Source organism: Salvelinus sp. IW2-2015, linkage group LG10 (assembly GCF_002910315.2).
Source record: "Salvelinus sp. IW2-2015 linkage group LG10, ASM291031v2, whole genome shotgun sequence".
NCBI classification, from domain to species: Eukaryota; Metazoa; Chordata; class Actinopteri; order Salmoniformes; family Salmonidae; genus Salvelinus; species Salvelinus sp. IW2-2015.
The window spans coordinates 4,732,952-4,791,567 of NC_036850.1; the positions used below are offsets into that span (position 1 = coordinate 4,732,952).

At 43.8% G+C, this 58,616-nt stretch overlaps 1 protein-coding gene and 1 long non-coding RNA gene across 2 annotated transcripts; one reads left to right on the top strand and one right to left on the bottom strand.

The window, feature by feature from the left end:
- The first annotated feature begins 6,668 nt into the window (after positions 1-6,668).
- Positions 6,669-32,489, top strand: rlbp1a (retinaldehyde binding protein 1a). The gene is made up of 8 exons (XM_023995134.2): positions 6,669-6,750; positions 8,582-8,622; positions 13,946-14,074; positions 16,211-16,415; positions 20,534-20,712; positions 24,984-25,142; positions 26,425-26,535; positions 31,683-32,489. Exons 2-8 carry the CDS (start codon positions 8,614-8,616, stop codon positions 31,827-31,829), a joined length of 939 nt encoding a protein of 312 aa, XP_023850902.1. The 5' UTR covers positions 6,669-6,750; positions 8,582-8,613; the 3' UTR covers positions 31,830-32,489.
- Positions 32,490-38,209: 5,720 nt separating this feature from the next.
- LOC139028276 (uncharacterized) lies at positions 38,210-38,761 on the bottom strand. Its single transcript, XR_011480457.1, has 3 exons — positions 38,606-38,761; positions 38,457-38,517; positions 38,210-38,376 (listed from the first exon to the last, which is right to left on the bottom strand). It is a non-coding gene; the product is annotated as an uncharacterized lncRNA (long non-coding RNA).
- Between the last annotated feature and the right edge of the window lie 19,855 nt (positions 38,762-58,616).

Here is a 58,616-nt window from a genome sequence, read left to right on the forward strand (position 1 = left end):
AGTTGATTCTAGGATTTGTATTTGATCATGTATATGTTTTTGCTCTTTATTCTTTGTTATAGAGCCAAAAAGATTGGAGAAGTGGTTTACCCATACATCTCCATTTTGGATAGATAATTCTTCGTGTTGTTGTTTGTTTAGTGTTTTCCAATTTTCCCAGAATTGGTTAGAGTCTATGGGTAAACCACTTCTCCAATCTTTTTGGCTCTATAACAAAGAATAAAGAGCAAAAACATATACATGATCAAATACAAATCCTAGAATCAACTATTAAAGACTACCAGAACCCACTGGATTCTCCAATTACCTTGAATGAGTTACAGGACAAAATAAAAACCCTCCAACCCAAAAAGGCCTGTGGTGTTGATGGTATCCTTAATGAAATGATCAAATATACAGACAACAAATTCCAATTGGCTATATTAAAACTCTTTAACATCGTCCTTAGCTCTGGCATCTTCCCCAATATTTCTCTCTCTCTTTCCTTCCTCTCGTCTCTCTCTCTCGTCTCTCTTTCCCTCTTTCTCAGGGGCTTTATTGGAATGGGAAACATATGTTTACATTGCCAAAGCAAGTGAAATAGATAATAAATTAACATTACACTCAAGTTCCAAAGTAAAGATGTTTCAAATGTCATAATGTCTATATATAGTGTTGTAATGATGTGCAAATAGTTAAAGTACAAAAGGGAAAATAAATAAACATACAGGTTATATTTACAATGGTGTTTGATCTTCACTGGTTGCCCTTTTTCTTGTGGCAACCGGTCACAAATCTTGCTGCTGTGTTGGCACACTGTGATATTTCACTCAATAGATATGYGAGTTTATCAAAATTGTATTTGTTTTCAAATTCTTTGTGGGTCTGTATAATCTGAGGGAAATTTGTGTCTCTATGGTTACACATTTGTTAGGAAGTGCAGCTCAGTTTCTACATTTTGTTGGCAGTGTGCACATAGCCTGTCTTCTCTCGAGAGCCAGGTCTGCCTTCGGCAGCCTTTCTCAAAAGCAAAGCTATGCTCACTGAGTCTGTACATAGTCAAAGATTTCCTTCATTTTGGGTCAGTCACAGAGGTCAGGTAATCTGCCACTGTGTACTCTCTGTTTAGGGCCTAAAAGCATTCTAGTTTGCTCAGTTTTTTTGTAAATTCCTTCCAATGTGTCAAGTAAATATATTTTTGTTTTCTCATGATATGACTGTCTGATTGTGTTGCTGTCCTGGGGCTCTATGGGGTCTGTTTGTGTTTGTGAACTGAGCCCCAGGACCAGCTTGCTTGGGGAGTTCTTCTCCAGATTCATTTCTCTGTAGGTGATGGCTTTGTTATTGAAGGTTTGGGAATCGCTTCCCTGTTAGGTGGTTGAATTTAACGGCTCTTTTCTGGATTTTGACAATTAGTGGGTATCGGCCTAATTCTGCTCTGCATGAATTATTTGGTGATTTACTTTGTACACTTAGGATATTTTTGCTTGTCCCATTTTGTGAATTCTTGGTTGGTGAGCGGACCCCAGACCTCACATCCATAAAGGGCAATGGGTTTTATAACTGATTCAAGTATTTTTTGCCAGATCCTAATTATGTCAAATTTGATGTTCCTTTTGATGGCATAGAAGGCCCTTCTTGCCTTGTGTCTCAGATCGTTTACAGCTTTGTGAAAGTTACCTGTGGCGCTGATGTTTAGGCCGAGGTGTGTCTAGTTTTTTTGTGTGCTCTAGGGCAATGGTGTCTAGATGGAATTTGTATTTGTGGTCTTGGTGACTAGACCTTTTTTGGAATACCATTAATTTAGTCTTACTGAGATTTACTGTCAGTGCCCAGGGCTGACAATCTGTGCAGAATATCTAGGTGCTGCTGTAGGCCCTCCTTGGTTGGGGACAGAACCACCAGATCATCAGTAGACATTTGACTTCAGATTCTAGTAGGGTGAAGCCAGGTGCTGCAGACTGTTCTAGTGCCCTCGCCAATTCGTTGATATATATGTTGAAGAGGGTGGGGCTTAAGCTGCATCCCTGTCTCACCCCTGGCCCTGTGGAAAGAAATTAGTTTTTTTCCCCCAACACCACTTTTTAAAAATTAACAAAGCATGAGAAGACTTTGCCTTTGTTTTGATTGTCAATTAGGGTGTGCAGGGTGAATATGTGGTCTGTCGTATGGTAATTTGGTAAAAAGCCAATTTGACATTTGCTCAGTACATTTTTTTCACTGAGGAAATGTACGAGTCTGCTGTTAATGATAATGCGGAGGATCTTCCCAAGGTTGCTGTTGACGCATATCCCCCGGTAGTTATTGGGGTCAAATTTGTCTCCACTTTTGTGGATTGGGGTGATCAGTCCTTGGTTCCAAATATTGGGGAAGATGCCAGAGCTGAGGATGATGTTAAAGYGTTTAAGTATAGCCAATTGTAATTTGTGGTCTGTATATTTTATTTKATTTAGGATACCATCAACCCCACAGGGATTTTTGGGTTGGAGGGTTTGTATTTTGTCCTGTAGTTCATTCAATGTAATTGGAGAATCCAGTGGGTTCTGGTAGTCTTTAATAGTTGATAATAAGATTTGTATTTGTCACGCCCTGACCATAGAGAGCCTTTTTTATTCTCTATTTTGGTTAGGTCAGGGTGTGACTAGGGAGAGTGTTCCTATCTAGGTGTTTTATTTRTATGTTGGCCTGGTATGGTTCCCAATCAGAGGCAGTTGTTTATCGTTGTCTCTGATTGGGGATCTTATTTAGGCAGCCATTTCCCCACTGTGTTTTGTGGGATCTGGTTTTTGTGTTGTTGCCTGTGAGCACTACAGAACGTTACYTTTCGTGTATTCGTTATTGTTTTTTGTGCGAGATGTCGAACTGATTTCACGCTGCACTTTGGTCTGAGTATGATTACAACGACGACCGTGACAGTATTTGATCATGTATGTGTTTTTGCTGTTTGTTSTTTGTTCTTTGTTATAGAGCCAAAAAGATTGGAGAAGTGGTTTATCCATCCATCTGTTTTGGATAGAACTCTTTGTGTTTAGTTTTCCAATTTTCCCAGTTTTCCCAGAAGTGGTTAGATTCTATGGATTCTTCAATTACTTTGAGATTTCTGATGTGCCGTTCCTTGTTACTTGGTGTATTTCTGTATTGTTTTTAGTGATTCACCATAGTGAAGGAAGGTTCAGGTTTTCTGGGTCTCTGTTTTTGGTTGGATAGGTTTCTCAATTTATTTCTTAGGTTTTTGCATTCTTCATCAAACAATTTGTCATTGTTCATTTTCTTAGGTTGTCTGCTTGCAATGTTTAGATTTGATAGGGAAGCTGAGATCGAATATACTGTTTAGGTTTTCTACTGCCAAGTTTACACCTTCACTATTAGTGAAACATTTTGTCTAGGAAATTGTCTAGAAGGGTTTGAATTTGTTGTCAAGATTTTGGGGGGTAGATTTCCACACTTTTGCTCACAACTATTGCATTTCTTAATATTATTCAGTTCCTTTGGCTTTGATGCCTCATGATTGAGCATAGCTCTATTTAAGTAATGTGATTTTGCTGAGATCTCATAGGGGTGTCAGTGGACTGACTGTGAATGCTCTAAGAGACCATGGGTTGAGGTCTGTGATATAGTAGTCTACAGTACGACTGCCAAGAGATGAGCTATGGGTGTACCTACCGTAGGAATCCCCTCGACGCCTACTATTGATTATGTACATACCCAGCGTCCGACAGAGTTGCAGGAGTTGTGACCTGTTTTTGTTGGTTATGTTGTGTCTAGGAGGGTTCTTGTCCAGTTCTGGCATTTAGATCGCCACAGATTAGTGAGCCTGGAAATTGTTGATCTCCCCCTCTAAGATGGCGAAGCTGTCATCGTTAAAGTATGGGGATTCTATTGGGGATATATACACATGAGGACATTTTTCAATGTTGAGAGAGTTTCCTTATTTTTTTGCCAGATGTAAAATGTTCCCGTTTTGACAAATTTTAATAATGGGTTTGGTCTGCTCTATACCAAATTAGCATACCCCCTGAGTCTCTTCCCTGTTTCACACCTGGTAGTTTGGTGGATGGGACTACTAGCTCTCTGTAACCTAGAGGGCAACCAGTGGGTCTGTCTCCTTTATACCATGTTTCTTGTAGGAATACAATGTCTGTATTTCCAATTTCTTTGAAGTCTAGGTTCCTGCTCTTTAGGCCAAAGGCAGATTACCTCAGACCTTGTATATTTCAGGATGAGATAGTAAAAGCTTTGTGTTCCATAGTGTCTAGTGTTGTTTTTGTGTGGTGTAGGCCCGGYCCATCACAGTGGATGTGAGCAGAGCATGTTGAGCATCTGACACATACCTCTTAGGTAGCAAGATGGGCCTTGGGTGGGTGTAATAGTGGGGGTCGGCCTGTTGCTCTGCTCACGGCACGGGCATATGTCATGTTGACGTCCTTGCCGCAGGGGCGGGGGGCATGGGCTGTGCAGAAGGGGCATAGGTCTGATATGGGGGGGCCTATATAGGGTGTGGCCAGGGTTTGCTTGGGGTGGTCTTAGCTGGTTGGGGTGTGGTTGGTGACGCTGTGGTCTGGGTGTAGGTCCTCTTGGCGCGGGTTCGCTTGGTGCAGGTCCTTCGGGGGGGGGTCTTGCAGGACTGGGAGGGTGTCTCACTAGTCTGGGGGGGGGGGTATCCATTGCTCTGTTGCTCCTGTGTGAGGTGCTGGGGCTACAGTTGAGGGTGACATCCTTCAGGGTCCTGGCAAAGTTGGGATTGCTGCCTTGTAGAGGTGGACCTGGTCATGAAGGCTGTTCAAGTCCAGGGTGGATTGGTGGGCCAGGTATACATTAGGTTTTGAGGCACAGTCTCGCGAAATGCTTGCATTCACCCGCTGTATGGTGGCAGGGTGGAGACAACCACTTCTGCTTTGGGGAAAGWAGAAGAAYCTTTTTCAATCACTCCCGTGAGTGCTGTTGCCAACCTTTCCTGCTGGGCCCTCAGGTTATTTGTGCCCGTGTGAATTATGATGTGACTGGGGGTCCCGAGTCTGTTCTCTGACAACAGCTCGAGGGCATGCCTACTGTTTGGGCTCCAGAGTTTAGCCACTTTGTGTTTGGGAAAAAGTTTATCCTCTTGAATGTATTTGCCATTTGAATCAGTCTCTGGCTTTTGTGTGTCCTCAGTGGGTGTGGGGGGGTTGTCAGGATGGCTATCGGGGAGCAGACAGGAGGGCTGTTAGGAGAGGGTGGGGTTGGTGGGTCCTGTMTTTTCTGTCCCGTTGTGGTCTGGGTCTGGAGTGGGCTGTTCTGCTGGCTTGTCTGGGGTAGTGTCCTGCTCTCTGTCACACCTCAGCTTTCTGACCTCGTCCTTCAGTGCCATGTGTGCCTCTTTGGGTTCTCTCACTTCAATTCAGTCCGTACAGCAGCCAGCTCTCTCAGATAGCTGTTCCTCTCTACCTTCTGCCCTCCGGATTTTGTTTAGGGGGTTGTGTTGGTTTGTTTCGTGGGCRTTTTCTGTCTGGATTTTGTGGACTAGCTCTCTGAGCTCCACCATGTCTCTCTCCAGCTCTGTGAATGTATCTCTCTCAATGATGGAGGAGCYGTGCAGTTGTGGGACCTGGGTGTGTTCAGTGCTGGGGGGTGTCTATCCTCGTCTGCAGGACAGTTTGAAGAGGTGTGATCAGACTCAGTCAGGATGGGGGAGTGATCACAGAGACCTTTTCCTGCTGTGCTCTCTCTTTGATCCCGTAAAAGTCCTGCTGGAACTGCATGAGGATGCCCTGCACCATTACTGTCCCAGACTTGTACACGTTGACAGAGGTTGTTTTAATTTCCTCAATGTCTAGTATTCTAAGTTTAAACCCTGGGCCAATACCCTCTCTCTTGACATAGGGGTAGTGTGCTCTTATAGCACTGTGGCATGCCAGGGGATGTTCTGTGTGGAAAATTAAGTTGCTTACGTTCTCCTTGCAGCAGTCAGCAAATAGTCTCTGGATTGTCCTTGAGGAACTTCTTTTATTTTCTTATTCCGTGCAGTGTTATTTTTAATATTCATGGGGTACTGTACTGTAATGACCTCTGGACAGGGATAAGCCATTGGGTCTTCAAAGGCCTCTGCATTTGGGAGGGGGGGCGGGGGGCTGTGAAACTCTCCTGCCATTGTTTTGGCTCACGAGTTTTCACGCATCTGACTTCACACTTCAGTGCTAATTGATGGTGCCTCCAGGTATGTTCTGTCCTAGCAGCTTGGTACTGTCGCATAGTATACATTTACTTAGCTTTATATAACAAAATTACCTAAGGATTATTCTTTTACTTTTTGGCTTCAGAAGTAGCTTCAGACTGAATATTACTCACTCAATTTTGTGTTGGATGGCATCTCCAGGTTCTGCATGTTTCTTCTGCAGGTTTTGGTTTGTTAAATAATTTTTCTTGATAGTCGTTGGTAGTAATAGTCCATTCAGGTAATTTTGTCCAAAACCAAGGTTTTAGGTATGGACATTTGATTTGGATTGAAGATTTTAATGTTGGGGTTAGTATCCTGTATAAGTCCTTGTGAAAAAATTCTAGTTGARCTACATTTATCCAACTCTAATTCTATTTTTTTTGCAGAAGAACTTAGGAGTCTCTCGCTCTCTCTCACTCTCTCGCTCTCATTATGTCACAGTAATGTAGTGTGACAGGTTAATCCAATCACTCCTCTCTCACTCCGGCATGCCTTATCCTCTACCACCCGGTCTCTCTCGCTCATTTTCTTACTCACTCCATCCCTGCCTGTGCAGCAACCGGACCCCCATCACCAAGGTAAGGCTTGTACTGTCTCTGTTCAGGAGAAAAGAGACAATACGCTTTATTAAGTGTGCTGRTGGTACCTGCATAGGTTATACAGTACAGTCAGAAAAAAGGGTTCTTCAGCTGCCCCCACAGGAGAATCCTTTTGGGTTCCATATAGAACCCTCCTAGAACTGAAAATATGTATCTTATGGGGTCAACCGAAGTACTCTTTAAAGTTCAGGATATAACCTTTTTTTTTCTAGGAGTGTACAAATCGCCTGCTAAAACACATTCATAGAGGTTGCTTTGGTTTACTTCCTGGCTGTGTCTGTACAGAACTTTAGATGGTCTCTTTTTATTTGTTCACTCTTAGAAAAACCAAACAGGGTTATTCGGCTGTCACCATTGGAGAACCCTTTGAATGACCCCTTTTGGTTCTAGGTAGAACAGGTTTGGGTTCCATGTGGAGCCCTTTCCACAGAGGGTTCTACATGGTACCTGAAAGAGTTCTACCTGCAACCAAAAAGGGTTCTACTTGGAACCAAAAAGAGTTATCCTCTGGGGACAGCCAACAGAGCCCTTTTGGAACCCTTTTTTCTAWGAGTGTTCTGATGAAACATGTGTTGTGTTGACTTCATGGTTATGATGATGATGATACAATCTAAAAAGTTGTGAAGAGCTCGTTTCACTGTTTCAAAAGACAGGCGTTTAGGTCTGATTCTGTTTGTAGTGATGCTGTAGTGATGCTAAAAGCTGTCATCAAGGCAAAGGGTGGCTACTTTGAAGAATCTCAAATCTCAAATATATTTGGATTTAACTTTTTTGGTTACTACATGATTCCATATGTGTTATTTCATAGTTTTGATGTCTTCACTATTATTCTACAATGTAGAAAATTGTAAATAAATAAATAATTAAGACAAACCCTTGAATCGGTAGGTGTGTCCAAACTTGACTGGATACTGTATGTTAAAATAAAAAAGTGTGCACAATATTTGAGTTTTAAGAAAAGACAAATGCAAATATAGCTGTAATGCAGACAGTGATGTGCTCTCTTCTTAAAATTCCACACAGTAGTTTTATATCTGGATTAAACAAAGATGTACTGAAGCAAAAACATTGGTTGATCAGAATAACTATCCGGGGTTTGCTATATGACAAAGTGCTGCGTTACGTCGTTGTTATGTGGATGATAGAGGAAGTCTGCTTTACTTGACTAAATCCTTTCTTATGGTCAGGTGCTTCAGTGATGCGTCATTTTCAGTTTTTTTTCAAAGAGCTTTGACCACCACGTTTGTAATGCAATGTGAAAAAAAAAATCTAAAATACATGGTAATGTCAATAATACAATTTGTGTTACCTGTATTTTGTATGTAAAAATATTGCAGATTACAAAACTGATTGTAAAACATTTTCTTTGCTTCATTGTGGGGTTCCCAGTGCCCCCTCATTGTAGCCTTGTAGTTATTAAGAGAAGCATTGTAGCCTTGTAGTTATTAAGAGAAGATGCATGAAATAGGATTATCTTACCCCATGATCTTTCTTTCATCACTTAACTTTACTGTTGTTTTCATGTGAAAGGGGCCGTATGTATCAAGAGTCTCAGAGTAGGAGTGCTGATCTACAATTAGTCCCCCCTCCCGTACATGCAATCTAATTAATTGTGATCTAAAAGGCTATCAACTGTTCCGAAATCAGCACACCTACTCTTAGACTCCTAAAGTACAGCTGCTCTTAAAGTACTGTTTTAAGGGTTGTATTGAACAAAAAAATGATTAGATGGGTTTTCTGGGAGCACAGTAATTGAKGTGTTCTGGAGAGTAAGCCAATGTATTCTCTGTTCCAACTCTTTTCTCTTCAGTGTCAGTGAAGCTGCTGCAAGACCCTGTGACAATGGCTGCTGTAAGTTAATTTAGTAACTATTCAAAAGGTTACAAGCCTGGATGCCAYTCTGTTTATACTTTAGCCAACTAGTGAACTATTCCAAAGGCTTTTATAGCTAGAGTGGCAGTCTACTTCTGGCTTTACCCGTCCAARGMTGTTGTATCGAGGTGCTTGGGTTGCCAACGAGAGTTGTTTCCCACTGGACAGCAGTTGCTTCCCACCGGGCACCTGTGCCATATGTCAACCGCGGTAGCTAAAGTGGCCAATTTTGAGAAATAACTCGTAATATTGGTAGTAAACATCTGGATGTTACATGATACAGTCTTGGGCTCCCGAGTGGCACAGCGGTCGAAGGCATTGCATCTCAGTGCTACAGACCCTAGTTTGATTCCAGGCTGTATCACAATCGCCCGCGATTGGGAGTCCCATAGGGCAGCGCACAATTGGCCCAGTGTCGTTAGAGTTTGGCCGGGGTAGGCGGTCATTGTAATTAAGAATTTGTTCTTAACTGACTTGCCTAGTTAAATAAAGGTAATTGGGGAGAGTTTGCGCTGCAAGCCGGCCACACAACACGGGACGCAGTGTCCTTCACCTGGAGCCAATATCAGGACAGGATAACAGCTAAAGCGCGTTTATAGTATTGATTTTCACCGAAAATGAACTACGGCATTAATGTCTACATTTTTGTTAAAAAAAACAACAACAAATGTATCTGATAAAAATTGAATGATTCTGAACACTTTCCCAAGTRCCAACTTCGGCAGACAAGTTTCAAATTCTCGCTGAAGTTTCAAGCCACAAGCATAAACTAGCTAGCTGGGAAYGGCTCATCAGGACGATTGACTGAACTGAATCCGTTCCTCTACGCTCGACTCAGCTGTGCGACACACGTCATCAATTTGGGCACCCGACGTGTTTGTATATCCTCCCCTTCACTGTATGTCGTTCGTCAACTCTGCTGTTGTTGTAAAATATGCAGGATCTGAGATGGGATCCTCCTAATCTAAGAGGTGGCTTTAACAGCCCTCTGTCACACCCTGATCTGTTTCACCTGTCTTTGTTCTTGTCTCCACCCCCACAAGGTGTCTCCCATCTCCCCTCATTATCCCCTGTGTATTTATACCTGTGTTCTCTGTTWGTCTGTTGCCAGTTCYTTTTGTTRGTCAAGCCTACCAGAGGTGTTCCTGTTTTCCGGGTTTAGACCATTCTGCCTGCCCTGACCCTAAGCCTGCCTGTCGTCCTGTACCTTGTCTCACCACACTGAATTGACCTCTGCCTGCCCTGACCCTGAGACTGCATGCTGTTCTGTACCTTTTGGACTCTGATCTAGATGACTGACCTGTCCTTTTGCCTGCCCCCTGTTCTAGTAATAAAGTTTTATTACTTCGACACTGTCTACATCTGGGTCTTCCCTAAAACGTGATAGTATGAACTGGCCATGACCAACCCAGCAGACTCAGGCCAGCTCCACAATGCTGTCACCATTAGCCGACATGAGGAGTTATAGCATTGTCTTATGGAGGGACTCCACACCCTGGCAGTGCCATGACCAAGCGTTCAAGACTTTGCTGGAGCAATTCCGCAGATTCCCCACTGGGCAGCGGGTCACACCCATAATCCCTTTCCTGGGTTACATCATCACTGCAGGTAGTGAACAGATGGATCACGGGAAGGTGAGAGCAGTGGTGGATTGGCCCCAGCCTACATTCAGGGTGCAGCTGCAACGTTTGCTGGGATTCGCCAACTTTTCTCGCCTCTTTATCCGGGGTTACAACACCCTGTCRGCACTCACCTCTCCCAATGTTCCGTTCACGTGCTCCCCAGCMGCTGACCGGGCGTTCAGGGATCTCAAACACCGTTTCACCACAGCTCCCATCTTGGTTCATTCTGACCCYTCCCTTCAGTTAGTGGTGGAGGCCGATGCTTCAGATGTRYGAGTGGGGGCTGTCCTGTCCCAGCGTTCTGCCCTGGGCCTCAAGTTACATCCCTGCGCCTTTCTTCTCCCATCGCCCCATTGCCARGGAGAGGAACTACYATGTGGGGAATCGTGAGCTTCTCGCTGTGAGGATGGCGTTGGAGGTGTGGAGGCACTGGTTGGAGGGGGCGGAACATCCGTTCGGTGTGTTGACCGACCACAAGAACCTYGAATATCTCCACACCTCCAAGCGTCTCAATCGCAGGCAAGCTAGGTGGGCCCTGCTCTTCACCCGGTTCAACTTCTCCCTCTCCTACCAACCAGGATCCAAGAACATCAAGCCGYATGCGTTGTCATGCCGCTATAYCCCCGCAGCTACACCCTCAGACCCTGAGACCATCCTTCCCATCTCGTGTCTGGCGACAGCACTCAGGTAATAGGGAAGCAGGTCCGTGAGGTGCAGCGTTCCCAGTCGTTCCCTGGGGGGGCCCAGATAACCGGATGTTTGTGCCTGATGTTGTCTGCTCCTCGGGTCCTGGAGTGMGCCCACTCCTCCAGGCTTGCCTGCCACCCGGGCTCCCGTCGAACCCTGGCCTTTGTGACAACACTTTTGGTGGCCTATCATGTTCCCGGACATCTCCGTGTTTGGCGCAGCCTGTCCGGTCTGTACGCAGAGCAAGACTCCTCGGCTAGCTCTGGCTGGTCTTCTTCAACCACTGCCTGTCCCTTACCGTCCCTAGTCTCACACATCCCTGGACTTTGTCACGGGTCTTCCTCCGCCATCCTGARAGCAGTGGACCGGTTTTCCAAAGCCGCCCACTCCATTCCTCTCCCCAAACTACCATCTGCCAAAGAGACGGCCCAGCTCATGGTGCAGAACATCTGCCGGATCCATGGGTTCCCGGTGGACATGGTCTCCGACCGGGGTCCTCAATTCTCGTCCCGGTTCTGGAAGGCYTTCTGCACACCCTTCCCTTCCTTGCTCTACCACGGGTCTCTCGCCCTTTGAGTATTCCCTCTTCCAGGAGGAAGAGGTTGGCTTAACTTCGGTCCAGATGTATGTCCMCTGCTGTCGTCGTACCTTGATGAGAGCCCGGTAGACTCTTCTCAAGACCACCTCCAGGTATCGACGACAAGCGGACCGCCYCCGGACCCCGGCTCCCCAGTATCGTTTCGGGCAGAAGGTATGGCTGTCCACCCGGGATCTGCCTCTTCGGGTGGAGTCCTGCAAACTTTCCCCCCGGTTTATTGGCTCTTTGCCCATCTCCAAGGTCATTAGCCCCTCTGCTGTTCATCTTCTGTTGCCCCGTATCCTCAGTATACATCCCACTTTTCARGTGTCAAAAGTCAAACCCATGTCTCACAGCCCTTTGTCTCCTGARCTCTCTCTGCCCTTCACCTGTCGTTTTGCCTGCCCCATGTTACRTCGACACTGTCTGCATCTGGGTCTTCCCTAAAARGTGATACCCTCCCAGTAATCATGTGAGGCAGATTAAACACTCATTCACTCACTGGTCTGGATSATTTGTGATCTGTCCCTGGGATGTAGTGCAGGGGGATTTGTGTGTATGTGTTTTGTCTTCACTTGAATGTTTGTTTGTATCTGATGTGAATTTCTCAAATGTTTTTGTTTGCACCTGCAGTTTGTCCGTAGACATTGAGATTCACCCTGTATTGACATTAATTGAAAAAGAACTGAATCCAAACACTCTCTTACAGGGTGAGGTTTCCCATTCCAATTACCTTTCCATGAATTAACCTCTCTAGGGTATGTGGGACGGTAGCGTCTCACCTCGTCAACAGCCAGTGAAACTGCAGGGCGCAAAATTCATAACAGAAATCCCATAATTAAAATTCCTCAAACATACAAGTATTTTACAGCATTTTAAAGATACACTTGTTCTAAATCCAGCCACACTCTCCGATTTCAAAAAGGTTTTACGACGAAAGCACACCAAACGATTATGTTAGGTCAGAGCCAAGTCACAAAAAAACAGCCATTTTTTCAGCCAAAGAGAGGAGTCACAAAAAGCAAAAATAGAGATACAATTAATCACTAACCTTTGATGATCTTCATCAGATGACACTCATAGGACTTCATGTTACACAATAAATGTATGTTTTGTTCGGTAAAGTTCATATTTATATAAAAAATCTGAGTTTACATTGGCGCGTTACCTTCAGTAGTTCCAAAACATCCAGTGATTTTGCAGAGCCACATCAATTTACAGAAATACTCATAATAAACATTGCTAAAAGATACAACTGTTATGCATGGTATTTTAGATCCACTTCTCCTTAATGCAACCGCTGTGTCAGATTTRWWWAAAACTTTACGGAAAAAGCAAACAATGCAATAATCTGAGTACGGCGCTCAGACGACAAATCAACCCAAAGAGATATCCGCCATGTTGTGCAGTCAACAGAAGTCAGACATAACATTATAAACATTCCCTTTGATAATCTTCATCAGAATGCACTCCCAGGAATCCCAGCTCCACAAATGTTTGTTTTGTTCGATAATGTCAATCATTTATGTCCAAATTCCTCCTTGTTGTTCGCGCGTTCAGTACACAATCTAAACTCACAACGTGCGTGCAAGTCCAGCGGAAACTATGTACGAAATGTCAAAGTTCCGTTACAGTCCATAGAAACATGTCAAACGATGTATAGAATCAATCTTTAGGATGTTTTTTAACAAATCTTCATTAATGTTCCAACCGGACAATTCCTTTGTCTTCAGAAATGCGATGGAACGCAGCTAACTCTCACATGAACGCCCATGGTCAGCTCATGGCACTCTGGGAGAGACCTTACTCAGTCTCCTCTCATTCGCCCCCACCTCACAGTAGAAGCATCAAACAAGGTTCTAAAGACTGTTGACATCTAGTGGAAGCCTTAGGAAGTGCAATATGACCCKATTTCCACTATCTTGGATAAGCAAAGAGTTGAAAAACTACAAACCTCAGATTTCCCACTTCCTGGTTGGATTTTTTTCTCAGCTTTTTGCCTGCCATATGAGTTCTGTTATACACAGACATCATTCAAACAGTTTTAGAAACTTCAGAGTGTTTTATATCCAAATCTACTAATTATATGCATATCTGGGCCTGAGTAGCAGGCAGTTTACTCTGGGCACGCTTTTCATCCGGATGTGAAAATACTGCCCCCTACCCAAGAGAGGTTATGTAAAGGAATGATGCATTTTTTTTAAGTATTCAAATATGGCCACCAAAAGACAACAGCAAAGATTCAATAATGTTACTTCCACCGATTTTTTTTATTTATTTTTTAAAATGTTTTTATTTTTTATCTATCAATGATTACACAAGGAAGGAAGGAAGGTAATAAGGACGGAGGAAAGGAATGAAGGAATTCAAACATGTTCTTCTATCAGTGAAACCCTGATTGTGTCCATCTGTCTAGACCGGAACGTTCCGTATGGTGTCGGAGGAGGAGCAGGCCATGAGGTCCAAGCTGGAGCATCTGACTGTGAAGGACCACGGGCCTGTGTTTGGACCCTGTCCCAAACTGCCTGTACACACAATACAGAAGGTACTAACTATAACACCTTAAAAATCKTTGTTGTTTATGACATTTTAAATCCCAATAAAATATGTATTATAAAAAAATATGGATTGCCAGTTTTTATTAGGTGCACCCATCTAGTACCGGGTCGGACACCCCTTTGCCTCCAGAACAGTCTGACTTCTTCGGGGCATGGAGACGTTGCTCAATTGGTATCAAGGGATCTAWCGTGTGCCAGGAAAACATTCCCCACACTATTACACCACCGGCACCACCCTGTACCATTGACACCAGGCAGGATGGGGCCATGAACTCATGCTGCAGARGCCAAATCCTGACTCTGCCATGACGCTACAGAAACCAGGATTTGTCGGACCAGGCYACGTTTTTCCACTCCTCAATTGTCCAGTGTTGGTGATCTCATGCCCACTAAAGCCTTTTCTTCTTGTTTTTAGCTGAAAGGAGTGGAAGCCGGTGTGGTTGCATGTTGCAATAGCACATCTGTGACAAGGACCGATGAGTTGTGCYTTCCGAGATGTCATTGTACACACCACTGTTATACTACACCTTTATTTGCCTGTTTGTGTCCCGCCTCTTAGCTTGCAAGATTCTTGCCATTCTCCTTCGACCTCTCTCATCAATGAGCTGTTTTCGCCCACAGGTCTGCCGCTGACTGGATATTTTTTGTTTGTCGCACCATTCTCGGTAAACCCTAGACACTGTCATGCGTGAAAAGCCCAGGAGGCTGGCCATTTCTGAGATACTGGAACCAGCGTGCCTGGCACCGACAAATATACCACGCTCAAAGTCGCTTAGGTCACTCGTTTTGCCAATTCTAACGTTCAATCTGCCTGCTTTATATAGCAAGCCACGGCCACATGACTCAGTCTGTAGACGTGGTGTACCTAAACTGCCCACTGAGTGTATGTAATCAATGTTAACAATATCATTACCCGTGATTGTGGTTGGTGACAGGTTATGTCTCGCTAAGGCAGCAATATAGAATTGTTGAATGCCGAAACAATTACAGCTAAAAGTCTTCTCTGTCAGTAAGGACACTGTCGTCTTTTTTTCTTGCCAATTGAGGGTGCTTTCACACTTTCAGTCCATTTGAGACAATTTTTGTGAACTCAGTGCGGTTCTCTTAATTTTTTTGTGCTGTGTGAATTCTGCAAAGTTACTTAGATCCCTCAAAAGAGCTCGCGAATGGAAGAGGTGGTCTGAGTTCGGTTTACTTGAATTCCGCAGTCCGGTTCCCTTTTTTCGGGCAATGTGAACACAAAGKTCTCCAGGTTCGCTTGTCATTATTCCCGCACCACACACTAGGCTACAGCAACGCTGTTTCTCCTGCCATAACCCATCACGTTGGTGCCACAAAAGAGAGAAGATTAAGATGAGCAGGTTCACAAAAAAAGTGCTGTTTTTTGAGTATTGATTAGTGATTGTCAAGGGTGCACAGAAATTACTGACACGATGTTCAGATTATTTGTTTGCATTGTGATCTATAGGCTAAGAGCTCCATAAGCTGTTTATTCGATTGTGGACTTTCAATAGTGTGAGAAGCCAACGCATTTGGTAAAATCACAACATAGGGTACAAAGTCAATGCTAGCTCTTAAAGGAGCAGTAGCCTACATTGGGTGTACAATTTTCAATTACATCATTATTAAATCTGCAGTTATTCTTCTGCTGTTTATTCTGTTACCAATAATATTTCCATGTTAATATTACCTTCTGATTTATAATTATTATGTTTAATCTTTTAACTAAATGCAAATCTATTAGCTTCCAAAATGAAAGTAGGTATACATAGCTGTCCGATAACACGGAATCGCTTGTCCTGTACTTCMCAAAAACCCAGAGAGCATTGAGTGAATGTTGGAAAAAGATCTTGGTTCCTTTCTTAACATAGCAACATGAATGCAAAGAGGACTCAGACCACAAAATGGGTGAAGTGAGCTTTCAAAAGAGTCCTCATTCAATGGAGACGGCAGTGTGAAAACAGTGTGAGAACTGAGTTCTTTCGCTTTTTTTTACCCCAGAGTTCACTTTAAAGAGGACTGAGATCGGTTCTTTTAAAGAGGACTATATGTGAAAACACCCTGAGTTACAGCAAGAGTCGCGCCGATTCCTTCCAAATGAGATTCACTCGTGTCTCTTCCAGGCGAAGGATGAACTCAACGAGACGGAGGAAAGGCGAGTGTCATCTCTGAAGGAGCTTAGGGCCATGATGAAAGAAAAGGCGAGAGATGGGGATGACCTGGCTAAGACGGTGCAGGAGCGCTTCGGGGACAAACCCGACTCCCTGCTGCTGCGCTTCATCAGAGCCCGCAAGTTTGACGTGGCCAGAGCCCACGAGCTCCTGAAGGGTGAGTTATAGTAAGAGCTATAGTAGAGTTGCAAAAATATCAGTAACTTTCACAAAATTCTCAAGTTTTCCATTAATCCTGGACGATATTCTGCTGATTTCTTCCTGATTCTGGAATCTTCCAATCAGGATTTCTGGAAAAACTGCGTGAGAGGTTGCGTACTCTGTGTACACTCTTAGAAAAAAGGGAACCAAAAGGGTTATTCGGCTGTCCCCCATAGGAAAACCCTTTTTGGTTCCACGTAGAACCCTTTTTGGTTCCACGTAGAACCCTTTTGGGTTCCATGTAGAACCCTCTGTGGAAAGAGTCCTACCTGGAACCAAAAATGGTTCTTCAAAGGGTTCTCCTATGGGAACAGCCGAATAACCCTTTAAGGTTCTGGATAGCTCCTATATTTCTATGGGATGCATGTTTTCTGCATGATGCTCCTTTTCTCAATGGCCGGAAAGATCAGACTAGTTAAATCCATCCATCAGGAGTGAATTGGCCGATTGGGCTGGTCCATTTTCAGCCCAGTGGGCCTGTCTGACTTGATCATTATTTGGCAAATAATGGAGGCCTCAAGCACAAAACTTGTCTGGTTTGGGGGCTTCAAAGGAAAAAATGCCATCCATCCACCCACCCACATCCATCTGTGGATATTTCCCTCCCACCATCCATCCACTCACTTCCATCCATTTAATCAAGGTGTGGTAAATGATCAATCAATTAATCAAAGAGTTGTAGAGGAGAATATTGGGAAGACATCATATGAAGTGTTGTCATCATCTTCATCCTGTCTGAATGCCTCTGTTCAGATGAACATCTCTCTGTCCCACACCGCACACTGTACCTCTGGTCTCCCGTGTTTTCTCTGCCATAAACGTTGTGCAAAAGAATGAGTCATTTAGGGCCAAATATATTTTTTGCACTGTTTAGTCTCCAAATCCTGTTCATCACTAGGACAGAGAGAAGCCTGTAGACTTAGTTGTTTTCAAAGTCCCCCGGACAAAGGAGCTCTTTTATACACAAATAGGGCAGAAAGTCTGTTAAGCCTAAACGCATCCAGTGTTCTGCTGGGAACAGAGACAGGCTGTGCTTTCATCCCTCTTCCTCTCTTTCACACACCCACGCACACACACAGACGTGCACACACACACACACACACACACCTGGCTATAAACATGCTACGGAGAGACATGCAAATAAACATGGTCTCTAACAGTGGACTGGGTTAAGTGAAATAGTTGTAACTTTTGTTGCATTATACTATGATTATGTAACACACACATTATTTCCTTGTGGGTTCAATGTGAAAGAGGAATGCACTTGTTTCTGGGGTTAATTGGTGGTCCAGTATAAAGGGATTGGCGAGGCACACACACACACCGTGAGGTTAATTGGTTCTGCAGTATGAAGGGGCTAGGGCAGGAGAGAAGCGGAGAAACACTGGTGMTATTGTCTTTGCTCACCATGTGAAAGCACAGCGACAAATGTTTACAATTGCAAACTGTCCTAAATACTAGTGGTGGGCCGTACTCTGCTTTTAGTTGAGTCAAATGCATCAGCGAGGGTCGAACTCTGTATACAGAGCCCACAGCACACTCGCCCTCCATACACTTTACACATTTAGAAGGTGCCTGGAAGAACTTTTTGGGTTGCCACACCGGCGGAACCTTTCTAGTTTAAAAAGGTTCCTTGAGGAAGCCCTCTGAAAACGGTCTTCGAGGAACCCCTGTGTAAAGGTTCAACCGGAACATTTTTGTGAATGGAGGGGTTACATTTTGAACCTTTTTAATAATATTTTGTATAGGTGGCAGCCGAGGCTTACCGTCGAATCAAAGTGCACTCCTTCGATATGAAGTTGTTTTTTATGAAAATGAAAACGTGTCAGTTTGTCACTTTTCACAAGGTTGGAGTAATAACATGTTCAGTTACTTCAGACGTTGGCTCGAATCTAGGTCMTGCCATTCGATTTAGAGAAAATTAACAGCTAAGAAATAACGTTAGACTTTTTTCACTGACTTCTCAAACCCCAAACCCCCGGCCTGGTCTGTTTCGCAAGCGTTCCTCTAAGTTGAGCGATGTTGTGCCTCTGGGTTTAGAAACTCTGATTTATACAGTTCATGCGAAAATATTTGGATCTGGTAAAAGGCCGACATTGGTAAAAAAGATACTATTTGTATAGAAATGCAAATATTGTGATTTTAGAGGCACAAAGTASCAAWAGCCTATGATTAAAGGGACTGCATGGGAAACTATTATTGGGCTCTCACCATCATGTCACATGCAAAATTATCAGCTTTCTTATTAGCCTATTTCGATCACAATTTTTACATGGCAGAGAGTAACAATTCCAGACAGAATAAACTTCAGTTTGTTGGCAAACTCCAAGGTCCTATGATAACAGCCTARATGTTTTGTGCGCAACGACATCCGGGTTTTCCGATGCATTGTAGTTTGACATGGGCTGTTTGCCGTCAGAGCAAGAAAACAAGAACTGATTTGATCAATCGATTCTTAAAACGAAGTACTCCGCACATATTTTACATGAATGGACTGCTTCAAAAACATTTTTTTGGGGGAAATGGCAAGTTCACTTTCTCATCCATGAATGCATCTCAAGTGCGCTGTTCAGCAACTCACGTCAGCGGGATGGGCTGCCTTTTCATTAGGAGGGARGTCTACCGTCAATCAAAAATAATGATGAACACTTCCTCAATTTAAATATTACGTGGACACCTATACATTTGACAGCCAAGCACAAGATATCAGTGTAGCCTTTTATCATCTAGACATGATGTTGAAATATCTTCATGCCTKGAATAAAAACCTCCAGGCTTTCATCATAAGACTCAATAAAATGAAAGAAAAACGTTACATCTTACAAGAAGCTGCTTTTCAAATCAAGCAGACAATAGCAGATGTAGGCCTAGTATTATTGACAATTAGATTCTAGAACAAATTGAAAGAAAAGGAATTATTACAAAGTTAAACACTTTTCTTTCGGTTTCTTAGTTTGTTCTAGGCTATTGAATATGTGCACGTTTTTATTTATTAATAAATATATTCGTAGGTTTACAGATAGGCTAGTTCATTTTTCAAGTAATCCGCCCAACCCTGTTTTATTCTGTCTACAAGGAAGGCAACGGAAGGTGCGCATGCAGCTCAGATTGTTTTTTGACAAAGAAATACACTGAGTWAACCAAACATTAGGAACACCTACATAATGTTGAGTAGCACCCCCGTTTGCCCTCAGAACAGCCGCAAGTTGTCTGGATGTCCTTTGGATGATGGACCATTGATGATGGAAACTGTTGAGCATGAAAACCCAGCAGCATTGCAGTTGACACAAACCAGTGCACCTGACCCCTACTACCGTTAAAAAGCACTTAAATCTTTTGTCTTGCCCATTCACCCTCTGAATGGCACACATACACAATCCATGTCTTAATTGTCTCAAGGCTTAAAAATCCTTTAAACTTTCTCCTTCCGTTCATCTACACTGATCGAAGTGGATTTAACAAAATGACATCAACAAGGGATGATAGCATTCACCCGGTCAGTCTATGACATGGAAAAAGCAGGTGTTCTTAATGTTTTGTATACACAGTGTAGTATAGGCTCTTTTCAGACAGGTTTAAACAGCCAACCATGTGTGTGTGCACCCGGTGTCATGAAAGAGAAGATATAAAGCTTTGCGGTTTTGCTTCGATGCTGCTTGGGGCGTAGGGGTGTCAGCCTTATGAATTGTACTGGCCTCATGTGTTCCTCAAACGGGACTTCATTCAACTGAATTTGCGGGTGTTAGYAGTAGTTAAATCATTGACCCCATTTTGCTGGGGTTTTCGGTCAGGTTAATGTATTCACTAAGGTTAATGTATGAACTCTTTAGGATTGACCTCATTGGTCGTAGCCTGAGTGCCAGTCTGTTTGTACACAATGTAAGTCAACTTTGTGTTGCCTAAATMCCTCTGTCACTCATTGTCATGGCAATGTTGGCTTCAAACTGACACCAATGGAGTAGACAAGAGCCCAAACAGATCTGGGAACAGGCTACATTGGTGTTAGGGCAATGTTAATATGTGCTCTTCAAGAGGAACCTCATTGATTTCATATCTGTGGCTGTTTCTGCACAGGTTATGTGCGCTTTAGGAGGGACTACCCTGAGCTGTTTGAGAACCTGACCCCCGAGGCYGTCCGCAGCACCATTGAGGCAGGCTACCCTGTGGTCCTGCCCAGCAGGGACAAGTACGGCCGTGTAGTGCTCCTCTTCAACATCGAGAACTGGGACCTGGAGGAGGTCACCTTTGATGAGGTAGAGTATACAATCTACGGCTGCAAAATTCCAGAAACGTTCATTTAATTTTTTTTTTATTTTTTTTGAAATCCCAACTAGGATTTCTGAAAATCCTGAGAACTTTAGGGAAGTTTGCTGAATTTTTGTAATTTTCAACCAAACCCACAGAGCAGACTGGTTCTGTATGTTCTGTGTAGACAATTTTGTCCTCAAGTCCCCAGCACCATCGAGGTGGCCTATCCAGGGACTATACAAACAGGCCAATCCTAAAGAGTTCATACTTTGGGCCTGACAATGAAAAAAATAAACAGAGAGGTGTTAAAAAAGATCTGGACTACCAGGAAAGCTTACCTCTCAAACTGAAAGCCAAAAGCAATTAGCTACTTCATTTACCACACTGCAGTTTCTCTTCGGACATACATCAAATTTTATTCGTCGCATACACATTTCTTAGCAGATGTTATTGCAGGTGTAGCGAAATGCTTGTGTTCCTAGCTCCAACAGTGTAGTAGTATCTAACAACTCACAACAATACACACAAATCTAAAAGTAAAAGAATGGAATTAAGAAATATATAAATATTTGGATGAGCAATGTTGGAGTGGCATTGACTAAAATACAGTAGAATAGAATACAGTATATACATATGAGAMACATATTTTTACTTAACCTTTATTTAACTAGGCAAGTCAGTTAAGAACAAATTATTATTTACAATGATGGCCTACCCCGGCCAAATCTGGACGACGCTGGGCCAATTGTGCACCGCCCTATGGGACTCCRAACCACGGCCGGATATGATACAGCCTGGATATGAACCAGGGACTGTAATGACGCAGTGCCTTAGACTGCTGCACCACTCGGGAGCCCAAGGGAAGCATATAGGAAAGGAGCCTATAAGATGTAGGGTTTTGTAACTGAATGGTAAACCAGCTAGTGATGGCTATTTAACTGTCTGATGGCCTTGCGATAGTAGCTCTCGGCCCCAGCTTTGACGCCCCTGTACTGACATCGCCTTCTGGATTATAGCAGGGTGAACAGGCCGTGGATCAGGAGGTTGATGTCCTTGATGATCTTTTTAGCCTTCCTGAGACATTGGGTGCTGTAGGTGTCCTGGAGGGCAGGCAGTGTACCCCTGGTGATGCGTTCGGCAGACCGCACCACTCTGCGGTTGTGGGTGGTGCAGTTTCCATACCAGGCTGCGATACAGACCGACAGGATGCTCTCAATTGTGCATCTGTAAAAGTTTGAGGGTCGAATTTCTTCAGCCTCCTGAGGTTGAACAGGCGCTGTTGCGTCTCCTTCACCACACTGTCTGTGTGGTTGGACCATTTCAGAATGTCAGTGATGTGTACGCCGAGGAACTTGAAGCTTTCCACCTTCTCCACTGCGGTCCCGTCGGTGTGGATAGGGGTGTGCTCCCTCTGCTGTTTCCTGAAGTCCACGATCAGCTCCTTCGTTCTGTTGACGTTGAGGGAGAGGCCCTCACCTCCTCCCTGTAGGCTATATCATCATTGGTGGTAATCAGGCCTACTACTGTTGTGTKGTCTGTAGACTTGATGGTTGAGTTGGAGGCGTGCGTGACCATGCAGTCATAGGTGAACAGGGAGTACAAGAGGGGGCTGAGCATGCACCCTTGTGGGCCCCTGTGTTGAGGATCAGCGAAATGGAGGTGTTGTTTCCTACCTTCACCACCTGGAGGCGGCCCGTCACGAAGTTCAGGACCCAGTTGCGCAGGGCGGGGTTCAGACCCAGGGCCCCGAGCTTAATGATGAGATTGGAGGGTACTATGGTGTTGAAGGCTGAGCTGTAGTTAATGAACAGCATTCTCACGTAGGTATTCCTCTTGTCCAGATGGGATAGGGCAGTGCGATGGCGATTGCATCGTCTGTGGATCTATTGGGGCGGTAAGCAAATTGAAGTGGGTCTAGGGTGTCAGGTAAGGTAGAGGCAATATGATCCTTAACTAGCCTCTCAAAGAATTTCATGACGGCAGAAGTGAGTGCTACGGAGAGATTAGTCATTTAGTTCAGTTACCTTTGTTTTCTTGGGTACAGGAACAATGGAGGGCATATTGAAGCAAGTGAGGACAGTAGGGAGATAGGGATAGGGAGATTGAATATGTCCATAAACTCTCCAGCCACCTGGTCTGCACATGCTCTGAGGATGCGGCTAGGGATGCTGTCTGGGCTGGCAGCCTTGCGAGGGTTAACATGCTTAAATGTCTTACTCATATCGGCCACAGAGAATGAGAGCCCCCAGTCCTTGGGAGCGGGCKGCGTCGGTGGCAATGTGTTCTGCTCAAAGCGGGAGAAGGTGTTTAGCTTGTACGGGAGCAAGATGTCGGTGTCCGCGACGTGGCTGGTATTCCCTTTGTAATCCTTGATTGTCTGTAGACCCTGCCACATACATCTTGTGTCTGATTCGTTGAATTGCGACTCCACTTTGTCTCTGTACTGACGTTTTGCCTGTTTGATTGCCTTACGGAGGGAATAACTACACTGTTTGTATTCGACCATATTCCCCGTCACCTTGCCATGGTTAAATGCGCTTTCAATTTTATCCATGGTTTCTGGTTTGGGTAGGTTTTAATAAATCACAGTGGGAACAACATCCCCTAAACACTTCCTGATAAACTCAGTCACTGTGTCAGTGTATACGTCAGTGTTATTCTCAGAGGCTACCCGGAACATATCCCAGTCTGCGAGATCAAAATGATCTTGAAGCATGGATTACGATTGGTCAGACCAGTGTTGAATAGAACCTAGCACGGGTACTTCCAGTTAGAGTTTCTGCCTATACGAAGGGAGGAGCAAAATGAAGTTGTAATCTGATTTGCCGAAGGGAGGGCGGGGGAGGGCCTTGTAGGCATTTTGAAAGGGGGAGTAGCAGTGGTCGAGTGTTTTACCAGGGCGAGTACTACAGTCATTGTGTTGATAGAACTTCGGTAGCATTTTCCTCAAATMTCCTTTGTTAAAATCCCCATCTACAATAAATGCTGCCTCGGGATATGTGGTTTCCAGTTTGCAGAAAGTCCAGTGTAGTTCCTTGAGTGCCGTCATGGTATCGGCTTGAGGGGGAATATACACGGTTGTCACTATAACCCGAAGAGAATTCTCTTGGGAGGTAATAAGGTKTGCATTTRATTGAGGTATTCTAGGTCGGTGAGCAAAAGGGCTTGAGTTTCTGTACGTTATCACAATCACACCATGAGTGGTTAATCATTGAACATACACCACCGCCCTTCTTGCCGGAGAGTTCTTTATTCCTGTCTGTGCGATGTACTGAGAGAGCCATAATTCCGTGAATCAGTATGTTTGTCACGATCGTCAAAGGGACTGAGAGAGGACCAAGGCGCAGAGCGTGGAAAGTACATCTTCTTTTTATTTAAAGAAGGAAAAAACAAAACAAACCAACAAAACAGACGACCGTGAAGCTATACAAACATAAGTGCTGACACAAAACACTTCGACATAGACAATTCCCCACAAACAGCTAAAGCCTATGGTTGCCTTAAATATGGCTCCCAATCAGAGACAACAATAACCAGCTGTCTCTAATTGAGACCCAATTCAGGCAACCATAGACTTTCCTAGATACCTACACTCAACCATAGACACAGCTAGACTTCTATACTAAACATAAACCCAACTACTCTAATAAACCCCCTAAACCTTACAACCACCCTAGACACTACAAAAAACACATACATTCCCCATGTCACACCCTGACCTAACTAAAATAATTAAGAAAACAAAGAATACTAAGGCCAGGGCGTGACAATGTTACAGTCCCTGTCTCTCTGAAAGGAGATCCTCGCCCTGAGCTCGTCTACTTTATTGTCCAGAGACTGAACATTAGCAAGTAATATACTCGGAAGCGGTGGATGGTGTGCACGCCTCCTGAGTCGGACTAGAAGTCCACTCTGAATGCCTCTTCTCCACCGGCGGTGTCTTGGAGTAGCCTCTGGGATAAGTTGAATTGCCCTGGGGGGTACTACCAAATAATCGAATTCGGGAAGGTCTTATTCCTGATCGTAATGCTGTTGAGTTACTGTCGCTCTGATATCCAAAAGTTRTTTCTGCCTGTATGTAATAACACAAAAAACTATCTGGGCTAATAATGTAAGAAATAAAACACAAAAAAACTAAAWACTGCAAAGTTGCTTAGGAGCTAGAAGCAGAGCTGCCATGTCTGTCGGCACCATATTAGAGACTCATGAGACAATCAATCCTTATGAATTTCTCTCTCCTTTCTCCCTTTTCCTCCACTCTCTCTACCCCTAATAGACCCTGCGAGCATACTGTGTGATCCTGGAGAAGTTGTTGGAGAATGAGGAGACCCAGATCAATGGTTTTGTACTGATTGAGAACTTTAAGGGTTTCACCATGCAGCACGCCTCTGGCATCAAACCCACTGAGCTCAAGAAGATGGTGGACATGATGCAGGTCAGAGCAGCAACACACACAAATCAATAGGCAATATCAGACTTAGAGGCAGCCTCACACAGAGAATAGTTACACCTACAGATTGTTAGTTCTGGATGCAGTTCAGTAAGGCACGATGTAGAAAGACATTTCGCAACAAAAAACTAAAATGGCCATTCTTAATGGGACACTTCAAGTGGTAACACTTTACTTGACACCCAACGTCATAACACGTTATGACAAGGRGACAACCATGGCATAKTATGTCATAACAGCAGACGTAACTTCTCATAACCTTTTATAATATGCTAACAACACCGTCATTACACATATATTTAGACCTTTTGTGACATATGACACCTACATAAGAGGGTAAAAATCTACCGTGGCAGTTATTTTATGGCTCGTTATGACACTTGCATAACAGTGTCAAAACCCACGAAACCTACCGCACAAGGCAAAACTTTCCATTACACCATAGCCTGTGTGTCAACAGTATGTTTTTTTTGTTGATGACCATATTAAATTATCATTGTAATTGCGCACACGTTGGACTGACGTCAGACATGAACCTACCCCAAAGCTCTGTTGCTGTCATAAAGTGTGTTTTCTACTAGTTATTAATAATATGATGAAAAAAACATGTCTGTAAAGAATTCATTACAACAACAACAACAACAAAGGATTTAAGAAACAAACGTTTAAACAAAAGGACACTTCTTGGTAGGGAAAAAACCTATTTGAATAAATGTGGGTTTTGACATTCTTATGTAGGTGTCATAACCATACATAAAATCATGCAATATATGTCACAAGACGTGTAAATATATGGGTCATGACAGTTATCACCGTATGACAGGTTATGACAAGTTACGTTAGCTATTATGACATGTTATGACACTGGGTGTCAAGTAAAGTGTTACCGTTCAAGTAGTGCCTATCTGTTTCAGTACATTAAAACAATTATAATAATGAATGCCTACTGAACAAGGCAAGGTCCTAATCAGACCAGTGGCTATCACTAGCATTCGTCCATTCTAACAATACCATCTAGGAACTACTCAGATCTGATTAGACCAGACAGTCCAAACACAACAGAAAGATCAATGTGCAGTATGTGATCAGCCTAGCTGTCCCACTTCCCACTAACAGAAAACAAAGACCACTCAGTATGATCCCCGCTACTATTTGTGTTATGTGGTTTAGGATCCTTATTGGAATMTCTCTCTGGATGTGCTAAATGTGCTTATTGCCTGCGTGAGTCTGACCCAGCCTGTGTTGGTCTCTGTTGTGTGCACTGCAGGACTCGTTCCCGGCCCGTTTCAAGGCAATCCATGTGACCCACCAGCCCTGGTACTTCACCACCACTTACAACGTGGTCAAACCATTCATGAAGAGCAAGCTGCTGGAGAGGGTAAGAAGGAGGAGGAAAAGGTGGGGGAGGTGGAGGGTATGAATAGAGGTGCAAGGGGATGGTGGCAGASGGTGAGATGGAGGAAAAGGAGAATGGCAGAAGTGATGGGGTAGGTAAAAGGAGGGAGAAGGGCAGCAGCCCATGTGCCTGTCTGTTGTTTACATTTTTAGCAAACGCTCTTATCCAGAGGACAGGAGCAATTAGGGTTATGCTTTGCTAAAGGGCACATCGACAGATTTTTCACCTAGTTGGCTCGAGGATTCGAACCAGCAAGCTTTCGGTTACTGGCTCAACGCTCTTAACCGCTAGGCTACCTGCCGCTAGGCTACCTGTCGCTAGGCTACCTGCCGCTAGGCTAGCTGTTTCTCTTTCAGCCTCATCCATTTTCTTGTTTGGCAAGGTTTGTGCACTGTAGCTTAGCTACAACAAGATGTCAGCATTAGGGAACATAATCAATGTATTTGGCGTAATAGTTTTTCGGTAGTTCCATACAGAATAATAATAATAATAAAAACAACAATGAAATAATAATAATAAAAAAACATTGTCAGCAGAAAGTGAACACCTGTCACGTTCCTGACCTATTTTCCTTTGTTTTGTATTTATTTTAGTTGGTCAGGGCGTGAGTTGGGTGGGTTGTCTATGGTTGATTTTCTATGTTGGGATTTTGTGTTCGGCCTGGTATGATTCTCAATCAGAGACAGCTGTCAATCGTTGTCCCTGATTGAGAATCATACTTAGGCAGCCAGGGTTTCACTTGTGTTTTGTGGGTGTTTGTTCCTGTGGAGGTTTTGTTGCCACACAGGACGGTTTCGGTTTTGTCACGTTGGTTGTTTTTGTATTTTGAAGTGTTTTGTTGACTTTCATTAAAAGAATGAACACTAACCACTCTGCGTTTTGGTCCACACCTTCTGTCAGCGAGGACAGCCGTAACAYCACCCATTATCTAAGTGGGGATAGCTTGCTAACAAGTCACAAAGGATGATGCTCTAGCCAGTTATTAACTTTAATTCTGAAATAACTTCATATTTCCAAGTTAGTCAGATATTAGTTTCGGGAGACTTGAAATTGGCAMGGGAGCTAGCAAGCTACCTGCTAGCTATAGCTAGCTAGCCGCTTATCAAAGGTAGATAACTACTAAAAATCGACCAAACTACTTTACAATGTTTCTCAAAATTACTGTAGCTGGCTAATTTAATTTGATCATTATTTGTGATACACAAGGTTTTATGCTGTTTTAGTTCACAAGTCGCCCTTTCACTTACAATAGAACCTGATGAACAACATGTGGGGAAACAATAAATTGTCCATGCTTTTTTTTGTCCTACAAGATCCACGATGAAAAGGTTCTAGCTAGTGTATTCCTCTGTCCTTCGACTCTTGTTCGATTATAGTTGTGTGGTTTATCAGGTGCACATGCTCCCATGACTTATGATAATTTATTTACAATTAACTTTTTGCTTTAGCGCTGTCTGTACCTAATAAAGCAGATCTAGTCTCACGTGCGGAAGTAAGCCATCTGGCACAAGAAACTCATTGGGAGACTAGAGCAGACCCAGAAGTTCTGGCTGAATGGATGCATATTTGAACGCCGCAGGACGGTCCATTTACTTTGTGCTGTTAAAATTGATGCTATGAAATCCTGCCATGTCATTGATGCAATGTTCGCACGGCCTACGCATGCAGCTGCTGCTGGCAGCAACTGAGGGGCAGAGTAACTGAACTGCTTGTTTTTAACAAAATATATTTGAAACAGGAAAATGTACACATTTACCGCACTTCTATGAGCATTTAAAACATAATCCATGAAAATGTATATACACTGCTCAAAAAAATAAAGGGAACACTTAAACAATACATTAATCCGAGTCATCCACACTTCTGGTGAAATAAACTGTCACTTGGAAGCAACACTGATTGACAATATAAATTTCACATGCTGTTGTGCAAATGGAATAGACAACAGGTGGAAATTATAGGCAATTAGCAAGACACCCCCAATAAAGGAGTGTTCTGCAGGTGGTGACCACAGACCACTTCTCAGTTCCTATGCTTCCTGGCTGATGTTTTGGTCACTTTTAATGCTGGGGTGCTTTTCACACTAGTGGTAGCATGACAGGAGTCTACAACCACACAAGTGGCTCAGGAGTGCAGCTCATCCAGGATGGCACATCAATGCGAGCTGTGGCAAGAAGCTGTGTCTGTCAAGGTGTCCAGAGCATGGACGCTACCAGGAGAACGGCCAGTACATCAGGAACGTGGAGGAGGCCGTAGGAGGGCAACAACCCAGCAGCAGGACCGCTACCTCCGCCTTTGTGCAAGGAGGATCAGGAGGAGCACTGCCAGAGCCTGAAAATGACCTCCAGCAGGCCAACAATGTGCAGTGTCTGCTCAAACGGTCAGAAACAGACTCCATGAGGGTGGTAGAGGGCCGACGTCCACAGGTGGGGTTGTGCTTACAGCCCAACACCGTGCAGGACGTTTGGATTTGCCAGAAGACCAAGATTGGCAAATTCGCACTGGCGCCTGTGCTCTTCACAGATGAAAGCAGGTAAACACTGAGCACGTGACAGACGTGACAGAGTCTGGAGACGCCGTGGAGAACGTTCTGCTGCCTGCAATCCTCCAGCATGACCGGTTTGGTGGTGGGTCAGTTAATGGTGTGGGGTGGCATTTCTTTGGGGGGCCGCACAGCCCTCCATGTGCTCGCCAGAGGTAGCCTGACTGCCATTAGGTACCGAGATGAGACCTCAGACCCTTGTGAGACCATATGCTGGTGCGGTTGGCCCTGGGTTCCTCCTAATGCAAGACAATGCTAGACCTCATGTGGCTGGAGTGTCAGCAGTTCCTGCAAGAGGAAGGCATTGATGCTATGGACTGGCCCGCCCGTTCCCCAGCGCTGAATCCAATTGAGCACATCTGGGACATCATGTCTCGCTCATCCACCAACGCCACGTTGCACCACAGACTGTCCAGGAGTTGGCGGATGCTTTAGTCCAGGTCTGGGAGGAGATGCCTCAGGAGACCATCCGACCATCATCAGGAGCATGCCCAGGCGTTGTAAGGGAGGTCATACAGGCACGTGGAGGCACACACACTACTGAGCCTCATTTTGACTTGTTTTAAGGACATTATATATCAAGTTGGATCAGCCTGTAGTGTGGTTTCCACTTTAATTTTGAGTGTGACTCCAAATCCAGACCTCCATGGGTTGATAATTTGATATACATTGATACTTTTTTGTGTGATTTTGTTGTCAGCACATTCAACTATGTAAAGAAAAAAGTATTTAATAAGAATATTTCATTCATTCAGATCTAGGATGTGTTATTTTAGTGTTCCCTTTATTTTTTGAGCTATAATATATATATATATATATATACAGTATATTGGTAAATAGCCCTTACAAGCCTGGAGGTGTGTTGGTCATTGTCATGTTGAAAACGAATTATAGTCCCAATAAACCCAAACCAGATGGGATGGCGTATCGCTGCAGAGTGCTGTTGTAGCCATGCTGGTTAAGTGTGCCTTGAATTCTAAATAAATCACAGACAGTGTCACCAGCAAACACCTCAGACCATAACACCTCCTCTTTTTTACGATAGGAAATAACATGCGGAGATTACCCGTTCACCACACCGCGTCTCACAAAGACACTGCGGTTGGAACAAAAATCTCCAATTTGTACTTCAGACCAAAGGACAAATTTCCACTGGTCTAATGTCCATTGCTCGTGTTTTTTGCCCAAGCAAGTATCTTCTCATTGGTTTCCTTTATTAGTGGTTTCTTTGCAGCAATTCAACCATGAATGTGCTGCTTACAGACCAACAGCTTATTACTGTAGTCTGAGGTGAATTTGGTTCATGGCGGCAGGGTATCCTAGTGGTTAGAGTGTTGGACTAGTAACCTAAAGGTTGCAAGTTCAAATGCCGAGCTGACAAGGTACAAATCTGTCGTTCTGCCCCTGAACAGGCAGTTAACCCACTGTTCCTAGGCCGTCATTGAAAATAAGAATTTGTTCTTAACTGACTTGCCTAGTTAAATGAAGGTAAAATAAAAAATGAAGGCCTGTTGACATGTCTGTTACTTGAACTCTGTGAAGCATTTATTTGGGCTGCAATTTCTGAGGTCAGGGCTTTGTGATGGCCACTTCAATACCTTGACTTTGTTGTCCTTAAGCCATTTTGGCACAACTTTGGAAGTATGCTTGGGGTCATTGTCCATTTAGAAGACCCATTTGGAAGACCCATTTGCCACCAAGCTTTAACTTCCTGACTGATGTTTTGAGCTGTTGCTTCAATATATCCACATCATTTTCCTCATTTTCCTCCCTCATGATGCCATCTATTTTGTGAAATGCACCAGTCCCTCCTGCAGCAAGGCACCCCCACAACATGATTCTGCCACCCCCGTGCTTCACGGTTGGGGTGGTGTTCTTCAGCTTGCAAGCGTCCCTTTACATAACAATGGTCATTATGGCCAAAGAGATCCTTGATGAAAACCTCCTCCAGAGTGCTCAGGACCTCAGACTGGGGCGAAGGTTCACCTTCCAACAGGACAATGACCCTAAGCACACAGCCAAGACAACGCAGGATTGGCTTCGGGACAAGTCTCTGAATGTTCTTGAGTGGCCCAGCCAGAGCCTGGAATTGAACCCGATCGAACATCTCTGGAGAGCCCTGAAAATAGCTGTGCAGCGACGCTCCCCAACAAACCTAAATTTCAATCTGTTCCATAGCAAAGGATTCATCGAGGAAATTCTTATTGAAGTCACTTAAGATTATACATTTATTTGACCAATACATTGAATTAACAGTGGTGATAATATTGTTTATGGAGTCTACTAAAGGTTAACAATCATCAATTACTTTTTCTCATGTAGTTATTTTAATAAATAAACCTTCAATATCTAAAGGGATAATCTCAGGTGAAATCTTCATAGAAAGTAATTCATCGAGGATAGAGGTTGCTACTGCCCCACATCAAGTGCACCTATCAATTCTAGATATTATGTAACCCTGGATTTTTTACTCAGTGTCTGAAATGTTGGTATTCAACCATGTCTCTGAAATGGTTAATTATGAATGTATTGTGCACCTACCTTTTCCTCTCCTCTAATTTTGGTCTGTGGCTCCTCCTCTTGGCAGGTCTTTGTTCACGGTGATGAGTTGGATGGCTACCTGAATGATTTTGACGCTGACATCCTGCCTGCAGACTTCGACGGGAAAGCCCCCATCACTGACTGCAAGGCCATCGCTACCAAACTGTTTGGGTCTGAGGACACAGCGCTCTAACACCATACTGTCACATTACGAAGCAAGGCTGGAACAGACCGGGGTCCAGTCCAAAACGAACAGCTAGCACCTAACCCTGGACACTTGATGCTCCCTCAGATCAGTGAGGCAGAATAGGTGGGGGTGAAATTTCTACCATGTTGCCTACAGGGGTATTCAGTTCGATCAGCTCTTCAAGTGGGCATCAAGATGAGTGTCTTGAGTTTAGGGGCTAGTGGTTGATTTGCGACTGGGCAATAGGAACACAAGCGAGAAAGAATAAGAATGTTGAATAGAGGACATGGATAGTAAAAGTACATCATATGAATTTTTTTTTTACAGCACAGAGAAGTGTAGCTCCTCCATATACAGAAGTTAACTTTTGAATATGCACAGGGAACAAGACGGCCCCCTACTGTATGTAAGAGCACAGAGAATGGCATTTGGTGATGAGATGACCCAACAACTTATTACTGTAGTCTGATGTGAATTTGGTGTTCATTGCCTTAAAGGTTACTTTCACTGTGACTTTACTAGAGGAGCCTATTGCCTAGCCTGAGACTGCTAAAAAAAACATATAGGATATATATAGAATTTAGTAATAGAAGAATGATAATAACATATTTCAGTTAAGCTAGTTGACTATGAAGAACATTAAGAATACGATAGATGGTCTATGAAAAAATTATATGAAAATATGTACATTCCTTAACATAGTGGCATTGCTTAACTCCCCTATTCACATTACATTTTGTGTATACCGAAGTGTCTATATACTATGGGAACTCCTATGGTGTGCTTAGCTAGGATTGCAGAGAGAGTATAGTAGACGGTTGATGTCAAAAAGTGATTGACAGGGTGTTTGACCTTTTAAGGACATCCTGTCCGGATGTTCTCATGTTGTTTAGTGTGCGCTTATGTAACTTGATACTGCAGCTGTTTCTTTTGAAGTAAAGCACGTTTGAAATAAAAAAGTTATGGGCTGGTGATTGATGTGTCGTGTAGTGACCTTGCTGAACTTAAGGAAATGTGTTTGAACATTTGAAACAGTTGGGTCATTTTTGCAGTGAACTTAAGGAACTGCTGTGTAGTGAGCTTGTGACCCCTTGTAGAATGTAAAAGTAATTTCCGGGTAGGTCTGCTGATTATAAGTAAGTGTTAGACTTCTCCTGTGAACACCACAAGCGACAACTTCAGCGATAAACCACAAACTATAGAAAACAACATGTCTCCTAGACCAATTCTAGGTGTAATGTCTCCTTCATGTCTGGGCCACAATGACAAAACCATTGATGCCATTCTTTGTGATGCACCTGATTGTTTTAAAGGTGGGATTGATATGAGTGAAGGCCATATGGGTTACATTGTCCAACCGGATGATTAAACGCTACTGAACAGTGCTCTCCTCTCCTTTTTCGGTTCCTACCTTGATAGTTGGCATTTAGGATCCAGAACCATAAACCACATCACTCAGCCACTTACCCTCACCGGGGGAGTCCATTCATCAGGAGAACATCCCCTTCTTCATTACCAGTGCACCAGTCCACAAGATCATCCCCGGCCTCCCTTGGCTTCAATGCCATAACCCTACCATCTCATGGTCGAGGATGAGAATTAGACTGGTCACCCAAATACCGGAGGACCAGCTTCCCTGTCCCCTGTGGTTCCATGTCGGTTGAGAGTCCTATGGTTGCCCTTCAGCCCAACATCCCGGAGGTATACCAGGACCTGCGGGAGGCATTCTCCAGTCTTCCTCCTTATCGCCTCTGGAACTGTGCCATCAACCTCCTCAGCTCCTCCGCGCAGACGCATCTACCCTCTGTTGGTGGCTATGACCCAGGCCATGGAGGATTACATCCAAYAGGCACTCTAACAATGTTTCATCCACACGTCCACTTCCCCTGCGTCGGCTTTTTAAAAAATAAATTCATTTCAGGACTCAGCGAAATCACCACAAAGTATCTCCCATTGGTGCCGTCAGTCAATGACTGACGTGGGGGAACGTGGGGCCCGGTTCTCCGTGGGGCCCGGTTCTTTACCAAACTGGACCTGCGGAGTGCTTACTATCTCATCCGGATCCGGGAGGGGTGTGAGAGGAAGACAGCATTTAGCACAATGTCTGGTCACTACGAATACTTGGTGATGCCATTTGGCTTAACCAATGCTCCATCAGTGTTCCAGGCATTCGTTAACGAGGTGTCCAGGGACATGATTGGACGCCAGGTGGTTGTGTATATCGATGACATCCTGATCTACTTGGCTACCCTGAGGGTCACAGCACTCATGTTCGAGCAGTCCTGGAACGCCTCCTGGCCAATTTCACCAGAGGGCTGTCTCCTTCTTCGGCTACCAAATCAGCCTGCAGTGTGTGAGGATGGACGACAAGAAGGTAGATGCAGTCAGGTCATGGGCAGTCCCAACCACCATAAAAGGGTTAAAATGGTTCATGTTATGTGTATATATTGACGCAACATCTCAAGACATCAGTCAGGAAGTTAAAGCTTGGTCGCAAATGGGTCTCCCAAATGGACAATGACTCCAAGCATACTTCCAAAGTTGTGGGAAAATGGCTTAAGAACAACAAAGTCAAGGTATTGGAGTGGCCATCACAAAGCCCTGACCTCAATCCCATAGAAAATTTGTAGGCAGAACTAAAAAAGCATGTGCGAGCAAGGAGGCCTACAAACCTGACTCAGTTACACCAGCTCTGTCAGGAGGAATGGGCCAAAATTCATCCAACTTATTGTGGGAAGCTTGTGGAAGGCTACACAAAACGTTTAACCCAAGTTAAACAATTTAAAAGGCAGTGCTACCAAATACTAATTGAGTGTATGTAAACTTCTGACCCACTGGGAATGTGATGAAAGAAATAAAAGCTCAAATAAATCATTCTCTCTACTATTATTCTGACATTTCACATTCTTAAAATGAAGTGGTGATCCTAACTGATCTAAGACAGGGACATTTTACTAGGATTAAATGTCAGGAATTGTGAAACTGAGTTGAAATGTATTTGGCTAAGGTGTATGTGAACTTCCGACTTCAACTGTATATTCAAATTCATACTTTCTCATCTTTTAGTTGCTAATTGTTTGTTAGAGTAGTTTGTTCTTTGTGTTCTGTTGCCATGCTCACTGGCAACGTTCTTATCCCTCGCTTGCTAGCTAGCGGTGGCTAACACAGTCACAACGTCTGCAGCCAGAATAACAGCAAAGTACATATGCTTTAATCATAATACTTTTTGTGCACTCTGGAAAACACATACTTAGTGTTACACACATTCAAATGTAAGGTCATAGGCTTTCTGCAAAAAAACAAAGAAAGCCAACTGTAGTTAAAATAAAGCGTGGTCAGTGGGAGCAATAACATACACCATAGTATTGTCAGCATACAGGTGCAGGGGCCTGTTGCACAAAACTAGGATAAGGGATTAAGCCAGGATATCTTGGAGTGATCGGCCAATTGATCCCGTATCCGTTGCACTAAAGAATGGATAGGCGGGGGAGGATATGTTATGGTATAAATTACCATGGAGATTTATTCTGTGGAGCTAGCCTGCTCCAGACCAGGCTAATCCCAGGATCTATTTAATCTCATCCCTAATGTCAGTCAGCAGTCACCACAAATGGAAACCAATAGTTATTTCACTGCTCACTATACATTGTTATCACATATAACTAGACCCACTGTTATTATTTAAACGTTTGTGATCATTAATTTCAATGATTTTGGATAAAAAATGATTTTTAGATGATGTTGCTATCATTAGATAATTTACAGTTTCCATAGACATAAAGGCTATATATAAAATGATAGAATATTAGGGCCACAGAGGGGAAAAAAACACAAGTCATAATATTGTAACAGTTTTTTAAGGAGGACAGTTGTTAAATGACAGATGTGGGGCATTTCGTGAAATTTTACTTCAGTATGGTTTCATAAACAAAGACATGCTGATGTGCCAGAATATTAGTATCACATTGCATAAGTATCAAAACTGTAAAAACAATATGTAGCTTTCTGCAAAAGAACCCATAAATGTATGACTTTATCCTTTTTCTTCAGTGTGGCCCTAGTACTCTGTGATATAAACAAATACACATTCCATATGAATATAAAAACACAATGTGTAACATTATGTTCCTTATTGAATAAGGACAAAACAAAGCAGGTAAACCATCAGCTCCTTTCGAAACTGAAGTCACAGTGACTCTACAAGATGGAAAGCACAGAATCCAAGCATATTATACAAAATGATACTACACATTCAAAGGTCTGTATATAACACCCCTGCATGTCTGCACACTAAAATAAATGCAGGACAAATCCATACACATCAACTGAACAGACAAATGAATGGATGCAGTAGCCTCCCTGCAGCCTGTATTACACACAGTATACCGCACAAACATCATAAGAGGCCAAATTCGTCAAAAAACGAACCCAAAAAAACCAAATTCTTCTGCCACCGCAGAACATATTTAACCAAAATTGAAAGCACACATACTAACTAAAATAATTCAACACATATTGGTCCCTCAGCAGCCGACCACTGTCGTCATCAGGGAAGATTGCCGGATTGTCCCAGTCCATGGCTGGTGGCACTCTGGGGCCTCTCCTTCCTCAGGCAGGCCACATTGTGGAGGACAGCACAAGCCACAGTAATATCACATGCCCTAACAGGGCTGACCCTTATTTGTGAAGGCAGTGAAAGCGTGCCTTCAGGAGGCCAAAGGTCATTTCAACTCTGGCCCTGGTCCTGGCATGGGCATGGTTGTAGGCCTGCTGTGCTTCCTGGGGGCTGTGAAAGGTGTCAGGAGAAAAGGCTGGCAGCCATACCCCTGTCTCCCAGCAACACACCAGAGAATTCACCTGTCAACACAAAATCTCATCATTACTACCTCATAAACACAGTGATATTCTTGACACAGCCATGATGGTTATAAATAGGGGTTGTGTGGCTTACCTTGTGATAGGCACTGATAGATTTCAGGGCCCGAAAGATTCTGGAGTCATGGACTGAGCCAGGCCATTTTGCCACAACATTGCTGATCACACAGTCAGCATTGCAGACCATCTGAAATCATAAGATGAGGAATATTACACCAATCAATGCACATCACTGGCAATGCAGAGTGTTCGTCAATGGACAATATCAAAAAGTTATGTTCACTGAACATAATGCTGTGAAAGATTCCTATTCACAAAATCGGCCTCATGGGCACCTGAGGGGCTTTTATCCTTATGTGTGTGCAGTCCACTGCACCAATGACATTGGGGAAACTGTCACACAAAGTAATGAGTATCCTACTATGTGTTAACAGTTGTCCTGTAATTTGTAGATCCTCTTACCTGCAATCCTATAGAACTCCTCTTTGATGTCAAAGAGTCTTCTGTGGCCAGGGAAGGAGATGAAGACATCTGCTAATGCTTTGATAGCCAGACACACACTCCTTATTGTGCGGCAATTGTGGCCGTGTCAGCTGTTCTGCATCCCCACTGAGTACAGGAAGGCTCCACTAGCAAAAAAGCGCAAGCCACACAAACCATTTGCTCCACACTCAGTGCATGGCTCCGTGCAGTCGGTGCTTAATCCTGGGACCCAGTAGTCTGCATAGATACCTGATGCCATTTGCAGAACACTGTATCTTTCATATAGATGGTCATCAGGGAAGGCCAGTGGGTCCAACCGTCCCTGAAGACCCTTTCTCGCCTGAAGGCTTCCTCAGCACAAGTGCTTCTTCATCCACCACATCTCGCACGAAATGGGCATGCCATTGTCAGAGAAGACAGAAGGAACACACAATTTTGGGCCTTCAAATAGGCTAGTGGCACACCTGGTGCTGGGGGGTGGGCAAAAGAGGGCGATGCCTAATAACGATGACTTGGTTGTCTGATTGCTGGAGAAAATAAAAAAAAACCTTAGAAAGATGCCACCGTCTGTGTGCTCACATAAGAGCTCATATGTCATGGCTCACTTGACTTTACGAGAATATACCTAATTTTTATTTTGAGCTGTGTCATCTTCTTGGGCTGGGGAGGAAAGAAAATAATGATTAATACATTTTGTTACAGTTAGCATACAGTGTACATATGAAGGCATATCTCACCTCCCTCTCAAGTTTTTTTATTTCAAGTCCAGTTTCCTAATTGTCCTCTTTTTTATTTCGAGCTCCAGTGCAAAGATTTTCCATCTTTTTCTTCTTGTATCTGATGTCTATGTCTGCCAGTTCTATTTGGCGCCGGAGTGGTTGCCATACAACTTTCTGATAGCTTGTGAGCTCTGTGAACACAATACAATTAGCGCAGCTGGAATTGGCAGGATGTGGTGTCCTTTTATTAATACGCACTATGTTGCCAGGCTGGTTTTCCCACTGTATGCAATCTGGGGTCCTGTAAAAGAAATTAGATTTTTTTGATTTTGATGAGGACTCCTCACCATTGTAGAGTAAATAGTACTTTCACAGTCTTAACATGATACCTCATGCCTTCTGGAATCCAGAGAGATGGTCTCCTCCTCATCATCGTCTCCATCATGTGCTGTTGCTGCTGCACTGGGGCCTTCACCCTATCACATTTAATCGGATTCATATTGAAGCTAGTAGACAAGCATGCCAGGCCTACAGTTGCCTTTGATGGAGTACTCACTGGATCAGCATCGTCTGGTGCTTGTGCTGGTGGCTCTACAGGAACACAGTGCTGCCAGACACTGCAAGGCAATAGGTAACCAAAGTCAGACAGTCCAAATTGATTAAATATGAATGTGGTTGTATCCCATGTGAGATGGAAGGACATACCTTGAATGAACCGGGTGGCATCTTGGGAGGAACCTATGCTCGTCTCTTTCCCCCCAGGGATCCCCTCTAAGACGGGCCTGCCTTTATTTTAGCTCCAAGGCCATGTCCTCTGCTGGGGTAAGGTCAGCCTTTGGTGACCCACCACCCGTGCCTTGTCTGTGGTATTCTTTTTCACTGCTAAAACGTACAGACAATGTGTGAGCAGGCACCTTCTGGGTACAATATATGCTTGTGCTTTGTTAAATATTTAGTCAGGCATACCATTCTGCAGAATGTTCTTGTATTTGATTTTTGACCTGCTGCCATGTCCGTTTTGCCCGTTCATTGTTTAATCTACACACACACACACACACACACACACACACATTTAATGGAGTCACACTGCAAAAAATTACTTGGTATTTTGTCTTGTTTTCAGTAAAATATAAAAACATTTATCATAGTTCTTATACAGTGTGATGGAGTTACTTTACACAATTTCACTCATATTCTGCAGTGCATTTCAATTAAAAATTTAACCGTTTCATAATGATTACAGTACAACTGCATTTTGGAGATGTGAATTAAATATTTGAATTTGTAATGTGGTGATGTTTCAGCGAGGCGTGAGTGTGTAATTGTGCACTACTTACGCATTCAGGCGGTCTGCAATACTTGCCACGCTTTTTCTCTTTGCTTTATCACTGTGGCGGTGTTGCCTTTCTTTCTTAATTATATCTTATTACTCTCCTCGTATGCCTCCATGAGGATTTGTGCTTCCGACGGGGAAAAGTACGCGGCTCTAGTTGCCATGGTAAATCAGTTAATCTGTGATCTGTGGCGGGGTCTATTTGAGTGAGCCGTGAGCGCGCACCTATCCAGGATTGGTTTCACCTGGCTTAATGAATCCGTGTCTGCTCATCCTGGCTTGGTCTTTGTGCAACCAATTAAGCCTGGACGCACATGTTTTGGCTTCATTGAGCTCAGCTGAGTCATTTATCCCGGATGTCTTAATTCTACTTTTGTGCAACAGGCCCCAGGTGTATTTATTTACAGACAAACCAATATTGTTAATGTATACAATAACTTTTATACCACAGCATTTTTGAATAGTCATTCCTAATTGGCTAGATAGGGCATTCTATTATGGATATTAAAACCAGATAACGGGACAATTGGAAAATATATTGGGACAGTTGGAAAAGATATCGGGACACCTTGGAATCCTGACACAATTTCCGCCTACACATGCAGGCAGTAGTTGCTATAAAGTTACAGAAAGCTAAACCAACAAATACACAAACTGAAATTGGATACATTGTAAACACAGGTCCAATGAGGAAAAAACGTAGTTAGCAAGCTAGCATAGATTTTTTTCTGCAGAGATATATGTTTGTTCTGAACTCTTAATGTGGTGAGTGATGAACATCAATTGTGGTGTGATTTGGGGTGGGCATTCTGTTTGTTTCTATGTTTTGGCCTGGTATGGTTCTCAATCAGGGACAGCTGTCTATCGTTGTCTCTGATTGGGAATCATACTTAGGCAGCCTTTTTTCCTTTTGGTAGTTGTGGGTAGTTGTCTTCGTTTGTGCATGTATAGCCTTACGGAGCTTCACGCTCGTTTTTGTTGTATTATTAATTTGTTGGCGACATTATGAAAAATGTACGCTCACGACGCTGCACCTTGATCCATTCCATACGACGATCGTGACACTGTCAAATCCTTCCACATGTTTCTAGTTTGGCCAGCTGTTTTCAGCAACTATTTTTAATTTGGCTGTCATATTGGCAGGTTTGCTAGCCACAAACTATTTGGATAGCTTCTAGCCTAGTGTTTGATATGCAATGCGATCTCCTCGTAATTATCAGTCAGTATTATCAGTCAGTTTTTTGTGCGGTAGCAGAGAAAACAGCCTATGACTTGGGTGACTGGAGTCTATGATAATTTTTTGGGCTTTCCTCAAACACTGCCTAGTATATAGGTCCTTTGATGTCCCATAGGTCGATTTATTGTTCTCTTTCCATTTATAAATCTCTTTTACAAAAATTCCTGCTGTACCAAACATTAATAACCTTTAGATGTATGAGTTTTACCATACCTGGTCTCGGTGATGGGTAGCTAGAGAAATTCCTTTGGTCTGTACAATGTTAGGTAAATCAGATTTTTGCACCTTACTTGAGGAATAATCTCAGTAAAGACCGACAGTCTTTACTGAAGAATGCGTTTGTTTTATACGTTTGCGTTTTGTATTCCTTTTTTGCACTTTATTTAATTGCACTTTATATATACACTGCTCAAAAAAATAAAGGGAACACTTAAACAACACAATGTAACTCCAAGTCAATCACACTTCTATGAAATCAAACTGTCCACTTAGGAAGCAACACTGATTGACAATAAATTTCACATGCTGTTGTGCAAATGGAATAGACAAAAGGTGGAAATTATAGGCAATTAGCAAGACACCCCCAAAAAAGGAGTGATTCTGCAGGTGGTGACCACAAACAACTTCTCAGTTCCTATGCTTCCTGGCTGATGTTTTGGTCACTTTTGAATGCTGGCGGTGCTTTCACTCTAGTGGTAGCATGAGACGGAGTCTACAACCCACACAAGTGGCTCAGGTAGTGCAGTTCATCCAGGATGGCACATCAATGCGAGCTGTGGCAAAAAGGTTTGCTGTGTCTGTCAGCGAGTGTCCAGAGCATGGAGGCGCTACCAGGAGACAGGCCAGTACATCAGGAGACGTGGAGGAGGCCGTAGGAGGGCAACACCCAGCAGAGGACCGCTACCTCCGCCTTTGTGCAAGGAGGTGCACTGCCAGAGCCCTGCAAAATGACTCCAGCAGGCCACAAATGTGCGTGTGTCAGCATATGGTCTCACAAAGGGTCTGAGGATTCTCATCTCGGTACCTAAGGCAGTCAGGCTACCTCTGGCGAGCACATGGAGGCCTGTGCGGCCCCACAAAGAAATGCCACCCCACACCAGACTGACCCACCGCCAAACCGGTCATGCTGGAGGATGTTGCAGGCAGCAGAACGTTTTCCACGGCGTCTCCAGACTCTGTCACGTCTGTCACATGTGCTCATGTGCTCAGTGTGAACCTGCTATCATCTGTGAAGAACACAGGGCGCCAGTGGCGAATTTGCCAATCTTGGTGTTCTCTGGCAAATGCCAAACGTCCACCGGTGCTGGGCTGTAAGCACAACCCCACCTGTGGACGTCGGGCCCTCATACCACCCTCATGGAGTCTGTTTCTGACCGTTTGAGCAGACACATGCACATTTGTGGCCTGCTGGATGTCATTTTGCAGGCTCTGGCAGTGCACCTCCTTGCACAAAGGCGGAGGTAGCGGTCCTGCTGCTGGGTTGTTGCCCTCCTACGGCCTTCCTCCACGTCTCCTGATGTACTGGCCTGTCTCTGGTAGCGCCTCCATGCTCTGGACACTACGCTGACAGACACAGCAAACCTTTTTGCCACAGCTCGCATTGATGTGCCATCCTGGATGAACTGCACTACCTGAGTCACTTGTGTTGGTGTAGACTCCGTCTCATGCTACCACTAGAGTGAGAGCCACCGCCAGCATTCAAAGTGACCAAACATCAGCCAGGAAGCATAGGAACTGAGAAGTTGTTTGTGGTCACCACCTGCAGAATCACTCCTTTTTGGGGGTGTCTTGCTAATGCTATAATTTTCCACCTTTTGTCTATTCCATTTGCACAACAGCATGTGAAATTTATTGTCAATCAGTGTTGCTTCCTAAGTGGACAGTTTGATTTCATAGAAGTGTGATTGACTTGGAGTTACATTGTGTTGTTTAAGTGTTCCCTTTATTTTTTTGAGCAGTGTATATTATTTTTTTGCACTTTATATAATATTTGCTCAATAATATTTCTCAGATACCGGAACTTCAAATATACTTTATTACAAATTAACAAGCTGAGCTGGTCCATGGATCAACAGCCTTTCCAGCCTCGGCACACACCTTTTTATATAGTTTTCATCCTTACGTCACACACACAGTTTCTCCTCCTTATGTTAATGATTAACCCCATTTGGTTTTGGCCACCATTATCTTTTTTCCTTGCACTCATTTTAGCTTAGTTTTCATTTTCTTATTGGCACAGACATTAGGGCATAGATTCTATTGGTGGCGTAACCATAGTAATGACACAAAAATAAACAGACCAGGCATGACTCAGAATGGTTAAGCCTGAATTGATCCAGCTTGCACATTCACATGGATTCTGATTGCATTCTGCTTACACATGTCTAATGGTTAACCATATATTGATTCTGCTTACTACTCTGAAATGCATAACACATGTACTGGAAAATCCCCAATAGTAGCAGCAGTGTAAATAATCCGGTAGCCATTTGATTAATTGTTCAGCAGTCTAATGGCTTGGGGGTAGAAGCTGTTAAGGAGCCTTTTGGTCTTAGACTGGCTCTCTGGTACAGTTTTTAGACTGGCGCTCTGGTATAGTTTTTTGTGCGGTAGCAGAGAAAACAGCCTATGACTTGGGTGACTGGAGTCTATGATAATTTTTTGGGCTTTCCTCAAACACCGCCTAGTGTATAGGTCCTGGATGATAGGAAGCTTGGCCCCAGTGATGTACTGGGTCGTACACAGTACCCTCTATCGCGCCTTATGGCCAGATGCTGAGCAGTTACCATACCAGGCAGTGATGCAACCGGTCAGGAAGCTCTTGATGGTACAGCTGTAGAACTTTTTGAGGATCTGGGGACCCATGACAAATCTTTTCAGTCTCCTGAGGGGGAATAGGTTTTGTTGTGTCCTCTTCACGACTGTGTTGGTCTATTTGGACCATGATAGTTCATTGGTGATGTGGAAACCAAGGCTCTTGAAACTCTCAACCTGCTCCACTACAGCCCCATCGATGAGAATGGGGTCGTGCTCGGTCCTCTTTTTCATGTAGTCCTCAATCATCTCCTTTGTCTTGATCACGTTGAGGGTGAGGTTGTTGTCCTTGCGCCACACGGCCAGTTCTCTGACATCCTCCCTACAGGCTGTCTCGTCGTTGTTGGTGATCAGGCCTACCACTGTTGTGTCATTGGCAAACTTAATGATGGTGTTGGAGTCGTGCCTGGCCGTGCAGTCATGAGTGAACAGGGAGTACAGGAGAAGACTGAGCACGCACCCATGAGGGGCCCCTGTGTTGAGGATCAGCGTGGTGGATGTGTTGTTACCAGTATCACCTGTCTTATGCTTGTCTCCACCCCCCACCAGGTGTTTCCCGTTTTCCCCATTTATCTCCTGTGTACTTATACCTGCGTTTTCTGTTTGTCTGTTGCTAATTCATCTTGTACTGTCAGGTTGTCCCAGTGGGATTCCTGTTTTTCCCTGCTCTCTGGTTTTTGTTTCTAGCTTTTCCGGTTCTGACATTTCTGCCTGCCCTGACCCTGAGCCTGCCTACTGTTCTGTACCTGCCTGATTCTGACCTGGTTTATGAACTTCTGCCTGCCCTGAGCCTGAGCCTGTCTGCCGTCCAGTACCTGTTGGACTCTGATCTAGTTACGAACCTCTGCCTGTTCTCGACCTATCCTTTGCCTGCTCCCCGTGTTATAATAAATTATCTGAGAACTGAACCATCTTTGTCTGGGTCATATCCTGAGTCGTGATAGTATGAACTGGCCACAACATTAACCCCCAGACTGTCAGTTACCCCGCTATCAGCGGCGCTTCTCCCAAATCTACCCCGGCTTCCGAGAACCCTGCTTACCTCCTCCGGAGTGGTACGCTGGAGATCCAGGATCCTGCCGGGCGTTTCTCTCAGTGTTCTCTCATATTTTAACTGCAGCCCTCTTCATTTCCTCGGATTGCTCGAGGATAACGTACTTGATAATGCTTATATCTGGGAGGGCTCTCGCCTGGGCTATGGCGGTGTGGGAGCAACAATCCACTAGTTGCATCAGTCTGGAGGAGTTTGTGGTGGAGGTTAGAAAGGTGTTTGATTCTCCGTTGTCTGCGAGAGAACTTGATTGTAAGCTACTACAACTGCGTCAAGACTCCCATAGTGTGGCAGACTACGCGGTAGATTTTTGCACTTTGGACGCTGAGAGTGCCTGGAACCCGGAAGCTCCGTTTGACATGTTCCTGCATGGATTATCGGAGGTGGTCAAAGACAAGTTCGCAGCCCTGGAGCTTCCCATGGATCTCAACTCTCCCATAGCCTTGACCATACGGATCGATGGGCGGCTACGGGGACCTAGGAGGAAGAGGTCTGCTCTCGGTCACACTCGCTCATCCACGGCGCCCACCTTGCCTCTGAGGAATCTCAGAAGTCCCCGGGAAGATCCGATGTCACCCGAGTTCTCTCGGGAAACACAGGATGTCAATTCGCTTCCTCCGGAGCCCATGCAACTGGGTAGGGCCAGATTGTCTCCTGATGAACGTTTACGCAGACTGAGTACCAAGAGCTGTCTGTATTGTGGAACAGGACATTACATATCTACCTGTCAATTAAAAGACCAGGCTCATCAAGTAGGTACTAGTACGTACAGGGAGTCTCCCATCTTCCATTTCTTGTACCCCTGTTCATGCTATCCTGTTGTGGGGTGATCAGTCCAAATCTCTCCAGGGTGCTCATTGACTCAGGGGCCGACGAGAGCTTTATGGACGCTATCCTGGGTTCGGAGCTGGGATCCCCACACAACCCTCCCCATTAACCTGAGTGTGTCAGGAAACACAGTGAGTCTATGCAGTTCCTGCTCATTGAATCCCCTCATGCACCTGCGGTTTTGGGGATTTCATGGCTCCAGAGACACAATCCTCTGATCGACTGGGCTACTGATTCTATCATGGGTTGGAGCTCGTTCTGCCACGCGCATTGTCTGAAGTCGGCACATCTTCCTGCGGGCTTGGGAGAAGCCTTGGATCTCTCTGCCATTCCCGTAGAGTACCAGGACCCCCGGGAGGTTTTCAATAAGACCCGCGCTTCATCTCTCCCTCCGCATCGAACCTAGGATTGCGCTATCGACCTTCTCCAGGCTTTATTCTCTGTCGGGTCCGGAGATAAAGACCATGGAGAGGCACATTGAGGACTCTCTTACTGCAGGGAGTATTCATCCATCTGCCTCCCCCGTCGGTACAGGGTTCTTCTTTGTGGAGAAAGTCAAAACCCTGCGTCTGTGTATCGACTACTGGGGCCTTAATTACATCCAGGTTAAAAACTGTTACCCTCTTCCACTCATCTCCTCTGCTTCGAGGCTCTTCTCAAAGTTGGACCTTCGGAACGCCTACCTTCTGGTTCGGATACGGGAAGGAGATGAATGGAAGACAGCTTTGAACACTGCTAGCAGGCACTAGGAATACCTTGTTATGCCATTCGGACTGACCAATGCTCCCGCAGTGTTCCAGGCTCTGGTCAACGATGTGGTCTGTGATATGTTGAACCGGTTTGTATTTGTCTACCTTCATGACATCCGTGTTTTTACCTGGGTCAGCTCAAGAACACATCCTCTATGTCCGACAGGTCCTTCAGCGTCTCCTGGAGAACCAGCTTTTTGTTAAAGCAGAAAAAAATATGAATTCCATCGCTCCACCATCTCCTTCCTAGGGTATGTAATTGCTGACTCTGACAAGGTGAGCGCGGAGGTGGATTGGCCTGAACCCACATGCAGATTGAAGCGGCAACGTTTCCTGTGGTTCGCTAATTTCTACCGCCGCTTCATCCGGGGTTACAGCATCCTGGCTTCCCGCCTCTCAGCACTCACCTCTCCCAAGGCTCCGTTCACGTGGTCTCCAGCAGCTGACCGGGCATTCTCTAACCTCAAGCATCGGTTCACTACAGCTCCCATCTTAGTCCAGCTGTACCCGTCCCGTCAGTTCACGGTGGAGGTAGACGCCTCGGACGTTGGCGTGGTGGCCATCCTGTCCCAGTGTTCTTCCCAGGACCAAAAGCTGCATCCCTGCTCTTTCCTTTCCCATCGTCTTAACCACGCTGTGAGGAACTACGACGTGGGAAATCGAAAACTACTCACGATCATGATCGCGTTGGAGGAATGGAGGCCCCGCTGCTACACCTTCGGACCTCAAGACCATCCTCCCTACCTCTTGTTTAGCGGCTGCACTCATCTGGTGTAAAGAGAACCAGGACCGTGAGTCACAGCGTACCCAGTCGGACCCCGGGAGGGGGGCCCGGCTAACCAGATGTTTGTCCCGGACCCTGCCCGTTCCCCGGTCCTGGAATGGGTTCATTCCTCCAGACTTGCATGCCATCCTGGATCCCATTGGACCCTGACCTTTGTACGACAACATTTTTGGTGGCCCACCATGGTGCCTGATGTCTCCGCGTTCGTCGCCGCCTACACAGTTTGTGCTCAGATAAGACTCCGAAGTAAGCTCTGGCTGGCCTCCTTCAAACACTCCCTGTTTCTCACCGCCCTGGTCTCATATATCCCTGGACTTCTTCACTGGTCTCCCTCCATCAGATGGCAACACCACTATCCTTACAGTGGTGGATAGGTTTTCCAAAGCAGCCCATTTCATTCCCCTTCCCAAGTTACCCTCAGCCAAGGAGACGGCCCAGCTCATGGTGCAGCACGTCTTCTGGATCCATGGACTTCCGGTGGACATGGTCTCCGATCGCAGTCCTTAGTTCTCGTCCCGGTTCTGGAAGGCCTTCTGCAACCTCATTGGGTCGTCGGCCAGCCTGTCCTCCGGTTTTCACCCCCAGGCTAACGGCCAGTCAGAGCGAGCCAATCAGGACCTGGAGATGGCTCTTCATTGCCTCGTCTCCACCAACCCCACCACCTGGAGCCAGCAACTCGTGTAGTTGGAATATAAGCCTGCAACACCCTTCCCTGCTCGGCATCTGGTCTCTTGCCTTTCAAGTGTTCCATGGGATATCAGCCCCCGTTCTTCCTTGAGCAAGAGGTCAGCATACCCTCGGCCCAGATGTTCGTCAGCCACTGTCGCCGTACCTGGAAGAGAGCCCAGTCCACTCTTCTCAAGACCGCCTCCAGGTATCGGCGATAGGCGGACTGCCACTGGACCCCTGCTCCTCGCTATCGTCTCGGGCAGAGGGTTTCGTTATCCACTCGAGATCTGCCCCTCCGGATGGAGTACGTAAACTTTAGTTTTATCTGCCCTTTTTCCATCTCTAAGATTCTTAGCCCCTCTGCCGTTTGTCTTCTGTTGCCCCGCACCCTCCGTATACATCCCACCTTTCATGTGTCTAGGATTACACCTCTGTCTCACAGCCCTTTGTCTACTGTTTTCTGGAATGTACTCTGTGGTCTTCAGGCTACCTCTAACCACCTGTAACCCCATAACACAAAGCATACAAACACTACGCAATTCATATTTATACCATGCTTACTGTAAATTGAGCTGTGTTAGCCAATCAGCTTGTAAATCTTTTTGGCCAACTTACCTTCACCTTGTGAAGAGCTAGGCATTGGAAGCACATGTTATCAGATTCAGTACCACCTACAATGGGAAAAAAAATACAGAACAATACACAATTGTGTATTGATCTATGTTAGACTGGCTAGCTAAGCTTACCTAACTCGGAAATMTCAATATTGTCAGCTTGCTGTTAGCAAATGAGCGTCACTAAATTGGCAGCAAGATTGCTGAGAACCAACCTTATACCATGTATATACATTAATCATTGCTACCAACAGTCAAACAGAGAGCGACTTAGTTATATCGACAATTCAATTTTTAGTAACGGAGTGTTTTCCAGACAAGGGTGGAATCGATGGCGAACAAATTCCGATACCAAAGAAGAGTGACATTAACAAGCTTACGTTAGCTGACATCAGTCAAAGGTAGAACAAACAAACAAACAGGTTTACTCTGCTGAAGGTAGCTACCAGTCTAGCAGTGCCTACCATGGCATAAGAGAAATTGATTGACAATGTATGTATTGTCATAAAATAAGTATTATAATAAGTATTATCATTTTTGGGGAACTCAGTCCTGCTTTCAACTTACTCTTGAAGTTTGTCATTGCAGAACGCACAAGATCATCATCAGTTTTCCTCTTGTCATGCCAATCATTTGTATACCTTAGAGAGCTGTTTAAAAATGGTCAGAAAATGTCCAGATCAACTCATCTAGCCCATGTCATCTAAACATTTTTAGCTAGGTTTTTTAGCCCATCGATTTTCTTGTAATGTTTGATTCACTCAAATATCACATGAATAAACATTAGACATGACAAAATGTATAGAATTGCAGGAAAATGAGCTTTTAAACTGCAACATTTCCTCTGCAACCCCTGACAATGTGTAGAATTGCAGGAAATAAGCTCATTTTTTTTTTATCTCCGCCAACAAGTACGGTGTGAACAGTTTGTGTCATGAACAGTGCTTGTMCCCATAGAAATAGACATGGCGCGTGGGATGTTCCCCAATGCTGGAAGGGGGGCCTGAGTCAGAAAAGTTTAGGAACCTCTGATCTATGGAGTAAGGTACTTCATTCTATGTAATTGGGCTGAATACACATTTCTCCCATCCAAGCATTATATTTTCAAGCAGCTTGGTGGAATGATTATTTGATAGAAGATGACAGGCATTGAGACATAAAGAATCCACGCAGTCATTGGGACTTGTAACTCTCACAAACCTCTTAAAGGGTGCAGGGACTTAACCTCTTCAGCTGACAAAAATCCTAGTCCCTGAAATTGAGTACTAGGCTGTTTAAACAGTTTTAATTTTTTATTGATTGAATCAAAAATTAGAAGTCTGACATACAGTATAAGTGTGACATATGGCTGGTTTCAGCTTGCTGCTGTGCTTTCAGTGATGTGTATTATACTGCCATCCTGTGGATGTAAACGCTACTACATGATCTAGAGTTATAAGAGCCCCTGCTAAATTTTCCTAACCAGCTCTCAGGCTCACACCAAAATTAGACATTCATCCATATTTATCAAATGTCAAAAGTTTTAGTTGTTTGGTTAAGTTTAGTCTCTAACTCCGAAATCTTAAGGTTAGGCATTAATTATGAATGGTTAAGGTTTAAGATTTTGGAGAGGCTTAAAACAAAAATCTCAAAAACAACTTTATCACTGGATTCAGCCATTATTACCAAAGGCTACAATAGGGCGCCCTGGAGGTTTTGTAACATTCTTGTGTAATTTCGGCAAAGTATAGAAGGTGCTTATATTTTGTGCCTACAACCCAGTGCAACGATTTTGATGTTAAGGTAGACATGTTTAAGTTATTTTTAGAAACATCCGTTTAAGGGAGTACTTTAGCTCCCCTGATCCTGACACTGCTATTGAACCAGTAGGTTACTCACCTGCACATACTCCGACTCCTTTTAGAAGCTAGAGTTATTTTATACCTCCAGCCAATCGCAATCACTCTATCGAGACATATTGCAGACTTGTTGAAAAAGACGTTGCTCATCTCCTTAAGTACAAACAGGAGTCCAAATCTTTCCATAATTTACCTAAGGATGAAAAACAAGCTTTGCTTGATTTACAATCCGATACGTCAGTCATTACTCGCCCTGCTGATAAGGGTGGGTCGGTTGTACTCATGGATAGGACAGCTTATGTAAATGAGTGTCATAGACAGCTGCTTGACAACACCTTTTACAAGAAACTCAGAAATGACCCCACTTCTCAATTTCAGAATACTATCTCTACTGTCCGAGATGGCTATTTAAGTTCTGGTCAGATAACCAAAAAAGAACATGACTTTTTGGCTATTCAATACCCTAAAATTGCCATCTTCTATACTTTGCCGAAATTACACAAGAATGTTACAAAACCTCCAGGGCGCCCTATTGTAGCGGGCATTGATGCAGTAACGGCCCCTATATCTAATTTTGTTGACTTTTTTATTAGACCACTCGCAGAACAGCTCCCCTCCTTTGTATAGGACACCAGCACTATGATCTCTATCATTGAATCTCTTGATCCTCTCCTTGAGAACACCTTGTTAGTTACTTTTGATGTTGAGTCGTTATACACAAATATTCCAGACGATGGCGGTATTGAAGCTATGGAACATTTCCTTCTGCAAGTTGACCCTAATGAACTACCTTCCAGTGCCTGCATTATAAAATTGGCTGAAATAGTACTCACACATAACTATTTCATGTTTCTAAATGATTTCTTTATTCAGACGATGGGTACTACTATGGGATCCCCCATGGCTCCTAATTATGCTAATTTGTATGTGGGTTACATGGAGAAACAGGCCATTTTCAAACCTCTCAAATGTTTTCTTGCCTAACATCATTATTTGGAAATGGTATATTGATGATATTTTTGTTCTATAGAGGGGTGATGCAAAACAGCTCCAGGCATTCCATGCTTTTCTTAACTCCGTTTCTGAACATTTGAGATTTACTATGCAATCTGATACACGTCAAATCAGTTTTCTTGATCTTCTGATCTTGTGTGAAAATAATGTTCTATATACTGATCTTTACAGGAAACCTACTGATCGTAACAGTTTGTTGAGGGCAGATAGTTGTCACCCACTTCCCTTGAAAAATAGTTTGCCCTACAGCATATTCTGTCGAATCAAAAGAATTTGCAAAAAACAATCAGATTTCGACAGAAATATGGCTGAGACGCAAAGAAAATTCAAGGAGAGGGGGTACAAAAATGATCAGATTAATTTTGCCATTGAGAAAATTCAAAACAAAACGAGACATGGCCTTTTTCAAGGTCAGTCTCACAAAAAGAAGCATTCTTGCATTCTAACTACTCGCTATTCAAAGCGCTCTGAACAAATTAAGGGAATCGTTCACAAACATTGGCACATTCTAAAATCCGATGATAGTCTCGGTAATGTGTTTCGGACCTTCCCTTGGTCGTATTCTCGCGGGGCAGAAATCTCAGAGACCAATTGGTACACTCTGATTTACCACCCCAAGATATTCCTGAACAACGTCTATTTACGCCCCCTACTGGATGGAAACTACAAGTGTAATGGCTGTGCTCAATGCAATGGCACTTATAAATGTAGATCCTTCAAACACCCCCAAACAGGGAAATCGATCCCCATCAAAGGTGTTATCACCTGCTCCACTAAGGCAGTTATTTATCTTATAACTTGTCCTTGTGGTAAAAATGATGTGGGTAAAACAAAGCGTGAATTAAAAGTACGTATCTCAGAGCATCGTAGCACCATTAGGTGCAAAAACTTGACTTACCCAGTTGCGGCCCACTTTTTGGAAGCAAACCACTCGATTTCGTCTCTGCGTTATATTGGCATCGAACATGTCACCCTCCCTAGGGGAGGGGGTGACCTTGATAATTTATTGTTCAAACGAGAGGCTGCCTGGATCTTTAATTTAAAGACCCTTGCTCCCTTCGGTCACAACGTAGACTTTGATCTGAAGCCATTCTTGTGATTATTGTGACTTTGCCATTGTAATTGTTTGTAAGCTTGTGTAGTCTAAAATGAAACTATGCTATCCATTTGTTTTTTGTATGGTGTTCTTTGTATGCCATTTTTTATATTTGAGAATTAACCAATGATATTAGGCCACTCTTGGCCATGATTACAGACATCTGTGTGTATTTGACACTATATAAACGAGTCATCCAGCAGTGTTTGTGATTATACCCTGATGAAGACAGCTTGGCTGTCGAATCGTTGGACATTACGTTTTTGCATCTGAGCTCCGAGAGTGTGCGGCTCTCCTTTGTTTTCAATCAATTGAATTTACCACAGGTGGACTCCAATCAAGTTGTAGAAATTCAAGTATGATCAATGGAAACAGGAGCTCAATTTTGAGTCTCATAGCATACTGTCTGAATACTTATGTAAATAAGGTATTTGGTTTTTCGCTTTGTCATTATGGGGTAGTGTTTAGATGGCTGAGGAAAATAATGAATTAGTCAATTTTAGAATAAGGCTGTGACGTTAAAAAATGTGGAAAAAGTCAAGGCGTCTGAATACTTTCCTGAAGGAACTGTATATGGATAGCACTAAATAGTATATCAAGGCTCAGGCTAAGATCCAGACACAGGAGGCGAATAGTACGAGTGTCAGAGTGTATTATAGTACAAGGGGCAGGCAAAATGTAAGTCAAAGCAGGCAAAGAACAAATTCGCATTTACAATGACGGCCTAGGAACAGTGGGTTTAACTGCCTTGTTCAGGGGCAGAATGACAGATTTTTACCTTGTCAGCTCGGGGATTCAATCTAGTAACCTTTCAGTTACTGGCCCAACGCTCTAACCACTAGGCTACCTGCCGCCGAGATAATGAGGGGAGATGGGAGACACCTGGTTGAGGGTGGAGACACAAAGACKGGTGGAACAGATTAGGGAGTGACAGAAAATGGTTTTGACAGAGTTTGAAGAATTTTTTWAATAATATTGGGCCAATGTTGCACAATGCAAGTGTGGAAAGCTCTTCGAGACTTACCCAGAAAGACTCACAGTTGTAATCGCTGCCAAAGGTGATTCTACAAACTATCGACTCGGGGTGTGAATACTTCTGTAAATGAGTATTTGTGTATTTCATTTTCAATACATTTGCAAAAATGTCTAAAAAACATGTTTTCACTTTGTCAATATGTTGGTTTGTGTGTAGATGGTTGAGAAAAAAAAGTATCTATTTATCCCATTTTGAATTCAGGCTGTACCAAATGTGGAATAAAGTCAAGGGGTACTTTCTGAGAGGATACTTTCAGTCATGTTTTTCAGTAACCTTCAACCTGGCATTTCTGCTTTCCACAACCCGAGTCGTATTGATAACCTTACCATAAGAGCTATGATGTCAACTTTTATTCATGATCAATGTGTCCTTTGGACAGCGCACATTCAATGAGCACAAGATTTCTGAACAGGCCTCGAAACATGCCAAGACCATCAGAAACACCAATACCGACATTAGGTCACTTACTTAAAGATTAGTCATGGAAGATACATCACTACCCACTGTAGTTCCACCAAATCTGTCTTTCAGCCTCTGCATACGATATTTCATGACTAATTCTATATCTCTGAGCCTCTCTACCCTCTCTCTGTACCTGGCAATCCACAAATGCTGCACAATGTCCCCCCCCCCACATTTACAACACTTAACCTTCAAATTGCTCCCACATTCACCGTAATCATGTTCCCCTCCACACTTAGCACATGTTTTCCTTCCTTTCCATTGGAAACAGCTACATGTCCCATTCTTTGGCATTAAAACACTGCAATGAGGATGGGACAAATTCTCTGACATGAAAACTAAGGAATCGTATCTGTACTTTTCCAGGTAAAACATTCTCAAATCTCAAAGCACTGATAGGCTTTCACTTCTTCGACCCTCTTCCTACTGATCAACCATTTTGGCATCAATCCCTCTTCCTCCCTTCACATTTTCTTTAATATCATCATGGACTAGATATAGGGACCCCAGTGATGGACTCCCCTCAAATCTAGCATAAGCACCAGGGAAATGGCTTTTAATCTTCTTTCCCATTAAAGGTTTTCCATTTTCAAAATTTTTCTTGCTGGCTACCTCAAAATATGAACAACCTACCATGTGCAAATGAAACCGAACTTGTTTTGACTTCACCTACTCTTTCCTCTATGGCATTAGTTAGTTGGATAGGGTGTAAATGAGGCCCTGTGGTGTCATCAAACACCATCACCACTTTCCACTCCAACACATCTTTACTCTTGCTTCCTACCTTGGCCCTCTTTATGCTTTCTTACATAGACACGCCACTGCTTTCTGTATCGTGATCTCTCTTCTTCCTCTGTCTTTTCACGACCGACCATTTCGGTCCTTGACCCTCATCCTCCCACCCCGTACCGTCAAGAACTGACACACATATTGTTTTCGAATTCGAGGACAGCTGTTGCTTCCACCAACTTTTTCTCCATTTCCTCCATTTCATCAGCGCTTACTCGCCGCCATTTCCGTCTCTCCCCTCTACCTTTGACGTTGACCGTCTCCACACTCCTCCCTCTAACTCAACCACGCCCACTTCCACCATCTCCCCGGAGGCGTGTTTTCCCTTTGTGTGATCTCACACTGTGAAGATGCAGAGCATGGATTGTGACAATTGCATAAAATGTACCGTACAGAAACGTGATGATGCGAGCAGTGTGCAGTGTGCACGTGGCGTTACTCCCAAGCCCTGCTGAGTGCTTATGGTTATTGGTGAATGAGGCTTCAGGGATTTTACAGCAGAGGCACTACAAGGAATCCTTTGATTGAATGCTCCGTCCTCACTTGTCCCTGAGCCTGTGTAGGGATGTGATTAGAACTGTGGACTGAAGGAGTGGGATGGTTTTGGATTGAATATACATCTTCTTTTTTTATGTCACCCCCCTCTAGTGGCCAAAAGGCTGTATTATCATGGGCAGCGCAATTGAGGGCTTCCACCATTTTAAAGTAGTCAACTGGCTGGGACTTCTAACTTCATTGGCGGACCCTCCTGGTCATCAGGAGGGATCAGCCAACCATCAAGAAGAAAATTGACTACTTCAAAATGGAGATTGCCTCAATGACACTGCCCATGCAACTATAAGGTACAGATACTAGTGCCACAATTCGAAAACAACTGGGACGTCGGAGAAAGAGTTTAAATATGATGTCAGTGATTTTCAGGTCAGAACTCTTGAACGAGGGCTGAGTTTCCGATTTGGAATTCCCGAGTTGGATGACCGTTCAAATCAATATTTTTTCCAGTCGGAGCTCGTTCCCAGTTGTATTGAACGCAATGAAGTCGTAGATTTCTGAGTTCCGAGTTGTTTTGAACGTGGCAAAGATGAGTCCCTGTCTACCTCTATGAGAACTGCGTCGCTCCCCAAGCAGGAAGTGGGATATTGGGAGAGCCGGAAGAGAGCGGGCCAAAAGGAATGTTCCATCACACCCCGAGGACTGGTCAAGAGGTGCATTATTTTCACATCTCAAATATATATTTTTGACTGCAGGACAATTTTCATAAAAAGTAAGTAATTTAGATTAACATGGAAGTATCCTCTAACTACTACGCGCTCCGCAGGATGGAATGCAGGCTGAATTGAAAAACCAATCCGAGCTCGGACCAGTGGCAAAATAATTTTCGACACAAGCAGAGCAAGTAACTGGAACAGGAAATAATATTAACTTACTATGAACCTCTTCATGTTTAGTAGCTTAAATTAATCTAGCTAAGCTTGTTCTTCATGTCTGTCATTGTCTAATAGAAATAGCATTCTCTGTACCGTCTTTTTCTGATTCCACTGTTAAATCACTGCAAACGAAAATGTGTCCACAAGGTTTTGATAAAGATAGCAATCAAGAAATGCTAATAATGTAGCTACTTTACAAGCTACTTATGTACATGTTTATTTGTTTAATCTCTCGCAAGTGTATTGACAAGGCAGCACATTGTGAACGACTAATTGTTTGCTACAGTGGTCCAGTCGACCAGTCCAGCTAATAAACGCAAGAAATACTATGAATACAACAGCTGCCTGGATTTTTTCTTCCTTCTAGCTGACGTTAGCTAATTAAGCCAATTGTCTTGCATTTGTATTATGGACGTAAGCTTTTCTAACGAAAAACTCAATCTACGTGTGTGGTGGTGCTGGAAGCCTTCAATACTATGGGTACTCATCGTCAATGCGCAATACAATAAGTGACTTTTGTGGTTAACTTGGAATCGCTAGATATGGTTAGCTGACAACACTGAGACAATGCGCATGTTTTCAATAGGGCCGAAGTCGTGAATAGTTTTGATGCTGGATGGGCCAGAATCGCGAAACAAGAAAACTGCCGTGTGGGGAATCGTAAAGTGGCTCGTTTTCAACTAGTTAATCTTGTCTGGACTTGATACCCATGGCTTGTTTGGACTGAGTTCACGTCAATGATAATGGCAAAAATTCCGCTAGATAGCTAGCCATCAACTGTAACTATATATTTGAGAAACAAGTGGTTCATTGTGCAAAATTATGTATGTTTTTTCAATAAACATTGGAGACGAAAATATTGTTTTACATGTTGTCCCAACATTTTAACCAACCCATCTGTTTTGCCACCAGTTGCGCACACGGTCGGTTTTTGAAGCTAAACAACCAACCCGTCTATGCCGCAACCTCTTTTTTATTTTATTTTATACTTTTTTTAAGGGCTTTACTACACCATGGGGTGGTGGTTATGTATGTCCAACAACTGCGGCCAGAACGGAAGACCATTTTGTTTGTTTACAGAGAGAGCGTTCCCATGTTGTAACAGGGGTGCATCCTCCCTCCTTTTCCCCGTCTCGGAATGATGGAGCCCACGTCGCGGTACTACCCGCTCATTTGAACACAGATGCCCAGCCTTGTTGCAAGAGTTAGGTCTTAGGTTTAAAGTGGCCCTTCTTTGCTGAGACTTGGATGATGGCCAAAGGCAGCCTAAAAAAAATACAAATACACCACAATACCCCCATCCCAGCTTTTGAAAGACTTCATACTGTGTAATTCAATAGGTTTATTCAGTTGGTCTTGCTAAATGTTTAAATGACATTCAGATGGGTTTTTAGGTCCTATAAAAAATTCATAGAAGATGCATGTTTGAAAATATTGAATATGCCAATTCTCCCCAGAATGTGGAAAGGCAGCAGCAGGTCAGTCCGTCACCAGTGGCGGGGATGAATGGAGGTGATGACTGGGAGACAGACCCAGAACCTTTGAGGTAAGTCGACCACGGTAATGAAGTCCCACTTGTTTTTAGTCCAGAGGCATGGCTGTTTTTCCCTGTTTTTTGCTGTTTTGTCTTATTAACACTCACCAGATCCTCTCCTCCTCCTTACCCAATGTCCACTAAATCATTTTTTATTTTGACTACTCCTCTTCCTCCTCTCTTCTTTGCCTCCCTATTTCCCCATTTTTTTAAATTTTTATATCTTCCTCTTTCCTCTCCTCCCCCGCTGCCACCTTGCTCCTTGTTTCCGTGCTAACGAATGACGTTTCGGAGAGGAACAGCTGGGGGGCCAAGACGGTGGAAGGGCTCCGGTCACCAGGAACACATTAAGTAAAGTGCCTCTTTGCTGCTTTGTCATCCTTTTCATCATCCCCCCACACCATTTTATCGTTATCGGCGTCACCACATTTCAAACATGATCATTTCAATGTCATTGTAATCATGGTCTTCACATTGTCTACTGTCGACGATGTACAGTCTTTAATCGTTTCATTATTCATTAACTTTTTTTTTTTACCTGTCATCAGGTTTTGAGGATGGCCAGTGAAGCCAGTCATTTCAAATTAGTCACTTCATTGCTGCCCTACGCTCCTAATGCTTTTCCTACTAGGCTCCTGCCGCGAGATAATGAGGGGAGATGGGAGACACCTGGTTGAGGGTGGAGACACAAAGACAGGTGGAACAGATTAGGGAGTGACAGAAAATGGTTTTGAGAGAGTTTTGAAGATTTTTTTAAATAATATTGGGCCAATGTTTGCACAATGCAGTGTGGAAGCTTCTTCGAGACTTACCCAGAAGACTCACAGTTGTAATCGCTGCCAAAGGTGATTCTAACAACTATCGATCGGGGTGTGTAATACTTCTGTAATGAGTATTTGTGTATTTATTTTTCAAATACATTGCAAAATGTCTAAAAACATGTTTCACTTTGTCATATATGTTGGTTTGTGGTGTAGATGGTTGAGAAAAAAAGTATCTATTTATCCATTTGATTCAGGCTGTAACGCAAAATGTGGAATAAGTCAAGGGATACTTTCTGAGAGGGATACTTTCAGTCATGTTTTCAGTACCTTCACCTGGGCATTTCTGCTTTCCACAACCCGAGTCGTATTTGATAACCTACCAATAAGAGCTATTGATGTCAAACTTTATTCATTGATCAATGTGGTCTTTGACAGCGCACATTCATGAGCACAAGATTTCTGAACAGGCCTCGAACCATGCCAAAGACCATCAGAAACACATACCCGACATTAGGTCCACTTACTTAAAGATTAGTCATGGAAGAATACATCACTACCCACTGTAGTTCCCACCAATCTGTCTTTCAGCCTCTGCATACGATATTTCATGATAATTCTATATTCTGAGCCTCTCTACCCTCTCTCTGTACCTGGCATCCACAAATGCTGCACATGAG